The following is a 62601-nucleotide window of genomic DNA, read 5'->3' as shown; positions in this document are numbered from 1 at the left end:
ACTAAAGCAATGGAGAAGGCACAGCATAAACCAACAAAGGAACATAAAGGGAAGGGACCTAGCTGTAAGGTACATCAACACATACAGTCTAATTCCAGGCTTCCCATACAATCATCAGAGAGGGTTAAGCTTTCAGCGTGGGTGCTCTGAGTCACTGCCTGGAGGAGCTCAAGAGGTGATTATTTATACAGCACATTAACCACACAGGACTATATAGGAGGTCTAAAGTTCAGGAGCTGAACATGAATACTCCCCGGAAGGTGTGGAGTTTGCATTTCTTTCTATTTGCCACTATCCCCATGGTCCCTGTGAGCTCCTCCAAGCCACATTATAGAAGATGAAGAAACTTTCTAATTTACACCAGCCAGAAACAACTGCTATCAGGGATCAAGACTAAAGTTTCTCTTGCTATGTCTTTCTCTCTGGCAATAAAAGAAAGTGGTAAATAATATGTTGGATGTTTGTCCCTGCACAGAATAAATTGGTAAAGATAAACTAGCTGGGTATTATTTGCACACAAATAAAAGAAAATTAAAACCAAAAAAGAAACTCCCTACTAAGGACCCTCATCCATCTGTTTTTCTTTAGGGATGCTTTAACATTAGCTAAATATCACTTATTTACACCTGAAGAAGTTAAATTATCTTGTTCCCATGAACTCTCTTACAAATGCTGTCCTGGCCTGTGATTTATATAGAAGTAGCTGTTCCCTTAATTTTATTCACAATAGCTTCATTCTTACCGTATGAACCTGCTTTGTCAGTTTTCTGCTTTGATTTATGGAAGATTTCAAACTACCAAAATAACTATCCCTTTTCTTTTCATTAAAGCTAATCCCCACAAAGACACTTTCATCTGCTGATTAGTCATGCTTCAGCAATCCTTGCTAACCAGAGGCTAAGTTATTGATGTGTTAAAGATGTAATCGCAGAGATTCAAGACCACTGAAGAAAATTCAACATGTTGTTTGACAGTGTCAGAATTTAGCAGTGTCTTGGCTTTTTGAACCAGCCTGGGTAGCACAGCATGGTGAACCCTCTTGAGTTAAGCTACAGGCAAGAGACGCTGTGTTAGGAAGTGTTTCAAGACCACAGACATGCTGCATTGAAGGCCATGAAAAGAAAAGGTAGGGATTTCCAAAATACTCCAGGGAAGTTGGAGACCCACCTCATTCAGCATGAACAAAGTGAACTTCAGTGCTCCTCTACACTGCACCCAGCTTTTTAAGCCAAAGATGCCACACATTTTGCATTATAAACTGTACATATAATTCATCATCATGGATCATGTTTCCCCAGCCTTGTCTCATCTGAATGTTTATTTAGAAATTATCTAAGCAAACACATCTTGTATCTTTACATGCTCTGACCATTGTGAAAAAATAATGTCTTCCTGGCCATCACTGTCTGTACGTGGTTTTACATTCAGAGAATGACAAGTTCAAATACTAGAAGCAGTTTTCCATGAACTGATTATCATCCGAAATGTTTAATTTAACAGTTTGTCGTGTTGCAGATGTGCTAAGGAGAATAAGGACTCATAAAGCTCTAGAACCTGTCTCTAGAACCTAGAGCTAACATAGGTCTTCAAGACTAACCCACCACCCAGTGAGGCAGCTTGCATTACGCTTCAGAAAAGGGGACATGACAAACCCGAACAGCCACTTCCAGCAGTCAGGACCTGTCTGACTCAGCTGTGATTGGCAGCTACATGACACACATTTAAGTTCATCAGAATACATCCTTGTCACAGCTACACCACAACTTCCTGAGGTATATGTGTATTCATGGCAGATGCTTCGGTACCTTAAACTTAATAGCTGGTGCTGTTGAAGGAATTAAACATAAGCGAGACCTGTGCTAAATCCCAACTGACTTTACAACTGGCACGTAGAGGTCTCCAAGTTAATCAGCTTGATTCTTGTGGAATAACCTTTTGGAACATAAACATCTATTCAGTTGCCATTACCCATAATCATCCAGCTGTAATAAGAACCACTTTACTCGGGTCTTCTCCATCTTTGGTGGACAATTGCAAACTAGCAACAGCAGGAGGCCACTGTGGATGTCACAGTCAGCCTGGGCTGGAAAATGGCTTAGCTGTTTTTGGGTAGTAAGGAACCTGAACAGATACATCCAGCAGAGCCTGAGCTGGCTGCCTTCTGGGCTAGGCCAAGTGTCACTGCATCGTGTCCCCAGGCTGAAGGAGATGACAGCATGGAGACCCCTATACAGAGGTTCTAGTGGGCCTGGACCAAATGATACAAATGTACCAGGACAGGAGTTGGGCTGGCTCTGTACACCCACCAAAGCATCACTGCAGTCCTCCCAAATCCACTTAGTGCTGCTCCTCTCCCACGGCCCTGTTACACAAATAGCCAAGCACACTGTCTGCACAACGATGCCACTTTGTCCCATTTTCAAAACTGCTGCGTGGATGAGCCCACACTCTCTCATCACTCATTCTGTTAGATGAGCTACAGGCTGCTCCAGGTTTGGACCTTCTGTTCCATAATCCTAACATTACTTATGTTTGACCTGGATCAGTACAGACATATGCCTTTCCTGTCTTCTGTCATTCAATCTCAAGTGCTCTTCACTGATAGACTTGGTCCTCATTTCCTGGCTTTACCTCTTCCTGTCATGTAGTGTGATAGAAGACACCGATGATGCTGCTTCTGCCATGTCCAGCCTTGTACTCATAGCACTCCTTTGTACCACTGTGTTTTTCCCCATGGTTGACATTTCACCCATATTCTGTCAGTCTTCCTTACTTTGCAGCATAAACTCATTATCTGTCCTTACTGTTTACTAAATCCATGAGCCAGATCAGAAGCCCCCTTTCCTCATGGATATTAGCACAGAGCAGTAGTACAGGGTTCATGGAAGCCAGCTTTCTGCCTCCTTTCTAGCAGCTGCTTCTTCATCTGGTGTATTTCTGGACAGACGGCGTCCAGTTCCAGGGCAAATACTGCTCCGCAAGGAATGTTCTTGGAATCCTCTGGCTGAGCTTGGTCTGTGAGCCCAAATCCACTGAGCACATTTAAATTGGTCCATTGTTAATTTGTGCTGGAAAGCCCCACTGAGTATAGGAATATGCCAGGAACACAAATCTCTGAGATCCTCTTTTCAATTGAAATGACTTTCCACTCACTTTGTTTATCTTTTATCTTTGTCCTCGCCAGCTAAGACTGATGACTGCTCCACACACCCTATCAAAGATTTGCTCCATCTAGGCACAAATCACGTGCTTGGAAGGGCCACTGAACTCTGGACTGCAATTGGATCTGGTCCTGCAGATTGCCTGCTGCATGATGCCCTGTGAGTCCTGTGTCAACCACTTGTTTGGTAGTGTTATTATAGAAAAACAAGCCAAATGAGCTTATTGAAACCTTACCCCTCACTTATACTAGAGTTCTGTATTATCTGCCATTGGGACAGTCTGACCTTAGGCTGCATGGCAAATGGAAAAAGAACCCACAAACTCTTTCAATGTTCAAACTAAATCAAGTCTGCTCTGATTTGTGTCATGTTCACCACTCATATTTGTTTTGTGATTGCACATTTAAGGCAAGGGTTTAGTTCCTATACCTTGTGCAGCATAAAGGGAAGACTTAAGAGTTTGACTTCCCTTTTGAATTATCATTTCTTCATTTTTGAGAAATGATCAATTACTGTGAGCAACTGATCAGATTAAAATGTACAAAATCACTCATAATCTGTATATGTCAAATTCCAAGGAAATTAAGCTATTACTAGTGAAGAAAGACAGCACAAAGGAAAGGCATGTTTTCACTGTGACCTGGCAGTTCACTGACTCAGAGACAGGCTATCTGTACCAGATCTGTGAAGCAATCCAGAATATTTCAACCAGCTGGGTTGGATAATGCTGACAAACAGGAGACAGAGCCAATAGTTGTATCTCACAGAGCCTGTAACACTCCTCAGTGTAACTAACAGGTGTTGTGTTTTTCCAGAGGCTTTGCATGATCCCACCCAAGTTTAAGTCTAATGAAAAACAGTATAGTTGGCATCCATACTGACTGTCCATAGACCTCTTCTATGACTTCTGTGGGTAAACAGCTACTGATTACACAGATAATCAGTTTGTGCAGCTCTTTGAGCGACTCTTTATCCCCACTGCAGTGCCTGGAAAGTCACACATGGACATGGTAAGGAGTATGTCTTGTTCCTTTAGTCCAGGCAGCATTTTCACCTGATACTGAGACAAGAACCCAGTTCCTTCACCTCTGTTTTGCAGATGTCATTGAGAACAAGCTATTGATTCTTTCTGAAAGGACACCCCATTATTCAGTTTGGAAGTACTGATGTGTATCCCTTTGCCAATGGTTTATCAACCCTTTCTCCTCTTGTTACCCAGGATGATTTTACAGATAAGATCCTGACAAGATTTCTTCATAACAATATGACCAGAAAGGTACCCATTACCCATTCCAACTTCTCCTCTCTTCTTCCATCAGGTAGTTTTCTTTATGGAGAATTCATTGGCAGCAGGAGTGGTCTTATCCTGTGGCACAAGTGTCACTAGCAACAGTCAAAACCCAAACATCTTCAGGTGATACACAAATACAAGCTGAACGCTTCTGCCTCCACGTGGCCTGGAACCCAGCTCACTGTTGCTGTGACCCAGCCCACTGCGGGGCCAGGGCAGCGTGATGCCAATCAATCCCAGCCCATCCCCTGGATCGAGTTTCCCGAAGAGGCAGGCTCACAGGGTGGGTCGAGGGGCGGCTCAGAAGCCTCAGCCGCACCCCCTGGGCGGAGCCCGGGTACAAGCCGCCTCCCCCGGTTTGGGAAAATTCCCGGTTACTCGGTTGTTCGCTGGTTCTCTGTTATAACTCCCGCCTCTTGGTTTCCCCCAGTGGTTCTTGTTAAATTGTATCCTCCCCCTGGCTTGGAACTCATTGGTTGTTTTCCCCTTTCACCGCGGTTTTCAAATTCCCTATAAAACTGAGGACAAGCCTCGGGGGAGCACCCCATCATGTTTCATCCCTTCCGAGTTTGTTCGGGTTGCGAAACTTCGAACAATAAACCTGTTAGAAGCCAGACCAGAACAGCCTCGCTCTTCCTTTGTCTCCGAGCGAACGTGAGCCGATCCCATCGGCTCCTGCCTTGTTCCCTCTGCCGAGAAGCCACCTAGCTCAGCCAGCAGCACCTTTACCTGATGCCAAAGTCACTTCAGCGACGCACAGAAGAGCGCAGCCGGACTCTCTCTGACCTCGGGCACCCAGAGCCTGTGCTTCCAGGGGGCTGGGATTGATTGGCATCACGCTGCCCTAGCCCCGCAGAGGGCTGGGTCACAGCAACAGCTCGCAGCTTCTCTGTGATGGCACATGAAAAACCACACCTGGGGACCTGGAGTAAAACTTACCCATCCCAGACAAGCTACTTCCTCTGTTGAGGACACGGGCCCATGTTCTTTGACCTCCTTACTTGTTGTTTTTTCCGCCCAGAAAAGTGTGAAGTTTGTCTCCAGTAGTTTCCTGGTGTGTCTCCCATAGTCTTCCAAAACATGCTGGTGGTATGACTAATGCAGTAAGAGTGGGATTAGCAAAAACATTTTCACTTTTTCTGTCCCAGTAGCTGTATCTATGCTAGTATCTCAAACTCTGCCAACACTGAGACCTAGAGGCATGTTCCAGGTACATCCATACTCCTGAGCTTTCTTGTCCATCAAAGCATGACATAGGCAGATTCATTCTGCCTATGGATCTAATGTATGGTTTGTGCCATCTCCTGACACAGGCAGGGAAAATTTTGGGAGAATGTTACTTAGCATTAGCCAGAAATATGCCAGGAACCCCAACAACAATTTAGCAACATAAACACATTTTGGTGCCTGGGAACATTTTTTGGTACTATTGTTTCATTTTTTTCCATTATACTGCCCCAAAAAACTTGAGCACTTTTTAACTGCTTTCCAGTTGAATATCTCCTAGATCCAAGATGTAATTACTCAAGGGTAGTAATTCCTGGCTGGTAAAAGAAGTCCTCCTGGAGAGCACTTTGCAGACAATCTGAGTGACAGCACAAAGATTTTTATTTGTTTTTCAAAGTACTTCCAGCTCTTGGTGGTATGGCTGGAACATTGTGCTCATGTTTGGAAGTCTGTGGGACAGGAATTGCTGGTCTCACCTCTTGCTCATACTCTTTGGCTATTCATGGCATAGAAACTGTGTCTGGCTGTTGTGCAGACTTATGGAGAAGGTACGGTGAATCGTACTTGTAGCGTGAATGTGTCTTTTATTCCAGGGTATTCTTTCACTGGAGAAGTTCATAACAACTGGTTGGGTCTAGGGAACCTGAATATGATGTCATACCATCTGTACAATTTCTGCTGTAACCCATGAATTCACCAGTGAATTTATCTCTTTCATGTTCCTCAAAAAACAAAAACAGCCTAAGTCATTTCAAGTGGGCATGTTGAAGCCTTGTTGGTGTTGGTGCTACAGGGTAGTATAAACCATCTCATTCTTTGACAATGGCAGAAGATCCTTAATGCTCATATGAATCCAGGAATAGATGGTAACAAATGTTTTGCCTGGTGCCTCTTCATCAAAGTTAGTAGCATACCTACAAGCTAGGGTGTTTCTACCTCCTCCACTCTCACTATTGCTTAGAATCAAGTGCCAGAATAATTCGTTCATTGCTGAAGAACTTTACAATGCTTTTCTTAGTAGATCTCATATCCCACACAGGGCAACAACTCACGGGTCTGAGTCCAAATACAAGAGGATATTCCAGCTGGGACTGGGAAAGAAAAAAGTCGTAACATTATATTACTTGAAATCAGTTCATGTAGTCCATGTCCTCCACTAGAGTACCACCCACCAGTCCAGATGACTGGATTCATATCCTACACTCCCAATTGAGTGTACAGGACAGACAATACGCACAGTGTACATAGGTGTGATAAAATTCAGTTCTTATCTCCATGTCAAAGGGCCTCAGGCTGTGGATCACAAATGTAAATGAGAGCAGCTGAATGCTTTTCCATTTTCGCTTTTGTTTTTACCATGGGGTTTGAAGTGTCACATTCTGTAATAAAACTTCCCTTCTCTAGTCACAAACAAATGACATCTGGCCACTTTCAATAATAAACTTGAAGAGAGGGGACATTTCCTTTCAGCTTGTTGGGCCCCTTCTTAACCTTCAAATTCCAGTGAGAGCTGGGGAGAAGGAAAACTTTTAAAAAAAGAATCCCCTAATGATTAAACTTACCAATGGAGAAAAATTTTGCTTTGAGCCTCTGAGTACCGTTTGCCTCACACAATCTCAAACATCCTGACACAGTAAATGCTTGAGGAGCTGTTTGCTGCTCCCACTCTCATTCTTACATCATACAGGAAACCCTTGCAGGAAATGAAAGTTCAGCCAGCCTTCTCCTCCCTCAACACCTTGGGCTTACAAGTCTAAGACAGAAAGCATACAAGGACGAATAAAGGTGGGGTAGGAGCACTGGAGAGGCAGGCCAGACACAGATAAATCACACACCTTGATTTTATTGTCTGGCACAACATTCAGTTTCTGTTCTGGAGGTGCTTCTCTGAAATAATCTGGGTTTCATTGAGCAGGAAGTTTCCACTGCCTATCCCACATGGGGGCTTGTCATTCAGGATTGTGTAGGCTGAGCCTGCTTTGTGCCTCTGTCACCTCAGTGGGCATTTTTAAAAGAATGAAAATAGAATACTTCTCTTCCTTTTTAATTGAAAGAATGGGCTCTTGATGTACCCCCATCCTGAATATTCTTGTCACCATAAGGATGTGGTGCAGCCCTTTGTTTGTGTGGAAAAAGTGTGGTTTCAACTAGACTCGCCCAGTTCTTTTAAACTGGGAGCAGAAAATGGCTGAGGTTATCAAGATGAATAAAAATTTAGGAAGGCATTGTGAGCAGAGGTAATGAAAAGCTCTTTTCTTCTGTTTTTAGTCAACAGAAATACCAGATACGTATTTTTAAAGGTTCAGGCCAAACCACTGCCAATGGTGCAACATGTAGTACCTCCAGAAGAGGCAATTTAGGGGCTGTGGATGGAACTGTAAGGCCTCCTTCTGATGATCTACAAGAGCTGCTTTCAGAGACAATTCAGGACAAGGGAAGGACTCCCTATGATTTTCATATGGCCCAGATAGTGGCACAATCCCTGCCACCAGAGATAGCTAAAGGTTTTCTAGATAAATGTTTTTCTCTTTCTGATGACAACATGTATATGTGGAAAGAAATTTCTTTTGAAAATATTACAATGCTAAATGGAAATGCACCATTTTCTGCTTCTGGTTCTGCCTGCCTGCCCAGCCAGCTGCCTGCTCACCTCCCTTCTAGCTCCCTTGGCAGGTGCAGGACTTCTGTCTTGCAAAGTGCTTGTAAAAGCACCTTTTGATTCCAAAACACTAGGAAGTGCCACAGCAAGAGTTGTCTGTTTTTGTTAAAGCAAATGTACAGTTATTGCCAAAGCAAAGCTAATGGGGACTGCAGGAGCCAGGCAGAGATTCAAAGTTCTGGACTGACATCATCACAATCTGAAACAAGAAAATTTATTTTAAAAAAAAGGAGTGACACTTTCTCATGAACTCACAGAACAGTAGAAAGCCCTCCAGGTTTCTGTGGAATCCAAGGCCTGCTTGTGATTCTCCAACCAAAATGCACAGGCAGGCCACCCTCGCCCAGGTGGGTTCACCAGCGCATGACTGCTTCTTCTCAGGATGCAACAGGCTCTGCCGTGCCCTTGTGGAGCGCAGCGTCACCCAGATCTGTTTAAATGCAGCCCTCTCCTTTGGAGGCAAGTTGCATTCCCCCAGACACTCCCTGGGAGCACATTTCTCTGCAGGAAAATGCAAGTGAACCTCTTGTGGCACACGAAGGAAATGTTCTGCATCAATCCTGTCATGTCCAACAGACATGGCCAGCTTTATCTTTTTGCTGCATGTGGCCCCTGGGGCTGTACAAGTCTCCAAGGCTCTCCTGTGATTAGTGGTGTGGAACTCTTTAAAGCAGTTGGGAATTGACAGCGTTGCTGTGCAGCCTGCAAGGTTTTGGAATATTACCTGGTAACACGTGACAGGAAAAATCTACCAGGGAGGTGTGGCTCCTGGGCTGGCCTTGCTTACAAGGTTTGTGTCTTGGCATGTCACCCTGTCACCCGATACCCTGCCAAAGAGCAGCCTCTGTACCAGCCTTGCTGCGAGGGCACACACACGCGGCTCGGAAATGAGAAAATAGCTCTAATATCCATGTCCATCTACAGAAGAGTCCACTGTGGGAGCAAGCAACAGGGCTGGTGAGCCTACTGCCATTGTGAGGCTCACAAAACCTCACTTCAAGCCACACAAACCTGAGATTTAAACTATTAGCATAATAGACTGGTCTCTTCCTCTGTGCCTTCAGAGGCTGTGATCCTCCACGGCTTGTACTTCTCACAGCTTCTCTTGCTGAAAGGGCTTCTAGGAAAAAGAGTATGGAATCTCCTAGGATGAGTCACAGCACATGGCCACACTGTTCTGTGGTGATGCAAAAGAAAACACAGCAATGCTGGTTAGAGACAGTCAACTCTAACCCCCTGACTCTGCCCGAGGACACAGAATCTCAGGCCGTGTCATTGAACATGGGTTGCTGACTTCAGAGCAGTTGTATACTGTGCCCAATTCAGAGGGGATGCTCTGGGAGTCCGCTTAGCTTTCTAGTCCATGAGAAGTTTACCCATAGTTTACATTTTCCAATATTTTCTTGGTGACTAACAGTGTAAGTGAACTCTGAGGAGAACAATCTCTCTGCTGCTGGGTGACCAGCTTGTTTTGCTGGTCCCAGCCTTATCTCTGGCTCTCCCTGCTTGCAGCCTCCTGTCCAAACACTTCCTTTGTCCCTGAAACCCTGTGGTCCAGTACTTTACAGCCTGTCCTACATCTTCCTGACCTGCTACAAAATCTCTTTCCAAAAGCTATCATTCATCGGTTTGTTCCTGATGAGAGTCGTTGATCAAAGCAAAAATGTGGCTTGTTGTACTTGCCACTATCAGAGAATCCCACAAGGCATATCTGATGTGAGCAGCCATGTTCCCAGCAGCCAGGCAAATTGTAATTATGATTAGATGCACACTGGCCCCAGAAAGGGGTTGGCTGGGGCTAGACAGTTAGCTGGGTCTCTATGGGGTGAAAACACTGACTGTGAGTGGAGAGAGAAGGAACACAGAGCTCATCATGGCATTTCTGGACCTCTGCAAAGGGCCCAGAGCAGAGAGCACATGTGGGCACACACTCAGAGCTCCCTCCCTTCCACTTACAGTGTGCAGGAATATGGCCTGGCTTGGAGTCACAGTGCAAGTACATTGCCTGACACAGAAAAGTTTCTGTATTTATGGAAAAATAACCAAAAATGAGGCCTGAGTGGATTCTTTCATAATCAAGACCATTTTCTCTCCCACAAGCAGGAAAGCAGAGGGGTATTACAAGAGAAAGATATTTTGCTAAACAGATTAACATATTAACTAAAAATAAAGATTGGACATATTTGGGATTCTAAGATAATCTTGCTTTTCTGGTGACAACAGAAAAATCTCTAGCCTCTCTCCTCTGCTTTCTGTAGTGCTCCAATTCTCTAGCCTGTTAAATTATGAATTTGTCTATACTGTACATAAAAAAGATATGTCTATGCCTAGAGCACATGCTGACATTTGGTCCAGATTATCTAATGATTGTCATATTTTTATTCATCAACCCAATGCTGAATAGATTACCAGAAGACTCATTGGGAAATAAAGTTTGGTCTTTTTTGATTTACTTACTTCAAATGTTTTCTCCATATAGCATCTCCCTTTCATCTTGTCCATCCAAACTCACGAGCTTGATCAGGGAGGGGATTTTTTTAAACCCCTTATAGACTCCACTTAGGCTGAAGTGCCAAACCTCCCTGCCCTTCCAACAGCAGTCTCAGTGCTGTGCTTGAGTCCATAGCAGCCTGAGCAGGGGAGATATCCCTTGGGGATGATGGTGTCCCTCCTGAGGCTGTACTGTCTTGACTTGGCCAGTTCCAGTCCTGGAAGAGATTTGTTTCAGCTGTCTTGGGTATCTGCTGGCACTGTGTTCTGCGTGGTGTTGCTTTTGCATTTCCTCATGATCATAGCTCCTGTTTGGCTTTTTTTGCTGCAAATACGTGTTTGACTAAGCAAGCTGATACATGGACGTCCAGTTTCTCCATGCTCCTTAGTGTGGCCCCCTCCCCCACATCAAGGCAGAACAGTCTCATAGGTGGTTGGAAGATCACCCCAGGATGCTAGTCTGGGGGATTATCTATGGCATCCTTTTAGCAGAGTGCCCAGAAAGCCACCAGCTCCACATGGTACAGGGGACTCAGTGCCTCCACTGCCTGTGTTATCTCCAGCTTGTGTGAATGAAGGTAACTGGTTTATTTTCCAATCTGTCAGCCCCAAGGGACTGCAGTGTGGGCCTTTTGGTGCGCACACCCAGTGCAGACTTGGTGACCAATTTTACCACTGCAGTTCAGCGTTGTGGGGATTTCAGACTCTCCTCCTCCAAACCAGTGGAATACACAAGATGCCCCACAGGGAATTATTTTGGCTACCCACCAGCGGCACAGCCTGAGTGCAGTATGTCTGCTGGTCAGCAAGCAACCATTTACCTTCCTGTTAGGACAGGTCTGTCCTATGACTCCAATCTACCCTACTCTCCTACATCTTAAAACATTTTCTTCTTTCGATCTGCAAAGACAGCTGAAATCTCTCAAGAAATTAGGAAAAATAAATGCCACAGCAATCTTCCTTAGGAACCTTCCAATGGGTTTATATCCTTATGTGTGTGTGTTTATGTATACACACATGCACACACAGACTGCACCATTTCAGCAGGAGACTTTCTATTTTACATTCTTCTCGGGCTAACACTTGCACTTTAATACCAGATATCACTGTGAGACATAATGAGGGTCATTAAATGTATTTATTAGCTTATTAAAGTGAACTGCCTTCACTGTTGCAGCTGGCCTGTGTTTTATAGAAACCCAAGCAAATCCCCAAAGTCACACAACAGGAGCCCAACACACTTTAGCTGATGACAGAGTAAATATCAAATTTACTAGGGCTAGCAAGTGGCAAACACAGTTCTGGTATGTTATTTGAAAACCTGCCATGAGGCATAATACGTAATTCTCAGCTCATAAGGGTAGAGTTGATTTGGAAGGAAATATGAGAAGAATTTGATAGGATTTAGTTATATTTTCAGGGATACAGTTTAATTATAAGCAGTCAGGAAGCTCTTAGATACTGTTGAGCTGTTGGTCTCAAATAACCATTAAAGGGTGAGGAAAAACTTCAGCTGGCTATATGAGCTGATCTAACGTGGGTTTTAGTCATAACACATGAGATAGATACACCTGAAGTGCCCACATCTTTAGCAAAGTCTATATGGAAAATAAGTTTATATTTTAAGTTCAGGAAGGAACAAAAAGACCCCAGAGGGTGCTGATTGTCTGAACAAGGTGTAGCTGTGAGTGCCCAGGTAAATGCATTTATGTTTGTTTCACTAGGCAGCCTTCCTTTCTCACAGGCTGTAGTCTGTGAAGCAGCTTTTTTTCTGATTTTTAAGACTTGAATGTTTCACACTGGGGTTCCTCTCAATCCTCATTTCACTCAGGGGACTGTGATAGCAGGGTGTTCTCAGTGACCCAAGAACAGATGGAGGCAAGTGTGGTGCCAGTGTGGGATGGGGTTCTGACGCTCAGCACCCTCTCCCAGGAACTTGTTTGGGGGAAAACACTGCTGAGGAGCCCAGCTGCAGTGAAGCCCCTCACTGAGAGGATGGGCAGGAAGCTCTGCCCCAGCAAAGCCCCAGGAGGTCTGGATTTGGTCTCCCAGCACCACAGATTCAGCAAAGGTGGGGATCCTGAAATTGTACCAGGATAGTACTGCGCTTTAACCCTCACTTTCTGGTAGTCCTGAATATCTGAAGATGATGGGAAAGGCTGCAACCGTCTCAGACATTTCTTGAACTGTTCCTCCAGGTCAAAGAAAAATCAGCAAATCACATAAATAGATAGATAGATAGATGCAGTATCAGTAGATGCAGAACCAGCCACACTTTTGGCTGGAGATGGCTACAGAAAGAAATCAGAAATCAGAAAGGGATTAATCACAAGGAAGTAGACTTTGTTTTTAAAAGCTCCTCTCATCCAAACAGCCCTTTCAAATCTGGTTGGGAATAGTCTCCCAGCACACTGGATGAGCAATGAAGCCAGGTGAAGACAGAAGAGCTGCTCAGCCGCTGTGAGATAGCTGTGACTAAGAATGATGACCGCTGTCTGCCTTAATCAAAAAAAAAAATAATCCTGTGTCTCTTTTCACTCCCATTACAAGGAACTCACGAATGGGTTTGCATCATTTTCCATAAAGCAGAAGGAAAACCCCTGCTGAGGTATTTTTACTCTCACTCTATCTCACTGTCCTGCTCTAACACCCACAGTTCTCCTGAAGATACAGTCACTGCTTATTCAAAGTTCAAGTGTAGGGGGACCCTGAGCTGTTCTGCCAAAAGCTTTCCCCTTCCCCCTCCACCCCCGCCTGAATCACTGGCAGCAAACATAATGGCAAAGGGTGTCACATTCTTCTTACCGTAATTCTGTAAAGCAGACTGGGATATTTTCTGAGATTTCTTGTAAAGCTGGATTCAAGCAACTGTGTGTGTGTGTGTGTGTGTGTACATGTGCACACACACGAGTGCCAGTAAATCATCTTAAACTCACATGTTTGGAAAATAACTGCCTGATTTGGCTGTTTTCTCATAACTGTGTATTCAAATTATAATTGAAGATTTACTTCTTCAGGCTTTATTCTTCCAAGCCCTTTGTTAAATTTCATATATGAATAACACAAAAGCGTATCCCGGATAGCCGAAAGGCATGAATTGTAAGTGCCCACACCTCAATACACACATTTTTATAATGGCTTAGGCTGACATGAGCCAGGAAATTCAGTTTGGTCTCACATGGTCTTAATTCATACCTTTGAACACACAAAATCTTCTCCCTATAGGGTTATATTTTAAAAATAGCCAGTGGGACTTAACCCCAAATTTCTGTGCGACTCTGATTACATTGGCTCTTTCTTTTTCAGCTTTATCTTTTACAGAGTTTCTTGCTCATTTTTCAAAAAGATAACAGTTAGAAAGAAGGATTGGGAAAATATTAATTAGTTTTCTATAAGACCAATGTTATTTTTGAAGTGCTGGAGTACTTTGTTTTCATTTCAATATATCTTCAGCATGTGTATATTTTATATGTTCTTATCAACACAGTGAAAGATACTGTAATTAAGTGAACCAAGGACTCAACAGTTAAGAAATGCCAGAATAAATTGCTTGCACAAGTCTGTTAACTTTTCTTACACTTATGTCCAGGGAGACGGCTTCCACTTAGGATCAATGAACATGCACTCTGGCACTTGCCCTTACCAGATCCCTCTGCCCTCCATGTCCTCCTGGGTCACTGTCACCTTGGCCAGTCAAGCCCAGTCCTCCAAAGTGATCATCAGATCATGGCCTCTCATCCCTTTTACCCTGTTTTTCCACGTCTCCTAAGCTCCTGGCCCACAAAAGCCAGAGTAATCTCCCAGCTCTCCTCTCAAAGCGTGGTCCTCACTGACAACTGGCACATCACAGTGGAGAGAAATTGGCTGTAGATTGGGTGATTATTTTGCACATACACAAATACACCATCTATCAACAAGTCTCCCACGTACTTCACCTGCCACCTGCCCAAGTCAGTAGGGGATACAACTAATTCCAGTTTGCTGATGAAGGCAAAGGAAGGATGTAGGGGCTAAAGACAGGAGATGAGAGTTTAAAGCCAACCCACATTTGCTTGAGCTGAGCAGCCTGGACACAGGACAACCTATGACCGCACAGACCTGACTGTTTATCTGCTGCTGCAGTCAGCAATTTGTCAAGGAGTTGTGCACATCTGGTTGCCTGAGCTGCTCTACACTTGGAAATTGAAAGATCTCTGGTCGCACGAAGGAAAAGGCTTATAGGTCTGGCAGGCCTGACTTCAGCAAAGAGCAAGAAATCAAAACTGCAAACCCCTCTACCCACCAACTTTTTTCCTTGGGCATAAAGATGTCCCATCCCAGCCTGCTTTGAATGTTCATGTGGCCCTTAGGCCAAGAACAGAAAAAAGAAAACTGCGTCCCTGACAAAGAGTAGGCCTTTCTTCTAGGAAACAAACCTGAAATGCTTTGACTAGAGAAGGAAGCATTAGCCAAAGCTGTGCCACCCCTCCCTGTAAAAGGACCTTTCCCACCACCTAGCTCCTCAGAGCCTCCCTTAGCTGAAGCTGGGCCAGACGTGAATGAGGCAGCATGGCCCCACAGCTGAATGATCTGGGACTTGCCTGGAAAGCAGCTGAATTCTGCTCGCTTATTCAATGTTTCGCTTCTAACTCAGTGACAAGACATTTAAAAAAAAAAGCATTTCCAAGACTCCCCAAAAACAGGCTACAGTGTCATACCACTTCCTATGTTGCCTGGGTGGTTCCTGCGTTGCTAAATTTGTCCAGAAATGTGATTCTGAGAAAAGCCTGGGGAGAGGCAGTGTCCCAAATGGAGCACTGGCTGACAGCAATGTGAAACAGGGAGCAAAAGGACTGTCACCTGCAGCTTGAGACCTCCAGAGAAAGCATAGTTTCTGAATTTTTTGTAAGCAAACAGGATTGTCTCAGAGAGACAGCTGACTCCATCTTCTGTTTCCCATGCAACACCTGCAGCTCCACATATTTGGCTAAAGTTTGGGTCAAAAAAAGGGTAATATTAATATAATCAAAGTAATATAATGAATTGAACTTAGTGAATGATTTCTAAACAGCCCAAGGTCTTTTGGGCTGTGGACTGTTGAGATTCTGGACCTAAAACTTGTCGGTCTTTTCCAAAAATGCCAGTGAGCATCTAGGATACAGAGTATACCTTCACTGACAGCTCGGTTGACACTATGTTCCCAGTGAGCTAGAAAGGCTTTCATCCATATGGAGACATTTCCAGTGCCCTCAAAAGTTGTGTTTTAGGGCTGCAGTTCTGGTTCTGTCTCTCTCCCTCATTTCCCACTGGGGAGAACAGGACCAGTGCTGAAGACCACAGTCCTGGCATTGCCCACGATACAGCTGAATATAAAGAACATGTAGGATTCTTGCCCTGAAAAAAAAATCTATGAATCATATCCTAAGTATTCCCTAAACTCTATATCATCTTACTTACTTCTTCCAGTTTCCTAAGACACATTTTTATTCCCAGCTTTATTCACAGCATCTTCCAGAGCTCTGCCGTTTCACCTCCATCGATCTGTTCCTTAGTTTACATCTCTCAATACTGACCTTGTCTGTGGCTGAAAGGATGTCCCTCCACCCCCTCCCAACCCTACATATTCTCATAAATCTTTGAAAAACCCTGTTGATAAAGAGCAGCTTGTTGGTTGTTCTCACTGCCTTGGCAGGTAAACCAGCCTGGAGGAACAAGGAGTTCTCTACCCTTGCTCCAGTTGAGATACAGCCTCCCTTCCACTGTTGCCAGCAGTCTCCAAGAGTACAGAATAACAAAAAAAGTACCCCTAAAGAGCCAAGGAAATGTGACACTGTCTAAAGTCAGGTAAAAGGTTTTTTCACACTAGTTGCTTTGTGTGGTTGGGAACACCAGTGGGGTAAGGAAGCAGTGGAAGCTGTTTTCTTGCCTTTCAGCAGAGGCAGCATCAATTGACTGGGTTTAATATAGTGTCACTTATGACAGATGTATGGAGAACTGCTGTGAGCAGTAGCAAACTGCTTGCCACTGGGCAGGTTTTACACAGAATAAGCCATGTGTTCTGGATGCAGACTCAGGGTGCTGAAAAAGAGGAGACAAGGATGAGAGCTGTGGCATGTGTGTGTCCATACCCAAAACACCTCACTACAAAGCCCAAACTTGAAGCTGCACCATTTCAAACAGAAGAAACTCTAGAAAACACAGTCATAGGCAACTTCTCTGTGAGGAAATACTAGATTTAAAACCTAAAATCTCTTTTTCATTCTTCTAGTCCACTCAAGTTTCAGTTGTTTCAAAGGACTTTCTTAAAAGAAGAAGAAAAAAAAAAAAAGCCTGAGCAGCAATTTGAGCTTATGCTTTGTGTAACAGTCTCTAGCTTGAACTTGTGGAAGTATTTTGCTTTATCTTTGATTCAAGACACAGGCTCAGTTCACTGACACATGTCACAGTCTACAAGTTAACTCATGGTTTGCTCCTGTAACCCAGACAGTTAGCTGAAGGATCCATCCCACTGGTCTATTTTTATTATCCTGGTTTTTTGTTTATTTCCAGGTAGAAGATCTTTTTTAAACTCCTTGATGGATTTTTTGGGTATTAGCCACTGAGACATTGAATGCACAGGTGCTCTGAAAAACATGAAGTATTAGGTTACAGAATAACTGATGTTAACTGATGTGATCTTTTGACTTTTGCATCTGATTGTTAAAAAAAAAAAAAGGATAAGAAGAAGAAAAAACATCAATTGACTCTACATTTCATTAGAGCTTTTCGTCCAGCAAAGAGGCCAGATGAATTTCTTAATTCTATGTTTCATTTCAGGACCTTATGTGTAATATCAAACAGAATAAATGAATTACATCAATCCCTGATTCAGCACATGTAGACCCTTGTCACTGAAGTTTCCCAGTCAATCTATCCTCTTCCCCGCACCTCTGACATAAATAAAGTAAGGAGTGGAAGATTCCCTTCAAGGAAATTTATCTCTTTGACAGTCAAACAGGTGGTGAAGTTAATGCAAACCCTCAAGAGAACTTGGTTGGTAAGAAGGGCTCTGCAATAACTAACCACAATGATTTACAAGGGACTAAATTGCCAGATTAGGCCTTGATAATTTTTCAACTCTTGACTTCATTATTACCTTGTGGATCTGGATCTTACATCACCTCTAGGAATGCCTGGGATCAAATTAAAGTGGAAACACCTGGTTGAAACTCAGTTCAAAATACAGATTTAAGAACTAGGGGGGTACTTGTGTGCTGGATCTGCTTTTCATGCATGGTAGACAGCTATAAAATTCTGTTTCTCTGCGTTCAAGATTTGTTTCCAAATGCCAGTTTGCTTTGCGTGTGTGCTTGCTAATAATCACTGCTCTTTGCAAGCACACTCATTGCCTAGAGATCTACAGATCTGTCATGTGAAGCAGATTTAGAAGTTAAATGGAGTGTCCAAGTGAGTCAAACTACAAACTCAAAGACTTAGATCGGTCTGAAAATATGTGGTTTGACCTAACACAGCATGACTGTCTAAGGAAGAAGGCGGAGGTACTCATGCAGCAAGGATTTGCAAAAAAAAAAAAGAGGATCCAGCAGTTAAGATAAAATGCAAAATTTTTTTAAGTAATATGTGAGAACAAATAACAATTTTTCCCAGGAATCTGTAGCTGGAACAAACCAGTGGAACACTCAGAGGAACAGTAGACAGTGATTTATTGTCACAGTACTGTTACTACACAGCTCTGTTTGAGGAGTCTCCTACAAGCCTTTATGCTTTTTTTCCCTTTGCATCCTAGTTGTCTTTCACCAGCTCTCCTGCTCAGCTGGGCAGCTGCAGGCAGTACTCATGGCTGGGTTTCCACGAGTCAGGGAATTCAGCACTGGCACAGGAGAGGCAAAGCTCTACAACACTACAGCAATAGGAACCCTTCACAGGACACCAGGTGGAAAGTCAACAATTTATCTAGTTCAGACAGCTGCCAGGCTGCTTAATGAGAAGATGGCTATTTATAGAGTAGAAGAGAAATCCTTTCAGTTAGTTCTGCTGCTGGCACACAAGCAATGACTGCTTCATCAGAGAAAGTCTCCAGCTCCAGTGAGTCCTGCTGATTTTAATGGGACCCTGCCTGGATGGTTGCAAATGACAGTTCTGGCCTAACAACCTTGGTGGTTGAAAGCAGTTCAAGCACACTTCCCATGTGGAAAGACTTAATATGATCTGGAGCCATTCCTCAAGGGTACTACCCCATATGGCTGATAGCACAACTGGGCATGCCATGCCATTCAGAGACCAGGGTACTGCTGAAGCTGGGAAGGACTTGTTGCCATGTTTCAGCAACCAATGCATTGCTTGGTCCTCTTTAACAGGTCAGATTCTCCCATGTGTGGTGCCTTTCTGTTTGAAAAAGATGCATGTGCAACAAGCTTCTGCCTGGGAAGAAGTCCAAGGTGCTTGCAAAGGTGCAGAAAATGACTGCCCATGGACACTGGAGCTTCCTGCAGATATGTGCCCTTTGCCTATGTCCTCGTGTTTGACTTTTCCCGGACTAAAAATGCTTTCTTAGGTGGACAGTGCAGCACAGGGGCTTGAGAGGCAACTTCTATAGCTCAGAAGGTTGGGCCTGAAAAATCACCTGCATGCATGGACCAGACTGCAAGTGGTAACTCTCTCTCCTTCTTTGTTGAGGGCACTTGAAACTTCCCAGTGTAGGCTCGGAGAGAAGCAAAACCACGAAGACGATGGTAAATAACTTCCCCTTTCCCCCTGTGAAAATGACATGACAGATGGGAGCTCTCGCACTGCCCATGCAATTCGGTTTCTGTTCCTCCTGGGACCAGCCCTGGCAGCCTTGGCAGGAAGAGGAGGCCAGGATGCAGCACCTCGGCAGGTGAGAAAGCTCAGAATCCTGACCATGACACTGGAATTGTCTTCAGGGAGTGAGACTCAAGGAAAGGCTCCAGACAGTGACAGAGCAGGAAGTTACAGCAGCTGTAGGAGCTGTGGTTAATGAATTTCCCAGTGGGGCTTTAGCTTTTGCTCTGCCTTGCTCCCTCTGGCCCAGAGTGCCGTATTAGTTTCTCCACTTCCCAGCCATCCCAGTCCCACAAGCTGTTTCGTGTAAGAATTTTCAAGGCAGCAGATTGTGTTATGAGTCCCCAGTGAGAGAATAATTTTAGGTCTGTTTCCAAATATTTAGTAACAAAGGCTCAGCTTCCCAAGGTGAATCCCAGGAACACTGACAGCATCTCCACATCTGATCATTCAAGCATCAGGGGGAAGGAAAAAAATGAAAATATGCAGGTTTTTTTAGAAAACAAGAAACTTGGGTCCCACAAGCTCAAGGGTTGTGGAATTTCACGTGCAATTTTGTCCCTTCAGTAAAAAGGGGTTACCTTGGCTGACCTTACTGCTCTTATTAGATGCTTTAGGTCTTCAGAGGAGAACCTCCACAGAGGACTGCAAATATTTATAATACCAAAAAGACAGAGAAAAGTAAAAGCTGCTTGTTGGAGACTCTGGGAACACTTACCTCCAAGTCTATTGTAGTCACAAATTTCAGTTAAAAGTTAACATATTTTCCAGGTATGAAGAACCTGGGGACAAATTCTCTTCCGGTCCCTGTCCCTGTCTCAGTCCCAGCTGCAGTCCCAGTCCCAGCCCCAACCTGGCTTGGACAGTGGCTAGGTGAAAGTTACTACTGTTCCCTTTAAGCAAAGGAGAAATTAATTATTTCCTTGAGAAAACACCATCTACCAACAGCTGTGGCTCAGAATTGCTCTGCCTATAAATAAGGATTCTACATTAAAATATAGTTTAAATTATTTTTAAAAACTAACTCCCAAAGCAAGCTTATAACCTCTTCATGGGCCTGTCATTACTTAGTTTGTTATCCCATCTAGTAAGAACAATTGCACATCTTCTAATTGCTTCATTTGTTCTAGTTTGCTACACAAAACAAAGATGTAAAAGAAACTGAATGACTGCTTGAACAACCTGCATTTTCAGAACCACTCTAGTATTCCTCCAGAACTCCCAGGCTAGTGCTGGGACTGACACAGTGCCTTGTTTTGCACATGCTAACAGATGATGTATTACATGAGTCACACGTTGGTTTTAAATGTCAAAATTTTTAAAGAACCAAACAAGTGAACTCTTCTGTAACTCAGAAAAAGAATACAATTATTTAAATGATCTTTGTTTAGAGTCACTGCAAGTAGAGAAAAGCTGGCATTTTTTATCAGGTTGTTTGGATTGTGGATACAAGAGACGAGGAAATCCACATATCAATACTTTTGCTGGACTGTTCTAGTTTATGATGTCTCTAATGAAGCTTTGGTCCCATCTGCCTCATGCTTATTTCCCACTATGGTGAAGACTTGCTGGACAAGTAGCTGGCAACCCTCAGCATTTCAAGCACTGCAGTTCACAGGCAAGCCCTGGGAAAGCAGGGGCCTTGAGGACACACTGGGCCTTGGAGCTGTATCTGCATGAGGGCTCCCACTGCTGCTACCATAGTGAATTAATAGCAGCCATGAGACAAGAACTGGTGATGAGACCTCTGTGAAGACACCAATAAAATGCAAAGCACTGACACCAGCCTGATTTGGAGATATTTGGGAGACCTTAATTCCACCCTCTGCTCCAATCCTACTGTTGACACATTACCTTACCTTACATGCTGAAGATTTAACTAGGCAGAAGCTCCCTTTTAAAACAGCTGCAGAGGTCAATATTCCTGGCTCTCAGCATGGCAGGAAAACCTAGCATCCTTAATCACTGTGGGATGCTTCCATCTGCCCATTAACTACTGATCTATGTAGAGACCTAACTTGTACTGAGTAACATTTGCTCTAAACACGGATCCAATGCACTTGCCTGTTAAGAAAATAGACCAATTTTAAGCTGACTTTGCTTAAGTGTATCTTAAGTGGTTGCATCCGAATGAAAGTTTGTAATTATCTTCCAAGGGCTTGTTTAGATGTGATGGTTGATGGAAATGAGAGTAAGACAGGCATTCCAAAGGCACAGGCTAGTCCCAAGTCACAGAGCACAGAACTTCTTACTCCAGAGTATCATTCTCGTTTAAGTTGAGCTGAAGCAGTTTATGCTTATTGCAAAATATAAAGGTAAGCACACACACACACACACACTCTTAAGTGCAGTTGTTCCAGAATAACTCTTGTGCAGGGCCATGTGTAGAAGAGCCCTGGTGGATGAGCTCAGGACTGCGGCTGCCTGCAGCTGCGATGGGAAAGGAAGGCTGGATGTCAGCACGAGCAGATGCTGTGCATGCACGCACCCTGCAACAGGAGCTGCTTGAGCGGGTACAAAGGGGAGATCCCTAGAGCCATCTTAGCACCCCATTCTTCCTCTCCCACTAAGAACCTGTCCCTGGACACAGCTACTAGCTTTCCAAATGCTTCAGCATGAGCTATTCCCCATATCTTACTGCCACAGCAGCTTTTATTGATAATTGGATTAGGAGAGAAAGGTTCCAGTCATCCCAGTGCCATAGGCACTGACCCAGGCACATTGTTTGCTAAAATGTTTTCAGACAGAATGGATAACATTTTAAAGGCAGTTTGGTCAGCCTGTACAGACAGGGACGTGTTTAAAGGTTTAATTTTTTTCAAAATACATTGTGGCTCCTTAGATAAGTGCTACAATTGCTCTGCTTAGGAAGAGAGAACTAAACATCCTGCCAATTTAACTTAGGCACAGACACACACAAACACTTGATCCTGACTTCTGCACATTGACCATTTAGTTCAAAAGCTTTTTTTTTAATTTTGTGGAAGAAATGAATTGTTTGTGTATTGTCAGCATTAAGCAGATAGGTAAGTATGTAAGCTGGATTGTTATTTCTAAAGTTATTTTAAATACTTGGGTTGTCTTCTTAAGTTGTGTTTAAATAAAGTTACTATGAATTTCTTTGTTCCACTGAAGCCATGATAAAGCCACATTTTGTCACTAGATATATCAGCATTTAATGGCCAGGGAAAAAACATGACAGGCTAATTAGCATACCAGGAGGTTGGGGTTTCTGTAACTACTTTTCTAACTTTGTTGTATACTGTCCCTAGACTCCCTAGTGTGTTTTGTTTTTTTTTTTTTTTGCAAGGTTTGTGACTAAACACCTGGAATTTAGGATTAGGAGCTTCAGGACAAAGTAACACTTACATAGATGCCCTTATCAACCATTCTGCCTGATCTGCTGTTTCAGGGACTGTTAGAAGACCTAACCTCTGTGATAGATAGTTTTATTTCCTGTTTGTGGGCTATGAACTTGGCAGCAGTGAAAAACTGAGCAGAGCCCCAAAGCTTCTGTACTTGGAAAACCTGGGTTTTAATGGACAGAAACAAACTCCTGAGATTAAATACTTACCCAATTATCATTTTCATTATAATGATCTCCTTTTGTTGAACAGAGGACTTATCTACCCAGAGACACAAGAAGAGTTAGGACTCAAATTCAGAGGTTAGGTTAGTGATTTTATACGCATCAAATTCTTGAGCAGGCACACACTTTCAGAACCATAGTGGCCCATAACTTACTCCTTTGTGTGCATTCACTACACAGCTCTGATCCCTCTGAATTTTCCCAAATTGCTCCTGAAGACAAGATGCATAAGGGTTTGTCTAGACACAAAAGTTAGGACAGATTATGATGGTGTTGGAAAATAAAGAATAATGCTTGCTTCTGAATTATTTATTTGTTATGAAGTTAAAGGGTATTGTTCCTGATTAGCTCAACTCAGTTAGGTCTTCTGCACAAGTCCTTATGACATAAGGTAAAGTACACATTTATTGCGTGTTACCAACTACATACACAGACAGGCTTAATGGGGGGGGGGAAATGGGGGAGAGGAAGAAAAATTTGTACTACAATGGGCATCCAGCTTAGGTGCTCCAAGCTTCAACTACACTCACACATAAAATAACCTACAAGCACATGATATAGGAAACTACTAACACCAAAAGCAAAAGATACTTGAAGCCTAAACTTGTCTATTTTGTTCCAATGACTGAGTGGGTACACCAAGTTTAGAGAACTGGCAACCCCAGATTCTTTTTAAAGACTAGGAAATAGAGGAGAAGCTCTAGAAACCTACTATAGATGAACCAGTGATGCAAATTGTCCTGCTCATTGGGAAGTAGAGTGCTACAGAATGATCTTCAAACACCTTGTTTACATGGCTATAAGCTTAGCACCATTAAGATAGGAGCTTTCTGAGAAAACTGTCATCAGCTGCATATCCCATTGGGTTGTTACAGTAAGACAAAAAGTCCCAAGAGATGCACCCATATCAGCTCATCTGGGTTTAACAGTGAACTTTCATGGCATTGTCCTACAGAATGAAGGAAAATGTTCCTACATTAAGCTACTAGTCTAAAGTATTAATTTAAAACTCCTATCTGAGCTATTTAAACTAGGCTGGCTTTACATGAAAAAATACACTTCATCAGTCACAGCCCTGAAGAGACACAATTCTCATAGTTTCTGAGGGTAGTGTTAAAGGAAACTCTCAGCATCACATAATATTTGCAACTGTTTAGAGCAATATAAACAAGGGACACCCCAGCTCCCACTCCATCCTCAGTCACAGATCTTCTCTTCCGGCTTCATAGGAATCACCCATGCAACTGGAAAGTCATCCAGTCATCCAGAAAACCTTGGAGAGGTGATTGACTTCTTTATATGATTTTTTTTTTTTAAGATGTGACTAGAGGTGACAGGAATTTCAGGATTGTTTCCAAAATAGCTCATGTGTATCACAAAAACTAACAAACTGAATTATTCTGGAGGCTTGGATTGAATTTAGGCTCAGTTTCCTACTATGCAAGACAAGCAGTATACAGCCTCAAAGATCCTCCCCCCAAGCACTTGAGCAAGTCTCATTATATCTACAAGGTATCTGGTATTCCCTTTCTCTATGTGTACCTGTGACTTTTGAATAGAAGATGAAAAGTTAAGGGAATGGGTTTTAGAAACATGCATGAGTGCACCAGCCACAAGCCACTCCTCAGTCACACTGCTGAAGCAGTGAGAGAAAAGGTAGAAAATTTAGAGAAATCAGGATGACCACACATTCAGTAATTAAAGTAGAACTCTGCAAGCCTTGAAACTTGCTTTTTAAGTAAGCCTGCAGCCATTGTAAATTGGCAGGATGCTTTTGCTTTATAGAACACCTTGGTATTACTGGTCGGCTTTTAATTTTTTTCTTTTCTGTCAGGCTAGTAAGTGTCAAGTATCAAACTTTAAAAGCTGCTTCTTAGTCTGACACAGGAGCAAAGATTGAGACATCTTAGGAAAACAAATGTGCACTACAATGATGCTATGCAATAGAATTAAATTTGTTGTACATGCTCTTAGTGACTTTTCTGTAAGAACATGGGAGGTAATTTGGCCCTGGGGAAATCATCTAATGACTTTTTCAAAAGAGCATGGAATTTGGACTAAGGGTTAATGTAAACATTTTCTTCTACTTTCAATTAATTTCTAAACAGAGTTAGTTAACAACACTGTTCTTGACACAGATACAATTTTTTTATTTTATATGCGTGTTACGTATATGCAGTAATAACTACAGCTGTACTGAAACTACATTTACTTTTTAACTCCCTAAAACTGCATCGACACCACAACATTTTTTCATAAACCTGAATGCAGCTCTATAGAACACCAAAACTAATATTCTTCATAACCTCTTTGACCAGCTACTTCATCAGTGAGTTTAGAAGATAGACAAAACTGTCAGCTCCTAAAGCCCAATTTCACAGTACCTACTGATAGTCTTCAGCGATTACACTGTAAGGCATGTAACTGACAAAGTGAATACAGGAGTTGAGCCATAAATATTTGATCTGTGTTGACACCAAAGAGCTGTGGAACAGGCACAAGTAATTTGTGTTAGTTCAGTCTTTAAAGGAAACATTCCAGTCACTGTTTTAAGGAAAAGGTGGCTCACTTTAATAACCACAGGCATTGGTCACTATTTAACAAGACATTCTAAAAAAGTAATCACAATTTTTCTGATAGTAGTTTACAAGTGGATGGTATACATTAAGATACAGAGGTAGAATTTCACTTTTACAATGCTTCACTAATACAGATTACCAAATTCAAGGCACAAAATTGTTTGCTTTACAAAAAATACTGTAAAAATGTCATTTGCCATTCTACAATGTGAGTACAACTCAAAAAAAAAAAATCTTTACACCCTTTCATATTCTGAATGTAGAGTTGCATCAGGCATTATTCTATTTTTTCCTTTGCTAATAATTGGCATATGACCAGCACTTACATAAACGGTTTGTATCTCAGCTGAGTTGCTTTGTCTTTTAGGCACAAGTCCAGTTAGAAAATTTAACACAACAGCTTCCTTAGGGGGTGGGAGGACTCTGTCAGAAGTAAGAATGAGGAGGAAGAAAATAAACTGTAGTCCATAATAGTAAATTGGACTCTGACATATAGAGGGAAATGGAACAGAGCATATTTCAAATTAAGTCAACTTGAAAAAAAGTCAGATTAAATCACTGACTGCATTCCTAAAAAAACAGATGCCCAGTACAAGTTTGCTCAGAGAGTATGTAAGACATTCATTTGCCTTTGAATCGGCAGAGATTTACAAATTTCTTTTCATCTTTGTTTAAATAGAACACACACAGTTGCAACAAAAGAGAATTACACCACAATTTGGCCATGTGTCCTTTAGAGAACTTGGGTGAACGAATGAAGAGATGCATTCAGAAACTGTCCTTGAATTTGCTATAAGATCATGAGTAGTAGCTTAAATTGCAAGATCTCCCTCCCTTCCTAAATAACATAAGGAAAGTCAAACCATTTCTGAAACATTGACATCTTCTGGTTGGAGACAGCTCTTAGAAGCCTTGGCAGACTAAGGAAGAGATATCACACAGTGCATCCCTACAACAAGTAGTATGACTAGTTTTCTGTACATACAGTGATATTCTAAAGGACAATGGTGGCAGCTACATTGTAAATTCTTTTGAGTTACCTATCACATTTCCCAAGTACTCTAGTCAGTTTTATTTACAGTATATAAAAATCCATTGATTTTTAGAGTTCAATACACAGGTTTAGGACCCAAGAGAATGCCACAGTAAGATGTTGACATTTGCATCTGTTAGATGCAAGTGCACTTTGCAATTCAGTCATGTAGCATTATTGCATTCACCTATAAATGTTAGTCCATCCCAAACGGTTAAATCCCATTTTTTGCTTCATTGTTGTTTGTAGCCTGTTTCCGTTGAGCGATGAAAGGATACATACACTTGTCTGCTCCCAAAAATCGGTACATGCATACAACTGCTTCAAATGGGAGAATACTGGGAAAAAGAAGTTAGAGACTTATTAGAAGACAGCATAAAACAAAAACTCTGCTTACTTTTAAGTACATGTACTTACATGCACTATGTACTTGACCTCCTTAAAAGCAATATAGTACCTATTGGAGAGTCTTCTTAAAAGACTTAAAGGATTTTTATTTTACAGGGATACTTTCAGAGTGAATTGAAATTCTAGAGTCCCAACCACACAGGCAACCAGAAAGGAGAAAGAAGCTGCTTATTCACATGTGTCCATCTTAGACCAGATTTTCTGTTTCTTCACAAGCAGTGTGATAGCTTGCTTTAAAGAAGTGGAGCAGGGGGGATGGGGGGCAAGGGCATCACAGAAAGCCTGGTAAAAGCAAAGCATCTGCTAAAAGCCACATCAGCAGAGGTCATCAGACATTTCAGATATTCTTTAATGTGGGATTAGTGTTAGTTAATGCCATTCTTTGATCACCAGATGTCTAACAACCTTGATTTATATTCTAAACTCTATCATCCATCCTCAAAAAGAAAGGTCCAAAGTAAAGAGAGCAATTTCCTTCCCCCCCCCCCCCCCCCCCGATAAAATTCCAGGAGGTGATTATGTGATGGATACCTGGCTACAGATCCTCCCCTCCTTCTCACATGAACAAAATACTGTTTTTATTTTAAGTGTAATACTCAGGGGCTCCAGTGAAGGACTAAAATGGGATTCTTCAGCCCCTGGAAATAGCAACAGGCACTTGTTCAGTAGCAAGCAGTGCAATTCCAGCCATTAGGAGTAATGCCCACTGAAGCACCAAGGCATAGTCACTGGTACAGGTGTCCTCAGTGCCAGCAGCACTGCTTGTGCAGTGACTGGAGGGCCTTTGATCTAAAGGCTACTGCCTGGGGCATGGATTATGCAGAAGCTTTGATCTTCCTGTTGGAAGCTGAAGTGTTGAACCAAGGAAACCCGAAGGGCTTTTGATGTGGCTGTTGCTGCATCAGGCACTGCTTGTGCAGGAAGCACTGAAGCACCCTCTGAGCTTCTGGGTGAAGGAGTTAGTTCTTAAAGATACTGACAGTAGCCTTCATTTGGTGTCAGAATAGACACATACATCTCTTCCAGGAAAGAGGTGAGCAGCTCACAGCTCACTATTTTTTGGTGAGCCTGTCCACCAAGAGACACTTGAGACAGAGGAGAACAACCACCTCATAAACAAAATAAAAATCACCAGGGTGGTCAGTTTCAACCATCCCTTGCAGAAAGAAAATAATACAATGCTATATTTTATAGGTTCCCCCTACACACTACAGATTTAAAACAAAACACAGAGGCCTGTGAAGCTGTTCTCCATAAACTAGAATTCAAGTGATGTTGTATCACAGCAATTGAAGCAGCTCCTGTATTATCCTGCATCATTGAAATGTCAGCCTGATTACAGATTAAAACAGTTTTCATCCTAAAATTGCAGTGTTTTAGAATGAAAGAAGTAATTCCTTTAAATAGCCCTTCCACCAAACTTAGACTCTGAAAATTGGTTCTGGAAGTACCAATTTTCAGTTGATCTACCACATCTGTGCAAGTTCTGAAGAATCTGCAGGCAGGACCTTCTCACACACTGGTTCTAGAGACAAGCAGCTAGAGGTTCATCTGCTGGTAGCTGCCTCATGTGCCATTCCTAAAGAGGAACTCAAACAATGGAATTAAGAGTCTGTTGAAAAGAAAATAGGAATCTAAGGAGGATGGAAGATACAAAAAGGTTAAAACAAAGATGCATAGATACACAGGATCTCAGTTAAATGAAGCTTCCTAAGCAAGCAACCTACAAGCATGCAAGCCAAGAGAGACTTATGAATTCTAACAACATGGTACCTGTGGCCTGTGTGGGTGGGAGGGTGTTTGTATCCAGAAACTGGGCACACTCATGTATTTTGTGGATTGCATTGCCAAATAACTGGAAATTCAGTTCTTACCTTTTCATCAAGGTGACCATATACATGAGGCGAGGTGTGCAGATCATTGGCTGGTCTGTAAGGATGGCTCTCATAGCCTGCTTCACACAGTACTCAGGTTTCAAGGGTGGAAGAAAAGGCTCAATTTCTTTTCTGGAACATTTGATTAAGACGGATTAATACGATACATAAAAGACCACAGACCCCAGTGAACAGTTAACTCAATTTCTTCAGAACTTTTTTATATTCATTGTTAAGTTACAAAGACTATAGCTCAAAACTTGCATTGCCTCTGTACAAAAGGACAGAAGACCGTGAATTCAGAAAGTCTCTTTTTGAGTCTAACACTTACATATACTAAAGGAGATATAATATTTATTTAAATATTTTTATGGTAACAGTTGAGTTACCTCTAAATACTTTTATGACACTACCAGCACAGAGCAGAAGGAGAATTCTACTCACCTGATCCTGCATCCTCTAAACATTCCTGTATCTACAAGATAAGGGCAGACTAAAGTAGTTTTGATTCCGTCCTTTTCAGCAGCCTTCAATTCATGGCTCAAAGACTCATGGAAACCTACAGCTCCAAATTTGCTGGCACAATAATCCTGTGTTGGCAATGAACGAAGCAGCAAAAAAAAAAAAAAAAAAGGACAGATATGAATGATGTTCAAAGCCAGCATACCTGAGGTGATTCTGCACAGATTTTCAAAGCAACAACAAAAGACACCCACTGAATAGAGCATCACATCAACTCATTTATCACTTTACTTTTGAGGTAATTAGCACAGAATCATGAAAGCAGGAAAGCTGAATGTAGGAGGATATTACCTTGGATTCAAGTCTTTGAATCAGGCAGGCTCACGTGACAAGTTACTCCAATTACCAGTTTGCTTAATAATAAATGGTGCAACAAAGGACTGAGATACCTAATACTACCTTGGGTCAGATTTGAAAAAGTTTAGAGTTGGCAGGGTATAGGTGTAAAAATCTTAAAAGTGTTATTTTTAAGGTTAGTGTCAACAGAAGACACAATCAAGATTTAAGTATTTCTATGAGATACACAAATAATTCAAATGCTACTGTTGTCTATGCAATAATTTTTTATTGTTGCTGAATTTAGTGTGTTTTCAGTTGGATGTGTCCACCTCTGTTGGTGGTCACACCCAGTCTAGGAAATTCCTTGTAGCTTTCTCAAGGCAGTAAACACTAAAAAGCCCTAAGTTACACCATCTTCATTCGTGTTATGAAACACTGCAGTTTAAGGTCCTGGACTGAGCCTTACTTATATGCAAAGAAGTCTATGTTTATGGGGTAATATGACCATTATTATTTTAGACACATTAATTAATTTTCACCAACTGAATGCTTTTTGTTCACACTTGCATTTGTATTAATGACTCAAAAAACAGGACAAGCTCTAATCCTAACCTATTTTTATGCACCAAACAAGTCTCTCAAACTGGAGTTCTCCAACAGCTGCTAGTGAAGCAGGTGAGCCATATATTCTAGAAGGTTTGCAGTCATTTCCTCACAGAAACAAGAAGCATTACTTTTGAAAGCCTTTGCCTTTGGCTTCAAGCTTAGCACTGAAGATCCTGACAGGAGTAGGTTGAATGGCACCTTTCAAGTTCCTAAATTTATCAGGCAACTCAAAGATCACCTGGCATTCTGAAACCCCCAGCCATCCTAGGCTTTTGCTCTAAGTGCCAACTCCACCATCCAAGTAAATTAATACAATGCCTGCCCAAGTCCTGTGGCTCCCACTCATAGGGAGCCATGCGCTGATATGGTACTCAGCACCATAATCTCCAAATATCTTTGAAGATTTGACCTTATTTCCTCTAGCTGATAATATGAAAAAACTTGTCTTTGGCAAAAAGTGCCAAATTTTTTGTTCATTATAGTCTAACAAACCTCCACTCCAGCAGTACTGAATAACCCCAAGGAACTTGCAACTGTCACGATGTGTCCATGGTTCATTTCCAGCATCTTGGGAAGGAATGCTTTAGTGGTCTACAAAGTAAAAAAAAAAAAAACAAAAAAACAAACCAAAAATAAAACCAAAAAACAAAGCACACGTAAACTACATAAAAAACCACTTCATGAACAAGTTACATTAGCAACGAGTTCTCAGAATCTCTCAGTTTATTATCAAGAATATAGAAATACAATCATTGTACAGGTTTTGAACTTGAGTTTGTCAAAAATGCTAACAGAAAATCTACAGCTTGTTTGTGAATTCAGACAGCAAGGCAGCAAAGATTGTGTCTCCAGAAATCCCAAGTTTAAAGGATCAATTGAGCTCAGACATGTTTATTTTTCCACAAGAGACTAGTTATCAGAAGGAGATAATTTGACCTTAAAATGGAAGTCACATTTTTTTAAAGACAGAAAAAGAAATGCAAAGCGTTTAATTACACCATCCAGCACATCTCTGTTGAGACCAGGACCGATCATCAGTTCTAATTATTGACAGTGTTTTTTAAGTTAGATATGGCAAGTTTTATCCAAATAACTTATCACCTTAGGTATTTTATATTAAAATAAATACTAGAGGCAGAGTTTTTGCTGATGTTACTTTTTACCTACAATAGAGCCAACATGTGCTAGTTTAAATTACTTTTCATCTTTATTAGCATCCATGGCATTGCTATAGCTAAAAAGACAAGATACACATTTCTGTTACTAATTCCTTAAGAGTTTAAAAATAAAACAAAATAAACCCAAAGCAAGTCTCAAGATGAAACTTTAACCTCCAATTTTTATGTTTTGATTATAACAAAGTTTGTTTCCATTTAAAAACCTGAGTCAGAGTTAACACCTTTTAAAAATTAAATTTGTAGCCATATATTGAAGGTACTTGCTGGAAGATCACCCCCACCAGAATACCTATCTTTGTCATATCTCTCTTTGGAAGCTGACTCAACACTTCCCTATTTTAAGTAAGTATTAACCAGAGCACCTGGTTAATACACTACAAAAATCGATAAAATAGTAAAATGGTATGTGTAGTTATGATGTACTTCAGCTTTTAGAGTGTCAGTGTACTATATGAGATCACTTTTAAATTGCCCAAGAACTTCAGACAATGCTTTTTAATCACAAACATGCCTAGTTAATATGTTAATCTATTAGTGACAGAGCTACTAATCTATTTGAACTCAGTACCATGAATGCTTTACCCTCCCAAAAACCAACTCTTCCGATGTAATTTGTATCCAAACTCAGAGCATGCAAATGCCCCCAAAGTATTTCCTACTTGCTTAATTGTTGGTCTAAGTCCTGTCAGCTGCATTCTTAAAAAGACATGCAAACTACAGCTGAATCCATCTAATTCCATTCTTACGCTGTCTGCATTTTCCAATCACAGACGTCAGGACAGTTTTGCTCTAATGATTTTCACATGTTCTTGTACAACATTTTTGCCTGCAGGTGTTAAATGACTAATCCAGACCTCCTAACACCACACAAAAGAGTGTTTTCACTGGACAGCTGGCAGATAGAAGATTAACAGACCTCCTGACTCCTTGCCTTTTCTACTGTTGATTCATACAGCTCCTAGATTCTGTCATAACTATATAACAAAGCTAATTATAAAAAATAATCAGAGAGCAAGCTGCCTTGCATTTCTTTCCTTATGGCAGGGATCTCAATCTCAAACCAGGACACACTAACACAGAGCCTCAGACAAGAATTCAGTTTGCTGTTAAACTAATCTGTGCCAGGCACACAAAGTTTCAGCCTCTGTTCCCATGTTGCATGGCAACAAAGCCCAGTCATCATCAGGCAGCACCATCCGAAAAAGAGGCTTTGCTTGGGCAGCACTGAAGTTTTACAGAGTGTTCTTTATTTGCAGCCTGCCTTGCACACTGCAACACCAATGGTGTGCACGCTAACCCTGATGCTCTGTGCTATCCCTGTAAGACATCCGTGCTCCCAGCTCAGTCCTGCTAAACAATTTACTCCACTCCCCAACATTTGTCAGCTCCATCAGCAGTTTCCACTTGCGTCTCAGCTATCTGTCCACATCACATTGGAATGACTGATTGCCACCTCACATTGCCAGAAAGCTTGATAATGCAGACTGAAGCTCTGGCTGCAAACCACAACAACTACAGAAAAGGGGCCTTGGAGTTTGTCTTGTGGGAGAAAAAGAAAGGAAAGAAGTAGTAATAGATCTTTTCCTACCACTTTCAAGACATGAATCAGTATTGTCTTCCAAGAGATGAATGGGCAAGTACACCAAGCTATTATCTTTAATATGGCACTGCTTTTTTTCCTCTTTTTATTTTGTTGTTGTTGTTAATATGGTGAACTATAACTGTGTCCATAAGTGCCTATGTTTAGCTTGGCTGAGGAAGAGAATTTTTAGAGTCTATATATATAAATATGCAACATAACCAGACTAGTAAATTTCAGAAAGCCCACTCAACTATGCTATACTGTTTCAAAGCATAAATATTATAGAAACTGAATTTTCAGAGCTTGTGGCTAAAGTAACCCATTTTCAACCAGACAAAATTGGCATATGACAAATACAACTTGTTAAGGACACTTTTGGGTGATGTCTTCAGTATCTCAAGTGCAGACTTGAACAACTCCCAGCAGCAGAACTACAGTCACTTCATGCAAGTCATTTCTTAAAAGCCATTTACGGCCTAGGAAAAAAACCACAGCTCCTCTGCTTTAAAGACAATTAGAAATTCATGGAAATCTTTGCATGAGACCTCAGTGCTCTGAGACAGCCTGTTCAGAGCAAGCCCCTATACTTTGTCATGGCACATTATCCCACAAATCCACCTAAAACCTGAAGCTGAGGCAGTCTACAAAGACAGCATAACTACCATATGTAGAAAACTTAGTAGTCAACTATCAACATCTCCACTAAATGGATGTCAGAGAAAATCATCTCGATTGCTGCCATCCTCCAGCCATCTGCAGCAGCTGGGAGTCAGCACTTGAAAACAAGCACTGTCAGAGGCAGACACACCCTACCGGGGGATGCATTTCCAGGCTCAGAGTAAAGGCTTGCCCACTGCTCCTCCCAGCTGCCTCTCGCTGGGAAAAACAATCCCAAAGTGAAGTTATTCTTTCGTGGTATAAGCAATCCCCAAATAAATCAGTGTTCTTACTGAGTTTCTGGCACTGCACACCTCCTTGATCAAAGCAGCTTCCTCTATACTCTGGTTCCCAGTTTTTCTACCCGTTACATAAACCAGATCAACCTAGTTTCTTGCTTCTAGTTTCTTTCAGCTTCAACTACATCTGCCTACCAGACCTGAAGTCTTCTGTGTGCTTGTTGTGCTGCTGACAAACTAGTTAAGAGTTTGACTGGTTTGGAGCAAGATGCCTCCTGGGTGGCCTTCCCATCTGGAGTTTGTCTGAACAGGTACACAGCCCACATTAGTCTTCTGAGGTGATGCATGGACATGCTAATCCTCCATAAAAAAACGTTATTAGAAGACACCAAGCAAAAGATGGGTTTTGTCCACAGCATTAGAGGTCATGAACCAGGTCTTCAAAATAATTCAAGTCAAGTCAAGTGGTTTAATCAAACTATCTGCCTTCTGGTTTGATCCTTGAAACTTCAGTTTTACTCTCACAGCTGCAGAGGAAGACATTTAACCAAAACACAGAAGTATTTAAAGTCAGAGCTGGGTCATTTATTCATGACAAACATACCACAGTTTTCAACAGTGAGGAGAAACCAGTAAGTAGAATATAGAGGGCGAAAGGAATTGTGTTGTGACGTATCAGGGTGAACAGTCAGGGAAATTACACAGTATTCAACATCAGGAAATACAAGCCAAGCATCTTCTTAACTCATAATTAGCTCTTTTTAAAAATTATTATTTAGGAAAAAAAAAAACCAACAGCAAAAAGCAAACCCCAAAAGCATAGGGAAAACATGAATTTTCTAACCTGCAGTATACTTCAGACAGACAGAATCTAGGTAGGATAGACAGAGCATATGAAGCTGTTGTGAACACAGTAGAGCTAGTTTTTCAAGCTAGTTCAGCCTTTAAGTTTTTTGGAATGTAGAGATCAATTCCCAATCTTCTGAGCATTTTCCTCTATGATTTTGAATATATCAGTAAGACCAAACTATTCCCAGCAGCTGTAACCAAACTTCTATCTCATGTGCACCCAGCTTAAATGACTTATTTCTCACAAGTGTGAAACTGAACAAGCATTTACATGTCACTTCATAGCTTTCGTAATCTGTTCTCAACATTTTGGTTTACGGCAAATTAACTTCTAACAGTCTAGCACTTCTTCCCTCCCCTTCCCCAAATTCTTTAGTTCCATTCTTAATGAAACAAAACTCAAAAGATTGTGCAACACAAAGAGCAGCACAGCTGCAATGTCAAGACAAATTAGTCTAAATACAGCAAATGAGAATATGAAGAAATACTGTGTTTGGGAAAGTGATTTTTTAAATTAAATTTCAGATTAATTATTCTTAAAGAAGAAAGCAAGCATCCACAGAAAACAATGTTAGCTGTATGCAGCTCAAGACAATGGATATTGAATGCAGAAAGCACACCAAAGTAGAAAAGTATGTGCTACCTCATGTTTAGAGAGTTGCCTTTGTAGCAAAGAAAGAAATAAACAGGTACTAACACATAAGATCCTTCAAGTTTCTCTTTTTCAATATAAAAAATTCCTTCATACTTTCTACCTTCTGTCAACAGCCTTTTAAACTATTTTAATGGCATAAACAAGCTGTATTACTATAAGGTACCTTTATACCTTTATGCAAAAGTACATGCCAAAGCTCCTTTCCTATACAGCTCCTTCAGGTAAGGAGCATGTTTATTTTTTTTTTTTGAGGCTTATCAAAAGAGGCAAGTTTTTACATCACTAGTTATACACAACAGTGGTGTACTGGTATAACAGAGAAAACATTTTCTCCCAAGCCACAGCTATTCCTGACTGCCAGAGCAGCTGCCTGACAGCACAAATGAGTGCAACATTTGGGTAAATGTATTGTTTCATCTTCATGTTAAAAACTATTCAGGCAGATCCAAGAAGCAAAATTGGTGTGGTTAGTCAAGGACTCACATCCAGACACCTCTGGGAACTAAGGTACGAGAGACCATAACAGCCTGCTGCCACACATATTAACTAGTTAGTTTAACTAAGAGTGTCAAGAAAAGTTTTTTATCTAAAAAAACACATTATATTCTCTCTCTCCCTTAGCATGCACATTCAGTCTTCTTTTCTTCCCATTCTTCTTCACAGCCTACAGCACAACACACTGCAAGTTCTCTTACTCCTGTGCAGGACAGCATGTGGCCACCTGCTCCACCACAGAACCAAACAGAGATTTTCATGTGCCCCAATTTCTTGTTCCATTCCAGTATCTGAGAAGAAATGCACAAGGGTCTGATAAAAGACCACCTCTAACTCTTCTGCACACAGGCTGTGGCAGTCTTACCTATAGCAGGTTTGTCCAAACTATGTGGTATTGCACTAATGCAACATTATATATGTTAAAAAGGAAAGGAAAGTGCCTGAAAGGCAGAAAACCTCAATGGCAAGCTTATCAGTAAACATACTGAAGTTATTTTCAGCTACAATCATATAGCCCAGCTTATTTCAGATGACAGCCACTTTACATGGAGTTTATAAACACAGGTTAAAACCTCACTTAGAGGATTACAGAGGAAGTCATTGCCAAATGGTTTTAGAAGGGGCCTTGAAAATATACCCTAGAACTCTCTCATAGGAAGATTTATCCAAAGTAGGCATTATAATATCCAAAATGCCTTCTCATGCACCAAAGGATGCAAGCCTGCATTTAACCATTTATTTTCCTTCTAGCTTTTTTATTTGGTTTCAAAGAGAAATGAGAGTAATTACTTGTCATTTGCACTATCATCTCAATTACTTTCCCCACATAGTCCCCACATCCTTCCTGAATTCCCCTCTACAAGCATCTCTGAAATGTTAGCTTAAGGTGAGATTAGTAACTGCAGTAAGACTACAGGAAAATACTGAGTACCGAGTTGGAGACTAGAGAGACCACACAATACAAAGGATGTGGCTCTGACAGTAACAGGCTGAATACAGCAGGCAGACAGAAGTCTACAACTACTGTTGACCTTGCTAACACAAGGGACCAAAGCTGTACTTTAAAGGACCTCAGATGTCTCTACTGACTGTTTTCAAGAACTGCTGGGCCCCTTCTGGATAATTAGCCACTGTCTAAGTAAATATTTGAATAGCTGTGGAAATTAGAACTATTTTTGATCTTTGGTTTCTATTCTCAAGAAGTGATAATGAAATATAGGTCAGAATTACAGTCTTCCTAGAGTAATGAATTAAAAAATAAAGTCACATTTCTCTGAATTTTTTGATAGGACTACCCATATCCTTTTGAATCAAAAAGGATCAGGAGATAAACATGACATCTTCAAGACAAGCTTCCATACGTGGCTATGTTAAAAGCAAAAATGGAAACTATTCAAGGACTATCCTCAAGTGTGCCTTGCACAAGCCCTGCATTCAGAACAAAAAAGCTAGACCTTCCAATATTTCATCTCAAAAGAAGTCCCTTTGTTTTTTATCTCCTGGCAGGCAACACAACCTTCAAGTTCTCGCTAAAGGTTTATTTGTCCTTCACATAAAAACCCACTGTTTTGGGGCCACAGGGATTCCTTTAATACTGAACTGCACCAGCAGTTAATGCTTAACATACATGCACAGTAATAATGCTAAGATTGCCTTGCAACCAGGAGCTCATGAAAGAACAAAACAGACTTAAACAAAAGTCTGTAATGATGATGAGTAACACAGAAGCAAACCCACACATACACTCCCCAATACCTTGGATAGCCTACATTAGCAGACAGAGTGAAACTACAGATAAATCTGCTCAGTTTAAGAAGTGAAGGTAATAAAATAAATACCCTAAAAAAGTAAATCACAAATGAAAAGAAACATCAGTTAATTTAAAACTGTATTTAATTTACCAAGAAATAAGCATACTTTTCTTCTCTCCCAGTGCATGAAATGCTGCATTGAAGTACACGAAGTCTTAAGTAAAAACATAAGCTATTACTTGAATCACTTGGTTTATAATTTATTATTAATTTATGGAAGCAATTTTCTCTACCCTCATGACCAATCTACAAACAAAATCCCCTGCTCCTCAACAGACATTAAATCACCCAAGAAGCACCAAAGTTGTACAAAATAAGGTTGAATCTTATTTATGGAAGGTTGTAAGTGGGTTTGTTAGTAGCAATAAGCATCTGTCACACCATTTACTAAAGAACAAGTATGCTACAGCCCATACTTACATTACTACATTGTTAAGTATTTGTATTGTTTAGGGTTCAGTTCCAGAATTTCTCCAGTTTTCAAAGCCAATAGTCACCACTCTTTCCTATGAAGAGTTCAGGTATCATAGTGGTTCCTCTTTTACATGGAGTTAACTCATGTTAAGTTTATCAGACAAAGCTGAAACTGAATTAAATAGTGTCACAAAGCTGTTTACAATGGGTAGACAGCAAAGATAAGATAAGTAATGCTATTAAACAACAAAAAAAAGCACACAGGAAACTAATACCACTAGTTATCTCTTAAACATTAATCATTGATTTCCACTCTTTACTACTAGAACTAATTATGCTATGCCTAGGGCACTGAACATTGCCTGACTAAATTGCCTTTTGTATAGTTTGTTAATAAGGCTTAGCTGAAAAAGGTTGTGTCTACAGAGAGAGGGATATGAAAAATGCTTACGGAAGGATATTGCAACAGAAACTTTTATTACTGTTGCCTTATCACATTGCTACATTGTCTCCCCCACCGTTCTTCTAAGGGTTTAATTTCCTGTGATCTTACCCCAAACTGGGGTAGAAAACAGCTTTGTTCTCCCTCTCATCTAAAGTGTAGGTTAAGTACTCAAGAACACTACCTAAATAATGCAATTCTGACTTCAGAAACTTTCCTCTTGAGCATCAAGGTGGAAAAGGTATCACTGTAAGTTTTATACTGCTCCACTGCTAATCAGACTTCAAGGTCTCTTCCATGCAGCTTTTCTGCATCTCCCACCACTGCATCACTCTAGATTTTGTGTGCAGCATAACCTAGGGCAGGGGTTTAGGTACATAGAACACAGGCAAAGGTAGCCCTGATTTCTCCTTAAGAACATTTAACTTCTGTTTAAGAGTCACTACTTCATATAGTTTCTGGGCATGAAGAATTTCAGGTATTCAAGCTGAACTACCCTTGTTATCATTATATTAGCAAATGGAATTTAGAGCCTTTATGTTATTGGTATGCAGTCTCCACCTTTCTGCCCCTGAGAACTTCCAAATTTTTCTTCCTCAGATTTTAGGTTTACATGGTTTTACAGGACAGGCCTGACATCTGAGGATGGAAGTAATTTTAAAAAGTGTCCAATCTTTTTAATGTCTATATGCCACCAGTCATTTCTGTGGAAACATCTAGCTGCCTTTAAAGGACGTGCTTGTATACACAGAATACCATAAATGCACACCAACTTGTCCACTGTCACCTGTACTTGCAGATACTCCTTTGCTGACATATAAGTGCTTCCTATATATGCAGCAGTATACATAACTGCTTCAATCACTGACTATATATTTGGACTTTCTCCCCTCGAGAGTTTGCAAATGTTTGATTTCATATGTCTGTGAAAAATGAAGTACATTCTCAGAGGTTGCCCAGAGAGGTGGTGAAAATCTTCATCCTTGCAGGTATTAAAAAGCTGTTTGGACACAAGCCTGGTCAACTGGCTCTAGGTGGCCCAGCTTGAGCAGGGGAGGTGGACCTGATGACCTTCAGATGACCTTCCCACCTTAGTCATTCTGTGATTCTTCACTTAACTACACCAATTCCCTGCTCAACAGCCCATTCCCCCTTCCTCTCACAGAGGAAGAAGTTCATAAGCCAGCAGAGACCTTGCATTCTTCACCACTATGTTAACTGCAAGTTTATCGACACAAAAACTTAACTGGAAAGGACACCAATTCCTCTGCTACAACTCTCCTGTATCTCTCTGACAGGAGCTCTTGCCTGCAATAAATTATCCTGCTCTGAAACAGTGTCTGTTCTACTTCCATTTCTCCTTCTCCTTTGGTCTCAAGTCCTTCCAGTTGGAGGGAGGGCCCAATGAAGCAGTGTAGAGCCCCCAGATGAATTTCCTGTGGAATTAACACATTTTCAGCCAAGTTCAGCACATACACATACCATACTGTTTTCAAAAACTAATTATGTCCCCCTGGCTATTAGAAGCCCTCCAGTAACTACACTACCATGCCAGCTTCTTTAGGACATTCTGAGCCCTCACAAACATTTTTTCCCCCCTTTGAATTTTAATGGTTTTAAAGCTTGGTCAGAGCAGTCACACATTAGATTCTTGACAGCTAGCAATGAACAGGGAAAAAGAGTATCTCTGCCTAAGCTGTGTAAAAGTGCAAAACATGAATTGCCAATGATGTTTGTTGCGAACTTGAAATTCCAAACTAATGTAAAAGATGAGACTGAACAGCAGAGGTAAGATGACATGGTAAGAGGGCTGCTGGAGGCCCAGCTATGTATTTAGTCTGCCTTACACTGAAAATCAAGCAAGTGTAGAATGGAACAAAGTGGAACAAAAGTGTACCTGCAGACTTTTCCAGACAGCACAAATTTAGGGCACATCTAAGCATGAGAACTGAATGTTTCAAAGTATTAACTTTCAAAAGCTGATCTCTTCCCTCCTGCTCAAAGGCATTTTATTACACAAGCTGATATTTCTTCTCCATAAATATTAATCTCATTCTACTCTCAGACTATCACAGCTATCAAACCACAATTACAATTCATTTAAATGAAGTATTACACAGTTGGCAGCCACTGAAAACTAAGATACAGCTTAAAGAAAGTGAATCCTTCTGCTCAAATCTACCAAATCTATTTGAGCTTTCTGTAGAGCCAAGACTAACACAGAGCTCCAATGTGGCTGTGACAGCATAGATACACTCCTCCAAATTCAGGAATTTAAATTACAGTTGAAGAAGGCAGCACCACCAACCCTTGTATTCTTCCACAGGCAGATCAGTAAAGATGACCTAAAAATAGGTTTATTCAAATGTCAAATTTGAAATTACTTTAGAATTTTCTACTCAAGTGATACAGGAAGTTAACACTTGCCTACTCCCTTCCACAAAAGGTGGCTTAACCCCTGCTTAAGTCAAGTGACTAGAAATTCTACTTTGTTTATATACTGACAAATGGCTGTGTCAAAGGATTTGTAGTGTTTCAGAGCTATGTTGACATTAGTGTAACAAACACATTAGTCCCTCACCTTCATTAGCACAAGTTTGCAGCAAATGTCCAACCATTTGGAGAGCAGTTATTTATTGCCAGCTAGTTGATAATCTTGACAAAAATGAAAACATGCTCCTATGAGTCTGTGAGAAATCCACATAACAAATTAATTTTAGAAAAAACAATTAGATAAGAGCTCAGAATATTTTGTTCAGTGAACAAAAACACAATCCAATTTTTAAATACGTATTTTTCTCCAGCTTGCCATAAGCTTAGTCATCTTCCGGAATATTTAGTAAAACTTGGTAGTCTACAGGTTTCCAAAACATTACTAGAGAACAGTACTGTCAGAACTACTTAAGGAAAACATGAAATCATCATTCATGATTTATGTAGCAGGCTTTTTAAAAAGTGGCTAAGCAGAAAAGGACTGTCTCATTTTACAGATACCTTAAGGTGAGTACCTTTCATAACAATGCAATTGCTAGAGTACTTGCAGGCAGATGAAAGCTGAGTCACTTTACTCATCCTGCCCAACTCAGTCCCCAAGTCATTGTTTTAAATCAATTGCTTCATAATAAGGAAAGTTATTGTGCTACAACCAAGTATCTCACAAGAGGAACAAGAGTAGAAGGAAAGTTTCCCTTCAGTCTTCCTTAGTGGAAACAGAAAACTCAGGAAGATGATATAGCTGAACAGAGATTTAGCTTCAGTATTTCTTTAGGAAATAATAAGACCCTAAAAGACTATGACTTCCTGTGAAGTAACTCACTGAACAAGAAGCAACATTTTTAAAATGCATGAAGTTTTTGGGTTTTTAAAAACCCAGGTGTTTCTGTTTCATACTTCTCCTCATCCTTCCACAAAAGGGTGTGCAGAACATAAATAGTCTTAGCAGGTAAACTTTTGCTTCATGAGCCAACAAAGGATAAAATGATCAAAAGGCTCCAGTTCATACAGTGACTAAACCACCAACTAATACAATTTTCAAAGATTCTGCTTGCACAGGCATTTTAAACATCGGCAAACGACTCACTTTCTTAGGGGCTGAATTTTCAAAGAGAGAAATACCTCCTTTGCCTGTCTGTGGAAACTATGCTTATTTCCCACAAGCTGAAACATGGCTCCAGCCTGTTTTTTCCACATTCTGTGTTAGTACAACTGATTTCCAGAGAAGTCAAACAGTGCAGTAGGCACAGAAATCATTGCTCTTGATGATACTCAACAGCAATCATAGTATTGTTTCAAGGTAAATAAGCTAAAGCTGTTAACACAACATTATCTGATGTATATAGTAAACTAGCTTGCCTTTATCTAAGGGTTTTTAAAAGTTGTAATTAAAATACTGCCATCTCTTTTGAAGTCATGTTGTTACATTCAGACTTATGCCAGTGGAGGATTTGCTACAGTTTGGAATCATTTATGACTACTTAATTATTTAGAGGATGTAAATCTTACTCAAAAAAAAAAAAAAGTCCAAGAATAAGGTTTCACTAGGATAGTCACAGAGGCCCTGTTCAGCTATGTGATTTTATCCTATTCCTCCTCACCTTTCCCCCCCCCACATTGGCCACTCCAAGTCTGAAATGCTGATAAGGTGATTCTAGTCTCCAAATAGAAAAATGATTCAGCTTGGACAAGAAAATCAGCAGCTTTCCTCCCTGCCCTGCAGAAAAGTTAGTGAGCTGAACTAGCTCACCCAAACATTGGCTGAATATAAAAACTAGTGCTAGGTAAGATGCAGATTCAAGGGATGGTCCCACAAGACAGACTGCCACCACTAAGCTGCCTTGTAGTTTTGTCCTAAATCAACAGAAATTTTGGACAACTTACTTTTAAACAAGCACTCATGAGCTTTTTCAAAATAATGCTGAAAAGGGGAGTGCTCAAGAAGCTGTCACACAAGTTCAAACAGATGGCAGAAGCAACCAGCGTCAGGGCACATTTAGGTGCAGAATTCAACAGCCAAACAAACTTGAATTTCAAAAGGCTCACATCAAGTAAGCCACCTCAGCTCCACAGCTGTTCCAGCATTCCTTGGCCTACCATGCCCTCCCATCCCCAGTTGTGATATCTCACTCATGTCAAGTGTTAATTTGACTGACATATAAATCATTATACTAATATAATTATTTACAAGAACAGAGTGTTCATTCAGAAGTGTAAGGACAGATGTAAATCTCTCCCCCATTTGTGACATATCTTCTTTCAAACTAAACCCTCCAACCCCCAACATTCTACAGATCTCAAAGTCTACACCTACTCACCTATATTGTAACTGCATTTTGAAAGACTACAATTTTTAACACACGAAGTCTAAGACCACAGGTGAAAGCATACAGCATCATGTGTAAATCAGCTTCAGTTTGCCTTTGCAGAAAGATATCTGCCATTTTTCACAAAAGATAGACGGGTATCAGTAACTCAGTTTTACCATCAGTGTCAATAGCCAGAAACCTCAAAGGTCAAAGGGAGCAAGGCTTATCAAGTGAGTGATGCACTGGCTTTTACATACAGAAAACTGTGGAAAGATTTAGTACTAGAGATACATAACAAAAACCTTTCTTCCCCTCAAAAAACCCCCAGAAGTGAAATCAAAGCATGAGAATCATTGGGAGAGAATAATAGTTCACAGCTGATAAGGATAAAAGTAGAAAAGATTTAAGAAGTGCAGTGTTAAAATGGCAGGGATGGTGCTAGAAAACATAACATTCATCTTTCCTCAGCCTGTCTAGTCAGAGTAATTGATGACACTGAGAGCTATGAAAAAGGATTGCTTACCCACACAGATCAGTTAAGACAGGTCTTAGGCAGTGATGCAAACATGGGGTTAGCAGGACACTTGTCTGCATCATAATTAGGGTTGCTTTTCTCCACCACTGAGCACATGAACATAGCTGTCTTCTAGAATCCTGCTGTGGTCACTTGGTTATTACAGAAAGTTAATAACATAATGACACAACATTAACTTAGCTCCTTTCATAAAGTAAAGGTGGATGTTACCTGTAGATGGAAGAATCTGGAACTTTAAACTCCACTGCCCTCCTAACAGGACAAGAAAGGCATACACATCAGCTTTTAGATTAGTATTTCACTGAAACACTGAAGAGCTGCTCTCTCTACTTGTAGCAAGGTTAAGCACCACAGTGGCAAAGACTATAATCACATTCAAGGTTTTCCTGTCTCCCCAAATCCTTCACAAGTAACTGCATAATTGCAGACCAAAGCCAGGTCAGAGGCTTTTGCTTATCCAGCTGATCTACTGCATTCTGTAAGAAGGAGGAATATGACCATCACACTGATCACTCATCCAGGGCCATGCCTTCAAAGATAAGCAATCCTGGAAACATTCACACAGTTTGCTGACAAGTCTCCAACCCTCAGAAAAAGTCACAGGAGGCTAAAGTGACATTATCCCAAGTACCATACCTCTGCAAGCTATATTGCAACTCCAGCTTCATTTTAGATGGATGTAGAATTGCAAGCAACTTAATAACTAATACTTCAGATATGTTTCAAGTAGTCTGAGAAGTCTTGGCACAGTCTCTTCAGGACAACTTCCCCTTTCCTTATCTGAACTTTCACAATTCATTTCCGTGGAATATATTACTCTTTTCACCTAAATTCTTCAAGCTTAATATAGGTTAGTGCATGGAAGTAACTGTCTGATCACACCTCATGCTGCTATCTTAGACACCAATCTATAGGCAACAAACAATCCATGGGTCACAATCTGAGAATCTCTATTTTCTGTTGAGACTCTAAGATCCATGCACCTTTCAAATGGTGCAGCAGATTAAATTCCAAAGTACATCTGAGAGAAGTTGTCACAAAAGCTCAGGTGTAACTGAACCAGTTTAAGGAAAACATTCCGGAAGGTCATTTTAGAGTTGCTAACTGACTGGGATGAAAATCAAATACTTCACATCATCAGTGAGAGGGAAGGGAAATGCACAAATTCAGCTGTCATTTGAAGAAAAGAAGTCAGCATTCTCCATCACACAAGGAAGATGCTCTAGAACAGAAAGTATATGTAGGAAGGCTGGTGTTGTAACACATTCAGAGAATCTTCAATATGATTTTCACACAGCCCTGAGTGTTGCTAACTAACCAAGAGTACTGTAATTTATTCTGCTCACACTCCTTGACATGTAACTACTTATTTATCATCAAGATACAGTAGACAATGAAGAACCAGGACAGAACAGACTTAATAGCCCTTAGGGACTAGAGCTGAGAAACATGTGGAACAACTACAGTTTGGTGGGCAGCACTGTGGAATCCCAATTATAGATGCTCAAACTCACGATTCCTACACAAGGCAAATGAAGAGGCGTTTTGCATAAGACCTAACTACCACCCCATCCCTACATGCTCAATTATGCACATTGACTCTTCAGAGGAGTACATTGCCTAAAGATTCATTTTTATCCTCTTCCATTACTATTCTGAAACTGGAATAAGATTGGTGTTATGGTCAAAGCTCAGACATACAGGTATCTAATTAAAGGGTTTGGGTTGTTGCCCCCATTAAAAAAGGAAGAGAAAACTTTTAAAAAAAACAAGAAAAAACATGGAAGTTTTTGAAGTGATCACTATAACTAAAACATGATTACAAAGCCAAGCTACAGATATACACAAATTGCAAGATACAGGCTACACAATTAGACTGCATGCTGGTCACTGACAACAGTGCTTGACACACTGCTAGTCCTCATAGATCATAAAGTAAATTCATGAGGAAAGCTCTGAACCAGTAGTCTTGTGCCTCCTTTAATTCCACAAATATACATCCACCCCTTTATTTTCCAAACCTGTGTTAAGTACACTGCTTTATAAAATGCAGAAGTGCAGTTTTCTAGGGCCGGCATCTGGAAGATAGTATATTCTCATTTGATAGATTCCCTCTATTTTTTTGAGAAATGAACTCAAAAACATATGAGCAGCAGAACCACACCAAAGCACTTATAAGTTTTAAGTATGACTAATATGACTATTTCCACAGCTAAGAGTATGATTACTTTTTCCTTCATACTCACTACTCAGCATGCTACCAGAGTATATGAAACACATGTGCTGTCCAGGGTAATTTACTGGTGGCATGTCGTTGGAATAATTGTGCAAAGGAAGAGGTAGTTTTGATGATACTTTTTGGATTACATACAAATGATTCGCTTGAACTTAACCCAACTCACTTTTCAAAAAAAACCATCAAGAATACGTAGATTAAACTTTTTAAGTGGACTTGTGCATCTTGGGGTACACTATCATGAAATTTAAAAAAAAATGGAAAAAAACAATTAAAGCTAACTCCACTCATCCAAAATACTAAATATAGCTGGGTGGCCTGTCAGGGGAATATTGTCTCTATACTTGATCATAGATGCTAGAATCCTAAATTTGATAACAAAAATCAAACTACTATGCCAACAGGACACAGGACTTAGCAGGGTATAGCTTCAAATAACATAAGCTGCTTTTTCTTCTGTAGAAGATTCTTTGTGCACATGATGTGTAATACTTCTGTATTTGAACTAAAACTATAGGCATAAGTGATCTTTATTTAACACCAGGGAGCTTGAAGAGAAAACAACAATACATAAACACTGATACATTGTAGATAAGTATAATCAGCAATGAGCAATCCTGTCAGTCTAAGGAGACTGATAAATACAGCAGCTGCATCAATGGGTATTTGATTTAGTAACTCTGTATTAACCATCTTCCCAAGGTATATTTAAATTTTAGAGGTTTTCATGAATGCCCTAAATACCTGAGTACTGTTTCTCTCTCTAATCAGTATTTATCTCCCCCTGTACCAATGCTGGGCAATCTAAAAAATTACTTCAATTCCTACAGAGATGCCAGCATACCTTCAAAAAAATCAAGCAGCTGTAAATAAATGAACAAAACTACTCCAGCTAAGAAAGCAGTACACAAGTCTTTAAACTCTGGGTCCTAGTCTCTCTATAGATGGATTTTTTTTTTTTTTTAATATGACAGAGCTGGAGCAGAATGCTTTTGCTTCCCCCTTATGGTAAGTTGAAGAGAACTCTAGGAGGAAAGCTTTAAGCTGAAATATTTGGAGTATCCACAGGATAGGGAAGCACAGATCACTGATCTCTCAGAGCTGAATACTGAAGACTTGTTGTACAGAAGGATCTGCATGTCACAGAATTTCAGAACCTGCTCATTGCCCTGCCCTCTTGCCCAGTGACCAAAACTAGAAGGATTGCCCAGGTATTATAGCAATGTCTAATATTAATATCTACTTATCCAGCAATAGATCGCTCTTCCAGAAAAAGAGTAGGTACAAGACTCTCAAATTGTGCCAAAATTAAGAGTTTGTAGTTTTGTTCAATACAGTGCCATTACCTACAGTATTTTGATACTTAAGCTTTATTGTAAAACAACAAGAAAATAATCCTATTCCTATGTTTGCTAAAACCTGATTCAGCAGCAGCTTTAAGTTATATTGTGACTTAGCATTTTTTTAATTTGAATCCTGACACATCACAGGAAGAAAATTTCCTAGTTGTAGAAATTCAGTTCTAATAACTGACAAGTGCAGCCAAATAAGTTATTATTCTTGCAACAGACAGGCAGGAAAGATAGTGTTACATTCTTGCTACAATTTTATGCATCTGCAAATTATAGTAAACCAGAGCTGGCTTATTTCAAACTGGGAATGGATTTTGTCCCTATGTTTTCAATATCAGAAGCATTCAAGTTATCACAGCATGAAATAACAGGTTTTTAATACTGCAGTGGATTTTATGCTGTGGAAATTGCTACATGATGCAGTGGTGACATGTTTATATAGAACACTCATAGGAATGATTACACAAATCATGCATGTCAGCAAAATGGAAAGCATCTGTTTAGGCTGTGGCATGCTGCTAAGGCTCTCTTGACTGCCAGTTTGTGATATGGTACACAGCCCAGTTGGAGTCACAACAGCAAAACTGTGACAGATTTTCATGTCACTGCCTACTGCAGAAGTTGGGCAGCCTTCCGATAGTAGCTGCTAACATAAAAGCAAGATCAGATCACCTGCATTTTGCATGGAGAACAGGAAATTAATCTGATGTCAAAAGTTTCAAGGGACAGTACTAGAGCCCTATTTCCAGTTTTTATATAGAAACACATTGAGACTTGATTAATGATCAAGGGATGAAAAAGAATTTCCCCTGAACCACATTAAAAAAAAACAAACGAACACACCAAAACCCCAGAAAGTACAGACACTTAACTACTGAAGCAATATTACATGCAAGATCCATGTCTTCACAAAATCCATTTACAGCTTTTTGGACTAAATGCCCTCCAAGAATACTTAAAAGCCTACATAATGCTCCAGAGTATTAGCTTTGCTTTTGGACCACCAGTTTAGCTGACATGGAAAAGGCTAGCTGTATAAGACTTCACACATCTAGACACATTGTTCTATTTAAGTCAGCATTGACTTGCATCAAAAAAGTTGGCTTCAAATCAGCTGATTCAGATGATATCTTATGAATTAAGTAGTATTACTTTCAACAGAAGTCCACCCACTATTGGTAAAGCCAACCTCTTCTGGGATCATGAAGGGGAATACAAGGCAAAGAGTTTTGCCAACAGCAAAAAATAAAAGCAAAGCAGGACACAGAATCTACAGGAAGTTTACATATGAACAGATCCTCAATTAAATCTAAAGGGTGTTGACTACTCCTTTAAAACTGAAGCCAAGATCTCAAGTTCCGCAGTCCAGACACAGCTATACCTTCTCGAAGTTTTTTGGTTTTTTTTTTTAAAGTCACTTCACACTAACATTTTGAGATGAATGGAACTGTTATGGAAACCCAATCATAGCAATACTAGACTCTAAGTTTAGTTTTCTATTACTGTAAGGGAACACACAGAGTGCTTTAAAAAGGTCTCTGAAACTGTTATAAATAAGTGTATGACTTAGGCCTGAAGGAAGAACAGCTGGAGAATTTAGGATCCTCCCATATTTTAACTCATGGTGATGTCATAATTTAGAGTTCTTGGAAACTGTCAATTCAACATTTAGGACACATCAATAACAGTCATTAAATATACTACACATCTCTATTGGATTGAACACCAATTTAACTTTTATTAAGGGGAACACACAGAACTCCCAATTATAAGAAGTCACATGAGCATTCTCATAACCTCTCAGGCCGCTTTAAAATATATACTTTCAGAGTTTAAAAAGAGTTTCTAAACATACTATCTCCTGTGCACTGAAGTTTAAGCACTCTCTGCAAGCTTTACAATACATTGGAAAGAGACTGCTCTGCCATTAAGTATTTCACAGTGCAGATTTGAAGGGGCTCCTTTAGGGTTATGAAACAGCATTTCATTTCCATGTTAAAAAAGTTTGGCTTGGGAGGGCCTTCTATGTTTCGAAGATGAGGCATTTTACAAAATTTTATTATGAAAAGGTAAGATCAGTCAAAGAAGGTTTAAGTCGAAGTATACTTCAGATTGCTTAATCCTTTCATTGTTATGCAAGTGTATTTCATAACCTTATTTGAGGAATCAAAGAACAGTTTTAATACTAACAATGGTCTCAGTCTGACAGCTAATGCTAAACCAAGTGTGCATCGTGCCCTCCTTCAACACTCCAATTTATGTAACTCCACACCACCACGGGTTTAAAAATAAACCACATGGGAAAACAAGGTTTAGATAGACAAAAAGAGTAAGATCACATACTTGTTCTCCTTAATTAGGATCTGCTGGTTGTGGACACAATATCATCCCAGAAACCATAGTTAAGATTTTCTTACTTCTACAGGCAGCCCCTAGAGAAAGCTATGAGGACAAATACGCAGGATTCCTGAAAAAGTGTTCTTGGCTTGATTTCTTGAGAAATCTTTTTCGCCTTTCCTCCCAGCCTTCAAAAGGAACAATTTGCCTCCAAGGCAATTCAAACAACATTTTCAGCAGAGGTTTTAAAGATTTTTTCCAGAAATATACAAGTTTGCTATTGTAACCATCATTAAAACAGCATCTTAAAGCTGCTAATGTGCTGGCAGAAGAGTATGTGAGCAAGACTGAGAAGCCATTCATTAACAGTAACAACCTTTAAGCAGATTCAGAGATTATTGCTTATAAAGGATTCAATATCCAGAGCTACAGAAACGGCCACAAGACTTAGAACTCTGGATTCTAGGAGGATACAGTTGATTTAAAACTATTTGCTAACAGTCTTAATACCAGCATTCCTGTGAAACAGAACAGTCAGTTCAAAATAAGAAACACTCAAAGCAGTGATCTTACAAGTGAAAAGGAGCAAGTGCAAAACTCACGGAGATAGGAGTTCAGTAACAGCAGTTCATTTCCTAATATTAATTACCAAAAAGAGCAGCAGAAAGGAGTTTATAGTTACCCAGAAATGTGCATGACAGTTAACCATCATGGTTCTCTCAATAAGCTCATCAGGACACTCCAGAAGATGGTGCCCGGAGACCACACCAGCATTGTTAACCAGGACAGACACCTCGCCAACCTCCTTGCGGACCCTCTCAGCTGTCAAGTAGACATTCTCTCTTTTACCCACATCACAGGTGTACGTGTAAACTTGCAAGTTGCAATGGGGCAGCACATCGTTCTCTCCATCTCCAGCTACTAAAGAACACAGATAAGAGAACAGAAGGGGTGGGGGGGCAATAAAGTTCTTGCTCATATTTTGACATTCAAACAAGTACTCAAGCAGAAACAGCAAATACAATTCCAAACCACCAAAACTTCTATTTATTTTGGTATCACTGCAGTGCACCAGGTGCCGGCTGTTTACTACCGCTGCTACGTGTTTTAAGAAAAGCTGCAGGTTTTAAGGCCGCTGCTAGAGTCCGAGGCCCCGCGAAGCATGTCTGCGCTCACCGCTGCGGGCACAGGGCCGGCTCTGGCTGGCAAAGGCACCGTCGGGGCGTCTGGTACCCCTGCACCCAGCGGGCTCCAGCCCAGAGCCGCTCTCAGGGCCCGCCGCAGGTGAGCGCTGCCCCGGGCTGGACCCGCCAGGCGCGCAGACCTGGGCCGGGGCCGGGCAGGTGAGCGGCGAGGGCGGCGGGGACAGCGCGGGGAGCCCGCCGCTTACCTCCGGGGGCGGCGGCGGCCGCCTCCTCGGCCATCTCCCGGTAGATATGCTGCACCATGCCCGCCGTCTCCTCGTTGCTCTGCGTGTTGATGTCCCACAGCACCAGCAGCGCCCGGCGCCGGGCGAACTCCAGGGCGAAGAGGCGGCCCAGGCCGCTGCCCGCCCCAGTGATTAGGCACACCTGCCCCGCCACACTTTTCTCCTTGGGCCGCACCAGCCACTTGGCCGCGGCCAGCACGAACGCCCACAGCACTCGGAAAGTCACCACGAAGAACTCCAGCAGGATGTTCATGCTGCCGGACCGCGGGGCCGGCGGCACAGAACCTCCTCTTCGCCCGGCTCCCCAACCTGGAGCCGTCGCTGCCCAGGACCGCCCGCTGCCGGCACCGAGGGAGGCTCCGCTCACGGGGGTCCCGCCGCCCAGCTCTCCCTCTCCGTGCCGCTCGCCCTCGCAGCCCCACGCCCCGCCTCAGTCACACACGCCGAGGACGGAGCCCGGACACAGCGCTGCCTGCCCGCTCGCCGCCTCCCCGTCCCGAGCCGTCCCGCCCGCGGCCCCGCTACTGGCAGTGAACATCTTGCTCGCTCGGCCCCTCTATATAGGGCGGACCGGGCGGCCGAGCCCCTCCCCCGGGCCGGCCCATCCCGCCCCGCATTCTCGGGACTCCCGCCCCCGCCCCGCTCCGCCCCACCGCCGGGGGAGGTCCCCGACGGGAACGGGGCCGGTGTTTCGCGCTGTTCGGGACAGGCGGCCCGGCGGCTCCAACCCGCCCCAGCCCGCCCCCGGCGTACGGACTACAAGTCCCGGGGTGCGCCGCGCCCCGCCGGAGCGCCATCTCGGGTGCTCAGCCGCAGCACGGGTTAGAGGAACGCGCACGGGCGCTAAAGGTTCGTGCTCGTGGCTAGAGACGCAGGGAAGCTGGAAGCGCACAGGAGCCGCCGGCTCCCCGCAGGATGCCCGATACCCGCCTGCCTGGGGTTCCTCTGCTGAGCTGTGAGAAACCGCTGAAGAAAACCCCGATGGTTTCTTGGTCTGTCAGCGAGGTACAGAGGTCACTGATATCTCACCCGCCACTGACTAAAATAGGAGCTCACAGGTGCCAGCACACGGAAAGTATTTTCTTCTGTGCGGTAACAGCGGCCGCTCCCTGTAGCTGGGCACCCTGCGGCCACCCGGCGCCGGAGCATCCCGCTCCAGGGCACTTGCCAGTTCCAGAGGAGGAGGACCGGAGCATGCCCTTGCGATTTCCCAAACGTGGGTGTGCAGGATTCATCCCACTGCCTCTGCCCGCCTGCAGCCGTGTGCCTTAAGTGCACGACGCTGCGCTTTCTTCCCTGTGTCGCCGCGAGTTTTCAGAAAAGTTCTTGGAACTTTGTTTGTGAACGCTGCCTCTCGAATTGAGCAGAAATTCGAGTTCAAAAGTTTTGGAAGAAAGTGCAGACAACCTCTTTCTTCAGTAGATATTGCAAGTGTTCTTGCGTGCTGATTTTAATCCCCCCTTTTATAATACTGCTAAGGACATCAAGTGATACAAACATCTGTATTAGCATAAAATAACCCTGTTGTAAATAAATGAACATTGATACACCTGTAACTAGGATCTAAAGCACTCAATAGCCTTCTCAGGTGCAAGTGCCGTCCAACACCTTTGCGTGCTGTTAATTGGCAACAAATAAAAACGCAGAGCTCGGCATTCCTTATCCCCAGCCCTGCTGTCTACACGGTTTTTTACACCGGACAGTTCTTTGCTGCTCAGAGTTCCACTAATTCTCTTGCTCCCGTACGTGTGTAATGATGTGCCGGTGTCTACCTGGGTGATTTTAGGAGCACAGGTACGCGCGCACAGGATCAGACTTACGAGCCACAACCTTAAGCAGCCTTCCAAGCTGCTGTGCTGGGCAGCGCTGCTTTCCGAGCCGCCCTCCATTCTCCACAGTGCAGTTACTGATTCCGTATGGCGACCCGAAAAGATGCCCAACCTAATGAAAGCACATCTCGGCACAAACGGAGCCCGTGGTTCCCAATTCCCCGTGCGTCCAGGTGAACGATCCTGCGGGCGCAGTGGTCGGCACGGCCGACAGCCGTGCTCCTCCGGCGGGGCTCCCTCCAGCCGCAGGGACGGAAACACCTCCGTGATCTCTGGCACTCCTGCGGGAAGCGCTTCGGTCCTGAACCGGAGGAGCGCGGATGCCAGCGGGACCCCGCTTTCCTGACCCGGCAGGCGGCCGGGGATGTAACCGGGCCGGGGGCGGCGGGAGCAGCATTCCCCCCTCTCAGCCTCCATCCCCGCCGCGGTACTGAGCGCGGGCGGGAGGTGGCGTCCCGTAGGCATTAACGACGGGGTTTAAGGCTGGAATAGGGGAAATCCTGCCTCATGCAAGACGCCTGGCAGCCCCACTACCGCAGACCTCGTTCTCAGCCTCCTGCAGGGAAGGCCGGGTCTGGCGGCGGAGCGGTTCCCGCCCGGCCCGGGACGCAGCCGATCCCGGGACAGAGCCACTGCCCGGCACACAGCCGGTGCTCGGGATACAGCCGGTCCCGGGACACAGCCACTGCCCGGCACACAGCCGGTGCTCGGGATACAGCCGATCCCGGGACACAGCCGGTACCAGGACACAGCCGGTACCAGGACACAACCGGTGCTCGGGACACAGCCACTGCCCGGCACACAGCCACTGCTCGGGATACAGCCACTGCTCGGGACACAGCCACTGCCCGGCACACAGCCACTGATCGGGATACAGCCGGTCCCGGCACACAGCCGGTCCCGGCACACAGCCGATCCCGGGACACAGCCGGCTCCGGCCCCGCCGGGGGGAAGCAGTTCCCGGACGCTTTTACCTCAGGCACTCGCCAGCCACCTCGGCGCTCGCACGGCGGTCAGGCACAACGGCGGACTTCCAAACCTGGGGTCCTGCCGGCGGGCAGGGCCTCGCCAGCGCGGGCGAATGAGCTAAGAGTGCGCCGCGCACGCGCACGCCCCTCTCTTCCGGCGCTGACCATGGCGGACAAGGAGTGAGTCTCGTCCCGCCCGCTGCTATCCGCCGCCATCCGTGGCCGCCGCGCCGCCCGAGCCCTGCCCGCACCGTCCCCGGGGCCGCCGCGCCTCCGTCGGGGCTGGGAGCGGTGGGAGAGGAGGGACCGCGCGGCGGAGATGGAGCCGCCACCGGCTGGGCCCTTCCGCAGGCGGCGGCTGCGGCCGCCGGCCCTTGGCGGGATGGGGAGGGGGAGCGGGCCCCGAGCGCCGTCGCCGCCGGGAATGTGGGGCCGGGGCGGCTAGTTCTTCCTGGCTGGGCGGGCGGACAGGGCTGTGTTGGGGTTGGAGCAGGGAGTGGTTGCCGGCCGGGCTGGTGTAGGCGCTTGCCAGGATGACTGTGGCTCTATAAACGCTGTTCTGACAAGTTCTGTCGCGTGTAAAAGTTAAAAATCTGCAGGACAAGAGGGAGCGGGGCAGAAACTAATATACAGGAAATTCAGCCCGAAGTTGAGGAGGAACTTCTTTGCGGTACTCGTGACCACACACTGGAGCAGGTTGCCCAGAGAGGTTGTGGAGTCTCCCTGACTGGAGATGCTCAAAACCCATCCGGATGCAATCCTGTGTCCTGTTCTCTGGCATGACCCTGCTTGAGCAGGGAGGCTGGACCAGATGATCCACTGTGGTCCCTTCCAACCTGACCCATTCTGTGATAATCTGAGCAAGCTGAGAGTCCTGTGAAATAAATTTCACAATACTACCAAATTAGCTTTTCCTCTTCAAGCACCTGTTGAAATGTTCATTGGTCAGAGAGAAGTTATCTTGAAATGACTTTGTTTTATTATCAGTTGTAGCAAAGTAGGACAAGTCTTTGTAGTTACAACTGAGTGCAGCTCTGGTTGCTCTGTCAGGCTTCCTTGTCTGGAAAATGTGGACAGTGCAGGTTCTGAACTAGAAAATCACCCAATTCAGTCCCAGGGAACTGTCCTGGGACACTGTTCTAGGCCTAGGAACAGTGGGGATGAGGAAGACACAGTGAAGTGGCTCAAGGCACCGAGGCCTGCACGTGTGTTTCTGAGAGTTTTGATGTTTGTCATATGTAACCTCTTTTAGTTTTTTTCTACCAACTAAAAGCTTTTATTTCTGTTTTCATTTAGAGTAAAGAAGGTGCCCTCTGTGCCCGAGAGCCTGCTGAAGAAGCGGCAGGCCTATGCGGTTATGAAAGCCAAACGTCAGAAGAAGATTTTGGCTATAAAAAAGGTGAATATTCTCTGATCCCTTGACTCAAATTGCTGTGCTGCTACCGCTGATGTGATGCGGTACAGAAGTTCACAGTTTTGAGAACCAGCCTGTTGATATTTTCTTAATTGTTGGATTAAAATATGCTTTTAGTGGCTGATAACAAAGTTTGGGCAGAGTTAAGGGTAAAGTGTACTCTGTCTGTAACATTGAAGTTAGTCTTGTTCAGGGCAAGAGGTTATAGCCTATGTGAGGGGGAGCTTGATGTATGATCAGAGAATCCTAGAGCTGTAAGGGGTTGGAAGGGACCTTAAATATCATCTAGTTCCAACCCCCCTGCTATGGACAGGGACACCTTCCACCAGACCAGGTTGCTCAAATATCCAATCCAACCTGGCTTTGAACACTATTGGGGCTGGCCCATCCACAGCCTCCCAAGGCAACCCATTCCAGTGTCTCACCGCCCTCGCAATAAAGAATTTCTTCCTTATATCCAACCTAAATTTCCCCTCTTTCAGTTTGTATTTATTACTCTTTATCACCACAGTTCTGATAAAGAGTTAGGAATAATAATATGTTTTACTGCATGACAGCCTGCCGCATTCTCTGGAGCATCACTGAGGGCTGTTCTGAGCTGTGTGATACTGATCTGTGTTACTTGTGGGAAGTTCTAGAATATGGCACGTTGCTTGAAAGTGATTTTCATGTGTTAAAAGGAATTATCTAACTTCAAACGATTTCCAATTTATTGCAGTACCGCAAGGCACAAAGGAAGCTCATCTATGCAAGAGCCCAGGCTTACCACAAGGAGTACAGGCACATGTACAGGCAGGAGATCCGTATGGCCAGGATGGCCCGGAAAGCTGGCAATTACTACGTCCCAGCTGAGCCAAAACTGGCATTTGTGATCAGGATAAGAGGGTAAGGTTGGATACAGATGTAAGCAGGTTTATATTCAAAAGCATTGAAGTTGGCTTTCCTGTTACCTCTCTGTTTTGAGGGCTTAAATACTTTACCAAGATAAAGCCTTCCACCAGTGGCTTGAGAAGTTGTTGGTAGATGCTGTATATGCCCCAGCGCTGTGTTTAATTAAGGACTAAATCATTTTGCTGTCTACTGTCTTTAGGAATCTCTGCTTTTAAGAAGACAAGGCTGCAAGTACATGCAGACAGTTACTCTTTCTCACCTTTAACTTGATAAAATTGCATGCCCCTATTCCCAAACATTCTGCTGAACTTTCCTTCAAGTGTTTGTTTTGTTCTACTCCGGTAAAGTGTTCCAGGGAACTAAAAAAAGGTGTGATTGGAAGGATTACGTTCATGACAGCACAAGGGTTCCAATTGTTCCAGTGTAATACTTATTTCAATTCTTTTCATGGAAATAGATGTTTTAACTTCACACTGAAGTATGTAGTGATAGTACGTTAATTTACTAAGCTTGCTTTGTGTAATTCGCAAAATGTATTTTCATATGGGAACAGTACTGTTGTATTTTGGGGCCTTTTTTTTAACCTGATACCTAGTGCTTCTGGGGTGTTGATGATTCAGGCTTTTTCCCTTTCTTCTCCAGTACCAATGGTGTCAGCCCAAAGGTCCGCAAGGTTCTGCAGCTTCTTCGCCTGCGGCAGATTTTTAACGGCACCTTTGTAAAACTCAACAAAGCCTCTATCAACATGTTGCGGATTGTTGAACCCTACATTGCCTGGGGGTGAGTGAAAGGCCCAGTTGTACCTAATCAGGGTGCAAGTATTGAGCGGCTTTTGCATTTTGCTATGCTAGACTTGCACAGCTTTTTTATCTTCTGTGTGCTTTCCTGTCTTTGAATTGAAAGTGTGGTTAAGGCAGTGCTTTAAAGGTAATGGCTGCTAGATATGATTTCACTCTCATACTGGTGTTCCTTGGGAACTTGGTGCGAGATTTGCTTCTCTGTTGCCTTTGTATTTACATTTGTGACATGCTGAAATGGTCTTTAGTTGTTTGGTATGGAAGTCCAAATCAGCGATGTTAACATTAACTTGAAATGTGGCTTGCAGAGACTTACAATCCTTTTTTTGAACATGACTGTTTCAGTTACCCCAACCTGAAGTCTGTGCATGAACTGATCTACAAGCGTGGTTACGGCAAGATCAACAAGCAGCGCATTGCTCTGACTGACAACCGCCTGATCCAGAAACGCCTTGGTAAATTCTGCTGAGCAAAACAGGAAACCAGCTGGTTGCCTTGGGGTGATCAGTGCAGTGCTGAGCTGGACGACTGTCCTTATGTGTCACTGGAGTACACTGGTGTTAGGTTATGATCTCTACTTCTGTCTTAATTGCTTAATACAAAGCAAGCTGGAAGTAACTTCTATCATAAAGTATTGAAAACAGGTGTAAAGAGTCAAATTTTAGCCTTTTAAATGTGTAAAGTTAAATGTAAACTTCTTGACCTTTAAGGGGTCAGTAGATCTTTGAGTAATGACAGAGTGCTGTAGTATGAAAGAGTCATCATGGCTTTGAGCTTTCAGACTTAGAGACATTGTATCTTTGACTTTTGTGATCTGGCAAAGAGACTTTTTAAACTTACTGAAGGAAGAACTAGGTAGTAAATCAGTGTATTCAGTAAAAACAAGGCATGGTAAACATTTGTTGGGATATGGGCTGCTCTAGGAAGCTCCGTTCTTTTGCAGTCATGCCAGAATGAGTGAAAGTGGCCACTTAAGTCTCTCCCTTTTTTGGCACTTGATTTGCATTTTGCTTCAGATAAGGCTGTGTCATGCGTGTTTCTTTTCCTGTGCAATAGATAAACAGATTCTAAAGGTATGTGTATTCTGTTGTAATCTATTTTTAGCACTCTATTTTATGAGAGTTAACTTGTAACACGTTGCTGAAGACTCTGGAAAGTCATTAAGGAATAATGCTGTAGCATTATTCAGCAGCCTAACTTAATAGTGAGTTTCCCTGAGTTACACATAGCTATGGTTTAGGTGTATTTAATCTAACTTTTCTCCAAAGAGCAGTCTGTTTTCCTAAGATTCACTAAGTGTGGGTTTTTTGTTGTTCCTCACTGCCGGCAGCAAATATTTTAACAGTTGAAACTGATGCCTCTTGCCAAATGTGCCAATTACATGTTGACTTGGCTGCAGCTAATCCATTTTAATTGGAAAAGTCAGCCATTCAGTTTCATGACAAAGTGAGTGCTTTCTGACTTCCTGAAGTTTGTCAAAATAAGTAGGCATGACAGTAACAACGTGATAATTTTTAGTTTGTTACTGACCGGTGCCTATGTAGTCTTTCTGAAAGCTATGTCTGAATTTTAGGAAAGCTTGGCATCATCTGCATGGAAGACGTGATCCATGAAATTTACACTGTTGGCAAGAACTTCAAAGTTGTGAACAACTTCCTTTGGCCCTTCAAGTTATCCTCTCCTCGGGGTGGAATGAAGAAGAAAACGATCCACTTTGTGGAAGGTGGGGATGCTGGTAACAGAGAAGACCAGATCAACAGACTCATAAGGAGAATGAACTAATGGTGAGATACTGCCCAAGGCAATCAACTGTTCAGCTCTGCAGGCTGCTGTCATTATTTGTCAGACATTCAAGTTTAATAGATGCTCACTCATTCTTGGGTGGTACCTACAGTATAAAGCTACTTGAACAATACAGTGTTCTGGTTTTATTTTGGAAGTCTTACTAAAGCATAAACATTTGGGAATTTGAATTGTCTCTGTAGCTGATAATGTTTAGGAAATACAAACATTACCAATAACTTGTTTTAAAGCCTTATTTGGTTTTATGATGTGAAGCCTTGAGATCCTGGCTAAATCTTTCAACCCTCATTAATGACCTGTTAGTATCATCAAAATCTTGTGATTGCAAGTACGGTGTTTTTTCAAGTTTTCTAGAAAAGCCTGATTAGGGTTGGTCTAAATTTTCAGCTTGTTCAAGCTTCAGAATGATTCATTTAAAGCTTTCATGTCTGGTGACCAAGTTGGTAATTTTGAAAGACTTGATTTGCCCATTTGAGTAGTCTATTCCTTAGAAATGAGAAGGTTTATTAGCACTTGAAGTAATTTAAGTGACAGCTGAGTCCTAAAGGTAGGACCTACTCCAAACAATCTGTCTTATCTATTGTTGTCACTCTCCTGTTTCTGCTTTGGTGAGAAGTCTCTGCCATTCAAAGCCAGCATTTTTTTCATATTTCTTGTACTTCCCTTTGCTTTTTAGACACTAAACTAGCTTCAGTGTTGTCCATATCTTAGTTTCAGTCAAGGGTAAATATCTTTCTGCTTTGACAGGTATGCTAGAATTTAAGAAAACTTCATTGTGTTAGGGTGTTTGGAAAGAATATCAAACAAAGACCAAATTTTCCTCAAACTAATTCTTCCAAAGTCAGAATGTTTTGGTTGGCTTGTTGGGATATATGTGGGGTAGGGTTTTGTTGTTTGGTTGCTTTTTGTAGGGTTCTGTTTTTTCTTTAGATCAGATGTGCAGTTTACTTCTGAATTTCTAGCTTCAGGGGATTGGTTCATAAAAAAAAATGGGTAGTGTTGTGACTTTACAGTTTAAAACCGGTGCAGTTGCATTTGGATGAGTTCTCAGAAATTAAAGTTTTTGAAGGGAAAGAAGTTTTACCTTGCTTTCTTTTGCTGTTTTGTTTTTTTTTTTTCTCAAGTCTTTTAAAAATATTCTTAAAGCCAAGGCACAGCAAATTGAGCTCGTTGGGGTCTGCTGTCTGTCCAAGAAGCTAAAGGAGATCTAGGAAATACTTTCCATTTGATTGACAGTATTTATTGAAGCTTTTTTTGTAGGCTGCTGATTTCCTCAGTTCAAGCTCCTTGCATTTTGTGCTGTTACTTCCCATCTGTGAAGTCAGCAGAGTTTTAAAGCACCGGTTACATGGCACGTGGAAATTTGAACTTTAGGAAAATAGTTCCTTACTAGGGACAGTGTTCTTGCAAAGCTTTTTAGCTCAACTATGGGAAGATGTTGGTAACTTTGAGAAGCAGAATTGCTGTAACGTTTGGTGCCTGGGGTGATGTTAAGTTACTCCCACTACTATTGTAGAAATTTTGCTGGCAGAAACTTGAAAGTTCAGTACTGGCAGATGTGTCCTTGAAGTTAGTGCATAACCAAGGCTGAGGAGGACCTTATGCTCCTGTCTGGTTTCTGAGCATAATGCTGTTTTTAATGGAAACACTGCAGCTTTTCTGTCAGTGTAGATCTTTCTCCTCCATCTTCCCTGCTAAATGTCTAACCCAACACTTAGATTGTTCACTTCTGAAGGAGGTGAACAATGTGGCTCTGTTTTCACTGTTGCAAGCCTTGTGGTCTGCAATTCAGGCTCGAGTGCATCTGTGTTACATTCTGCACATTCGAAGCCACACCAATTTACCAGGTTTTCTAACGGAAGGCAATGCCAGGGCTGACATGCTGGCCAACCCTGCGTGGGTAGGGCCTCTGCTTGACAGAATTGCACAAGCCAAAGTATCCCACGGTTTAGAAAGAAGCAGGAAAATTCCTTGCTAACAGCATTTTTGTATCCACAAATGTCAGGTGTATATTGGTAGTCTTGTTTTCAGGAGCCTTCCTACAGGAGGGAAGCTTCTAGTTCGCTATTGCAGTCGCTGTAAATGCCTGTGAGGGTTGGTATATTGGCAGAGAAACAAGGGATATTAGTTCATCTGGTTGCTCGTGTTTCTCACTGGGCTTGTAGCTCAGCATCCCTTGTAAATGGCATACATTAGAGCTTTACTTCATCTTTTAATTTGGAAAGTGACCTTGCAGTTTCTTATTTTATGCTTACAAGCAGTTTTTACACTTTTTCTGCAAACATACATAACTAAATCTGAGATAAACTGATTGTTCTCATCTCTTCCACTTTCTTTTCCTGCTGTTGTGGACAGAGAGCATGTTTAAAATAGAAGTAGCCTACACATAGAAAATAGAAGAATGTTGTAGTTTCTACTGAGGCTGTGGGCAAACTGGAGTAGTAAGATCAGGTGACATACTGGCAGTACTCTCCAGGTAATGTCACGATGAGGGGGCTGTGTATCTGAAGAATAGTATTCCTCTTTGCTATAAGTAGATAGTTTCCTGCTATTTGTCTTTATTTTTTTACTACTTAAGTCATAGTCTCAAATGAATTTAAGAAATAGACTTCCAGTACTGATTCCTTTGTAAAGATTGGGAGGAAAGAGCATAGTACTAGAAAGCAAGTGTTGACAACTCAGTATTGGCAACATAGTGAATTTGATTAATTTTTGGAGCAAACTTTACAGGAACTGGTCCCAAGTCGGCTTTTTGCTTTCATTTTTGTATCTAAACAGTCTCTGAAATGTGCTTAAAATGAGAATGCAGCAAAAGGTAGAATATGCACAATGTCTTGGCATGTCTTTAAATATCAAATGTAGGTACCAACAGTTCAAGGTAGAAATGCTTTATCCTGTTAGGTCTGGTACTCAAAGTCTGTGTTTTCAGTGAAGAGATGTTAATGTAGAAGTTAGTTATCGTGTGCAAGACTACTGCAGTCTTCAATCCAGTGAAATAAAATGAGTGTTTTCAGCCCAAATTACAAATTGTGAAAATGTATTACTTTTTCATGTGGCCAGAGTTGTTTCAGATCTACATGTGCCTAATGATACCTTTTTCTTTTTTGCCTTGCAGGTAAAGATGCCCAGCTGCAATATTTCAAAGTCTGGTCTGTTAATAAAACAATCTTGCACAAAACAGTCTGTTGTCTCGATTGGTCTCTTTTTGTGATCCTCTTCGGAAGTGGCGGCATTTGCCAGGTTCACTTTGGAGTCGTGTTTCAAAGAGCCACAGTTTGAATTAGCAGTATGTAGATACTGCTTAACTTTCATCTGGAGGAAGAAAATTTGGAAGGCTTTGTGCAGGTAACAGATGAGGTTTTGAGGTGCAACAATTAGTTACTTTTG

At 42.1% G+C, this 62601-nt stretch overlaps 2 protein-coding genes across 3 annotated transcripts; one reads left to right on the top strand and one right to left on the bottom strand.

Annotated features, from left to right (window-relative positions):
- Positions 1-25745: 25745 nt before the first annotated feature.
- On the bottom strand, positions 25746-52029 carry RDH10 (retinol dehydrogenase 10). 2 transcript variants are annotated; one of them, XM_069004936.1, is made up of 6 exons: positions 51474-52029; positions 50766-51004; positions 30992-31090; positions 29537-29682; positions 29093-29224; positions 25746-27148 (listed from the first exon to the last, which is right to left on the bottom strand). In XM_069004936.1, exons 1-6 carry the CDS (start codon positions 51763-51765, stop codon positions 27025-27027), a joined length of 1032 nt encoding a protein of 343 aa, XP_068861037.1. In that variant the 5' UTR covers positions 51766-52029; the 3' UTR covers positions 25746-27024. The 2 variants fall into 2 exon arrangements, with proteins under 2 accessions (XP_068861037.1, XP_068861038.1); XM_069004937.1 differs by having other exon boundaries at positions 50766-51001.
- Positions 52030-54385: 2356 nt separating this feature from the next.
- Positions 54386-62394, top strand: RPL7 (ribosomal protein L7). Its single transcript, XM_069004934.1, has 7 exons — positions 54386-54489; positions 55606-55708; positions 56442-56608; positions 57257-57394; positions 57757-57866; positions 58985-59195; positions 62330-62394. The coding sequence occupies exons 1-6, from the start codon at positions 54476-54478 to the stop codon at positions 59191-59193; spliced, it is 741 nt and encodes a 246-aa protein (XP_068861035.1). The 5' UTR covers positions 54386-54475; the 3' UTR covers positions 59194-59195; positions 62330-62394.
- The last annotated feature ends 207 nt before the right edge of the window (positions 62395-62601 follow it).

The sequence above is a fragment of the Aphelocoma coerulescens genome, chromosome 2 (assembly GCF_041296385.1).
Source record: "Aphelocoma coerulescens isolate FSJ_1873_10779 chromosome 2, UR_Acoe_1.0, whole genome shotgun sequence".
Lineage (NCBI taxonomy): Eukaryota > Metazoa > Chordata > Aves > Passeriformes > Corvidae > Aphelocoma > Aphelocoma coerulescens.
Note: the sequence above shows the minus strand (reverse complement) of the source record. Positions and strands in the feature narration are given on the sequence as shown.

Coding starts and splice junctions, on each gene's coding strand:
- RPL7 (XM_069004934.1), top strand. Junction 55,709..56,441: donor AGATTTTGGCTATAAAAAAG/GTGAATATTCTC, acceptor AATTTATTGCAG/TACCGCAAGGCACAAAGGAA. Junction 57,867..58,984: donor CCTGATCCAGAAACGCCTTG/GTAAATTCTGCT, acceptor TCTGAATTTTAG/GAAAGCTTGGCATCATCTGC.
- RDH10 (XM_069004936.1), bottom strand. CDS start 51,765: ATGAACATCCTGCTGGAGTTCTTCGTGGTGACTTTCCGAGTGCTGTGG. Junction 51,005..51,473: donor GGCCGCCGCCGCCCCCGGAG/GTAAGCGGCGGG, acceptor TGTGTTCTTTAG/TAGCTGGAGATGGAGAGAAC. Junction 29,683..30,991: donor TCAGTACTGCTGGAGTGGAG/GTTTGTTAGACT, acceptor TTGCCAACACAG/GATTATTGTGCCAGCAAATT.